This window comes from Amblyomma mixtum, chromosome 3, assembly GCF_055824585.1.
Source record: "Amblyomma mixtum isolate Tamu chromosome 3, ASM5582458v1, whole genome shotgun sequence".
NCBI classification, from domain to species: domain Eukaryota; kingdom Metazoa; phylum Arthropoda; class Arachnida; order Ixodida; family Ixodidae; genus Amblyomma; species Amblyomma mixtum.
In genome coordinates this window covers 168165311-168223757 of record NC_143014.1, presented here as the reverse complement: position 1 = coordinate 168223757, position 58447 = coordinate 168165311, and the positions used below count along the sequence as shown (strand labels likewise).

The following is a 58447-nucleotide window of genomic DNA, read 5'->3' as shown; positions in this document are numbered from 1 at the left end:
ATGGGCCAAAGCGATGCGCAGCGGCCGTGGAGTGGGAAATGTTCGGCGACGGATCGGCTGCGCGGCTAGTATTGCATTTCTGCATCGAAATATGATAGTTTGTGCCTCTTAATCAGCATGTTTGCTCTTCAGTTGCGCGGCGAACAGTGCAAGAATCAGCGCCTGCTTCTTGTTCGCGTTCTGTCAGGCTCTCATTATGAGAAGTCTGGACTCGACATTCCATGTGGGTGTGACCGTAAATTGTACGCAGCTGGGGCCGTTTTCAGGCGACAAACACCCGCACTTCGTCCCGGCCATCTCTTCGCGCTAAAAAAAAAGAAAAGAAAAAAAAAAACAGCTGCTGCCAGTCGCCTTCAGCATTCATCGGGCCACTAAGCACGACGTTTGAAGCAGCACTGTAGTCGGGTAGTAGGAATATACGACTCGTAGTTTTTTCTTTATCTTCGCTTCCACGAGCTTCAACTTGTACGTTTTTTCACCACCTATCCTAGAAAACGATTAAACGTCGCTAAGGTATCGGCAAAATGATGCAGTGTTATTTCCCATTTTACCTGAACTTTACAATTACTGGTCAATCAGAACCCGGCGAAAACAGCAAATACCAGACCAAAAACCAGTTATCAAGCAGAATAAAGCCTGCAATCAGAATGACTTAAAATATTTAGCTCTGCAGGGCAAACGTAACTTCGTTGCAGCTCAAGGTAAACTTCTATCCATTCGCCTGTGCACCTCTCTCAAAGCCAAGCGATAAAAAAGCATTTTTTCAGACATTACCAGTGAAGATCGCATTTGCATGACTCATTTAAAGTAACTACATGGCTTCAGTGTCCAGTAGTGTTCAGCGTTCTCCGCACTGAAGTGGCTGGACGAGAGCAGGCACATCACAAAGGTTCGTCATAAGAAAAACTTGCCTTGCGTCGTGCATCCCGTTGTCCTTCTTCTTGCACTTAGCGATTGGGTATGCTGTATCGCCCCAGATGTTGAGACTGCAGACCTGTATACCTCGTGCTTTCTCGGTTTCATTTAAAAAGTCAACACCGCCGTAGCCGCGCCGTTGCTGCCAAACATAGGAGCGCAGAAGGAAGCCTATGCAGCGCTTCGCCAGATAATTCCGTCTGGCGAACAGGTTGAAAAAGTGCTGAACTGCTCTCCGGTCACCAACAGAAATGTTTCTAACCACAAGCGACGCGCACGCTTTGAAATATGCGCGCACGCGAGTTGGTTTTGAAGGCAGCATCGCTTGGCGTGGTGTAGGCATGCTGTGTTTTTGCCTACACCCCGCGTCGCTGCCAACCGCAGCGCCACCTTTGTTTACAAACATGACGCTTGTCTATAGCTTTGCAGTCTGTCAGAATATTTAATTTTTTTCTACGCCGTTCCTGCAAGCTACACAGGTGTTGTCTTCCTGCTAAGTGTACATGCAGTGCCACCTGTCATTTACCAGGCCAACCGCCATGTCATTCAAGGGACGAAGTACTTCCTACACTGTTTCCACAACTCACTGCAACTCTGGCTTTGGCCAAGCTGTAGAGCTCCTGCCCCTCCCCACTATTAATCAGGCACTGAAAGTACTGCCTCTTTCCTTTCCCCTGGGACACTCTTGCCTCTCAAGGTGAAGCAGCTTATTCCAGGTGTGAATGCAAAGAGCCGCATGCCATAGGAAGCACTTCTGCAAGCTACACTAGCCTACTTAACCGAGGAATATACACAGCACACCCACATCTTCATCAACGGTTCAACTACTCAAGAAACCTCTTCCTGTAGCCTTTATGTTCTCTCAACAAGCCATATCCTCTCTTACCGGCTGCAGCGGAAGACATCTGCTACGACAGCTGAGTTTCACGGCATTAAGGAAGCTGTTTCCTATATCCTGCACCGAACCACCAGCTGATTGGTTATCTTTACCAACTACAAAGCATCTGTGCAGATCCTGTCCAACCTGCTGAAGAACACAAATCGGCCCATTTCTCTCGACATCAGGTATCTATATCATTTAGCTATTGTTGCAGGCCTCTGCATAACATTTAAGTGGATACCAACTGTGACATTCTGGCCAATTAAAAAGCAGATGAAGCTGCCCGTAAAAGCCACCAACATTGCAGATATAGTCAGACTCTCTTCACAAAATCTGATGCGTCTCAAAGGGCTAAAAGATTTGCTTCCAAAGAAATGTATCGGCTCTGGAGCTTGCCGACACATCACTACCAATTTCTGCACTCAGTCAACCCGCACCTCAGATCAAGACTCCCACCCAGAATTCCTTGCCATCTGGAAACACTTTATCACTGACTTCGCCTGAACACTGCATTTACAAACGGCTTGCGATACCATTACGGTCAAACGAACAGTCCACTTTGTGACAACTGCGGCTCGATCGAAACCGTGGAGCATATCCTGCTTGAGTGCCCTGCATATGCTGACGAGCATGCGTACTATGAACATTGCATGGAGAAGCTCTCCCCAGTGCCTCTAACAATAGAAAGTGTTTTAGGTCCCTTAGCCTGCCCTAGGCAAGAGACATGCAGTGAACCTTTTACTTGCATATTCAAAGAACATTGGGCATATTGACAAGCTCTAATTTCACTTTGCATGCTGTCCTCAACCATTCTTCACGCAGTGAACTTTGTTAGCTCATGTCGGACTGTGCTCTTCATCAATTCATATGTGAAATCATTACTCGCTGATGCACCTTAGTAAGCATTTAATGACCGCATTTTATCTTCTCCCCTTTTTGTTTTGTTTTACCTTTTCTGCACCGCTTTCCTTCCGCCTTTAACTCCCAAACTCCCTACCCCATGCAGAGTAGCATGCCAGCGATTCTTAGACGCTTGCTAAATTCTCTGCTTTTTCATTAAAGGGCTTCTCTCTGTTTCTCGCAGGTTAACCCTAGCAAAAATCTTAATGCAATTATGTATTCGTTTAATACATTCCTGTAGTTGCTATTAGTCTGATATGGGCTTCAATTAGTCTAAGAGGTAGTAGTAATGGTAGTGAATGAACTTCGCAAAAACCTTGAACAGAGCGTCAAAAGAGAATTTGCTTATACTGTTGCAATTTAAGAGGTGGAGGTCACCTAACAGCTTCACATTTGATGGGAGATGCCTCAAGGTGCTTTTGATACAATTAAGCGATAAAAAAATCTATGGCACTGCTCAAAAATAGCGGTCTTGTTATCCTCGCTGAGGGAAGATTTTTCTAAGGTGTCACGGAAAATACTTCCCAGCTGGCAGGCTCGAACATGCATTAAATGGCTTTCTCAAGCGGAATCTGGAGATGCATGACTGGGAAGAACAATCCACTGAAGCAAACACTTAACAAATGAGCTCAAGTCTTCAAAAAGCATTGAGGGATCAGGGTCCTTACTCTGAAACAATTTGTTAAGTTTTTCAAAATTATCAATGATTAGGCTCAAAAACTGTACATACAGAAAGTTTTGTTCATCATCGTGTATGTCACTCAGAATTTTGGCTAGGTAGCAACACTCGGTCGTTCTTGCAGCATTGAAGTGCGTTTTAAGTTCCAGCCATGGCTGAGAATCGCATGAAGAGCTCCAGAGATGCCAAGCTAACACGTCGCGCACACGCCAATCAACTTCTTAGGCGCCAATCCAGTGTTAATTGCAGCATTAATGTTTTCATAGAAGTTCCAGCCATGGCTGAGAATCGCATGAAGAGCTCCAGAGATGCCAAGCTAACACGTCGCGCACACGCCAATCAACTTCTTAGGCGCCAATCCAGTGTTAATTGCAGCATTAATGTTTTCATAGAACTCTTGGCGCTTTGGGCAGTGAGAAAACCAGTTAAATGTTTCCCGCACAATGTAGTCAATCTGTGTGGGCAGTACATCCACAGCCTCGTTGCAAGCGAGATGAATATACGCATTTCACTAACATGAGGTTTGGATTCAGTTCCCTCATTCTTGTGTACGCCGCCGCGGTGGCTCAGTGGCTATGGTACTCGGCTGCTGACCCAAAAGACGCGGGTTCGATCCCGGCCGCGGCGGCTGGAATTTCTTTGGAGGAGAAATTCTCGAGGCCCGTGTACTGTGCGATGTCAGTGCACGTTAAAGAACCCCAGGTGGTCGAAATTTCCGGAGCCCTTCACTACGGCGTCTCTCATAGCCTTAGTCGCTTTGGGACGTTAAACCCCAGAAACCAGAAACCATCATTCTTGTGTACAGACTGTTGTGCTGCCTGCACATCACACTAGCCCCATCAGTCCTATACCCATGCAGTCATTCACAGAAAAGTTGCACTTGTTGAGGAAGCCTTTCATACGGCAAAAAAGCCCTTCAGACGATGCGTCCAGAATTGGAACTGCACAGGAATGCAGTTACGATTCCGTTGCTCTTTCTGGAGTAGATTCTTGCCACACAACAGCAAGCCCCTTGTCGAAGAGACGTCTGTACTTTCGTCCAAGATAAAAAACTTGCCCCTCAAGTCATCCAAGGGCATCTGCTTGAAAGTGCCTTGTTCACGAGTGCCATGCACTTCATCCTTCCCATGGATATATCGAGGACGCAACAGTCGAACCCCTGAAACAGTCTATGAGCGGCGTCAGGTGGTCTGCCATAACAAGCGATCCATGGACGGCGATGTGTGCACCCAAACGCAGCTCTGCAATCTTAGCTTCATTCCTATTGCTGGCAATCCTTAGTTGCGAAATGCAAAGCTGTCCAACTACCTTTGTTCGTACACCGTTGATGCGGACTGCACGCTTCTAGTATCCTTTTCGGTGCGCCTTCGGGTCTTGCACGTGCGCATGCAGGCTGTACAGTAGGCCATATCTCGTGATGGCTATCGAGCAGGCAAGACAATCTATAATTCAAAAGAAAAAGTTTGCTAGTTTGCTTAAAGTCTCCTAAGACGTGCGAACGAGACTGGCACGGTCATATGGCAGTGCAAAACGGAGCATCATTCTCTGACATGAAAGACACGAGCGCTACATAAATTTAATATATTCACGTACCTTTGAAAGCAGGATCTTTTGAAGCGAAAAGCTTCACTAGGCTCGTCAACACTGCGCTTCGCATGCGCGAAACCAAGTGACGTCACGCGGAGCGCAGGTGGCCACTGCTGCCCCAGCCGTTGTCGCCGCAGTGCGCTGACTCCGTCGCCTGACCTTTCGCCACCGCCGCGCGCTACTGCGCACGTGCGCTGTCGCTTCTCCTCCTCGCCACCGTCTGACCTCTCGCCGCAACCGTGTGCAGTGCGCATTTGAAAGGAGGGGTATATAAAGCGCGCTTGCCCATAGAACAGGCGCAGACACTCGCCATGGAAGGAGAAGAAGCAACAGTCGGACGGCGCAGAAACACCAATCCAGAAGTGGTAGCTTGGGAGTTGGCTGAAAAGCAGCGAGAGCTTTTCGCTTCGAGATATCCAGGCTTAACCTTAGCTAAGCCACAGCCAATTTTTCCCAGTCTTTTATGTATGTCCGCACATACCTTACCTATTTACCCAGTGATGTCGCGAAGCGCGTTTCCACTCTACGCCTCCTCAATCATCGGTCCCCACCGCTACCGTTTCCAAGTTCCTTCTGAAAAGCACGGCGCGCTCGTCTCGGATAGCGGGAATGCGGCATCCAGCGACCTAGTGGAGATCAGTGGTTGTGCGCTGTGCCTCGCGCTGCCCTTACCCGACAGCTTGAAATGGGGGCCCATCTGCGGTCGACCGTGCCTCGCGCCGCCCCTACGCGAAAGGCTGAAACCTGGTGTAGTATTACTTACACAATAAAAAAAAAAACGGCCAGAAAACTGGTTTGGAAAACTCGTTTTTAGCTCATTAAAGTCTTACATCAGCCTTACAGCTCGTCTAATATCTGTGTCAAATGACGTTTCAGAATCCGGCTTCTAGAAGTAGTCTACAGAATACCTCTTCCAAATGTCGTAAAGAAACGTCTAGAAATGAGCAACAGTAATACTTTTTTGATACAAAAGCGTTTAGTTTAGAAGGTGCTTGCAATACGATTTGTAGCCCGCATTTTGTTCCCGCGAATTGTGTTCGTTTCGTTTTGCAAAGGAGGAGCTAGAACACTGTGGACCCACATCAAGCTTGCACTGCACAACAATCCTGCTGCACGCTTGATGCTGACGTGAATTGCTGCTGTTCTGCGTATATGAAGACAAAAAATATCAAAACAGTGCTCTCTAGCACGATGAATAAAATCTTACCCAAAACAAACAGCACAAGCAGCATGTCAGCTGGTTGCACTAAATGTGATAGCAGAGAAAAAACAGCGTACCTGGAATAAATCATATCACCAGTATATGATGCAGACGATTGGTACATCAGAAAAATAAAGCAGCATTTCGACACAAGAAGCTATCCCATTCGGAATCTCCCGAGACGATGTTTATTTGACAAAAATTAGTTACATAGTAATAAACCTGTTCGCACAAGCATTGATGCTTTTTCGCTAAACGGCTGCGCAGCAAAGTGGCAAAATCAGATATACCACACATTTCAAATGAACGCATAGCTATATTTCCACAGCACATCAGGCACTTGATGAAGAAAAACAAACCAGAGACGAAGAAAAACGATGAACTTTACAATAGACGTTGAATACTTTTACAGGTGGTTTTCGCACAAACCTGCAGGAAGCTGATACAAATACCCAGATTTTTTTTTCACCTTATCTCCTACCTACAGAACGCTGATTAGTTCAGAACAAAGTGTACAGTCAAAACACACACATTTAAATCATTAAGCTTTGAACCCATTGCTGAGCTAGATTCCTTGCCTTACATACAGACACAGGTGCAACTTCAACAGGTAATTGATTAAAACAGAATGGAATGTAATATGCTCTGGTCTTTTTCCCGTACTATGAAGACATTCTTGGTAAAACAAACCTTTCCACTACACGTAAGTCGCGTTGTGTAGTGTTTTTAATTTTGAGAGAATTAGGGACGAAGTTTTTATTTAAAACAATCGACGCAAGAAACTTATGAAAAGTCAAAATGCCTAATCTCTCATTACTCCTGTTGAAGTTATACTTGGATCACTAGTGCCATATGACAGGTTCTGAGCTATTTCTGCAGTATCTTATTGAGGACATCAAGCCTAGATCTAGAGGCCCAACCGTACACTGCTACTCCATACCGCAATACTGACTCGCCAAGCGCTTTAAAGATCATCAAACATAATTGTAAATTGCACACTGACCTCAGCCTACAGAAAAATGTACCCACTGCTATCAGCTTCTTAGCTACATAGTTAATGTGGTGAGTCCAGGACAATGTCTCATCAATATGCATTCCTAGGTGTGTAACCACAGTACATCAGCATAAACTACTGCAAACACAGTTCTCACAGTTTTCTTTGTGCATACAAAGTTGTCCTGAAAATTCAACTTTCTTGTGGGGGTTGTGAAAACAAATAAACTGGGTCTTATGCATAATGCACAACACAACACAATGCACAACACAATTCGTCGAACGTGGCAGCGCAGTATTGTTTGGGAGACCTGCTGGCCCTCCATCGATGCTTGTCACGAACTGTGCTGCATTGTTGAGGAGGAACCAGTTGTGCCTCTTCACATTGTCCACAGCTGCATTAGTCTGCACCACGTCTTTCAATGCAGGGCACCTGACACTTATCATGGGCAGGAAGACATTCGTTATCACCATATGGTAAAGTACATTTAGGACTGTGTTGGACATGTTAGCAATGCTCAAGATATGCAGCTCAACCAAGCATTCTTGTATAGGAAGACATTCGATGTCACCTTATTGTGAAGTACACCGAGGACTGTGTTAGACATGTTCGCAATGCTCAAGATATACAGCTCAACCAGGCATTCTTGCACAGGAAGACCTTTGTTGTCACCATATTGTGAAGTACACCAAGGACTGGGTTGGACATGCTAGCAATGCTCAAGATATGCAGCTCAACCAGGCTTCCCTTGCACAGGAAGATATTCGTTGTCACCATATTGTGATGTACACCAATGACTGCGTGGGACATGTTAGCAATGCTCAAGATATGCAGCTCAACCAGGCTTCTCTTGCACAGGAAGACATTCGTTGTCACCATACTGTGAAGTACACCGAAGACTGCGTTGGACATGTTAGCAATGCTCAAGATATGCAGCTCAACCAGGCTTCTCTTGCACTGCGAATCCAGGACAGACAGGGCCTCAGCAGTCTTGAAGGTCAGTCGAGAGGTGAGCAGCGAAAGCCTCTTCAGGCGTGGCACCCACATGTATTGAGTGCAGTGCAGAGCGCACCGATAAGAACTGCCAGTGTGTTACTCTCATCGGTACTGCAGCCACCCCTGCAGCCTATGTACAGAAAGCGCAGCGAATGATTCAAGGCTAGCGAGTCACACACGGAGCACAGGACGTCGCCAACAGACCTTCCACGGCATATCTTCACCTTTCAGCATATCCAAGGATCTGTGCCAAGGCTGGCGACAAATAAAGAGGGCCGGTCTTCAAACAGGCGGAACTGAACACGTCCAGGACACTCCAGACTGAGCAGCTCAAGGATGGGATTTCTTTGCTGTATAATAAGCAACCTGCTGCTGATTTCTGGCAGAACGAGGCTTCTCAGGGTGCTGTTGACAGGAAGTGCCGAGCACAACTTGCTGAAAATTTGTGCTTCAAGGGAACAGTTATGCAAGTTTAGGTGCTCCAAAGTGCCATTCGTAGATAGCGCTTTGGCAATATACTTCGCTCCTCTGACATCAAAACTGCACTTTAGCACTGACAGTGCTTGCAGTGAGTGATGCTCAGTCAAGAACTGAGCCAATGCCTCTGCCATTGTGCCATTAATGGATGTTTCTTGAAGTACCAGATGCTGAAGTGATAGAATGCCTCGTAATGCAGCAAAGCGATATGTCAAACAAGGCACACTCTCCCTCCACTCGGAAAGCTGAAGTGCTTGTAGCTAATGCCAGCTTCGCATAGGCTCACTAAGTAGAGCTTCTGAATCACTCTGCTGCTCCTGAAGACCTCTGTCATGTAATCGCAGGAAGAAGACATTGTGCTATCCTGGAGGGTAAAGTCTTCCAGTCGCTCACACAAGACTAGTGCCAGGAGCAGGATACCAGCAGATTCTGGAGACAGTTTGTTTGTGACCAGTTTGACGCTGTGGAGAGTCGACATGTTTCCCCTGAGCACTTCGGCCACCTCGGGTGCAAGGGCGTTGCTGACATGAATGTTGCTCAGGTCTAGGCTGCGCAGGCACTGCGGTGGTCCAAAGCCTTGGAGGTAACTGCTCCCAGGCTGAAGTCTGTGGCAAGGATGCAGTACAATGCGTTTCAGGTATGGCGGCGGTCCATACCGATACACAACATGAAGGACAGCCGGTCAGTGTGGGCTCATTCGTACACCAGGACTTGGTGAACGCAATGGTGTTGTCTAGGCAGCCAAGTTATGAAGAAAGCACCGTCATTTACATTGCCGCAACCACCGTAACTGGCCACGTAGTCACCCCTGTCGCCATTTGAGCGTAGACACAGTTTGCCCAGCTCAAGCTCTGTCAAGACCAATCGCGCCGCCCGCAAAGCCCTGTCCCATGAGTCTAGCTGGCAGATGAGCCACCATCCTGGAAACACTTCTACCGAGCAGGAGTGCTCGGCGGTAAGGCCCCGTTGCCCATGCGAGAGGTTCCAGTGCCAAGGCTAGTGGCACTCGTCGCTCATGATTGCAAGCAAGGTTCAACTAGTCAGAAAAAATTCTTGTTGTGTCGTAATATCAGAGGTAGAAGGTCTCTTTCCACAAGAGCGATAGAAGGAACGCTTGGAAGAGGTTTTGGCTGCTCATGCTGCCCTGCTCTAAGCGTGGCGGTCATTCTAAGAACATGGCGCCTGTTTTCTGCCCTGACTTACAGATCTTCAGAAGGGTCGGCGCCGGTTCTGCTGAGAGCGCACTATACGATCAACCACGGTGGCGTGCTCCGAAGGCAGAGTATGCGGAAAAGCTGTTGTTGTTCTAGGCCTCATAAGATGGCACATACCCATAAGGTAGATTGGCCACAACCAGGTGGCGACAACCTGTATATCAATTTCCATGCGGCAAACACGGAATGATTTAAAATATTTGGGCAAGTCAGTTTCCGTGACAGAGGTAGTTGAGGGTGGTAAAGGGCCTAACAGGCTTTAATTTATGCGATGAATGTACAAGGAAGAGAGCGAAAAAGAAGACGAAAAAAGAAACACATGGGATAGCAAAAAGGAAATACGAAAATAAAGGGCAAAAGGGGCATTACAAAAGCTTATGATGACCATGTATTTGGCCTGCAGATAGCACCATGCCTTGTTCATGTCTAGAGATTTCTGGAGCCCTTGTTTTCCCGACAGCGCAACCAGGTGTTCCCCCAACGATGCTGCACAACACAATTCGTCGAACGCGGCAGCGCAGTGTTGTTTGGGAGACCTTGCTGGCCCTCCATCGATGCTTGTCACTAACTGTGCTGCATTGTTGAGGAGGAACCGGTTGTGCCTCTTCACATTGTCCACGGCTGCATTAGTCTGCACCACGTCTTTCAATGCAGGGCGCCTGACACTTATCATGGACAGGAAGACATTCGTTGTCACCATATGGTAAAGTACACCTAGGACTGTGTTGGACATGATAGCAATGCTCAAGATATGCAGCTCAACCAGGCATTCTTGTACAGGAAGACATTCGATGTCACCTTATTGTGAAGTACACTGAGGACTGTGTTGTACATGTTACCAATGCTGAAGATATGCAGCTCAACCAGGCTTCTCTTGCACAGGAGAACATTTGTTGTCACCATATTGTGAAGTACACCAAGGACTGGGTTGGACATGCTAGCAATGCTCAAGATATGTAGCTCAACCAGGCTTCCCTTGCACAGGAAGACATTCATTGTCATCATATTGTGAAGTACGCCGAGGACTGTGTTGTACATGTTAGCAATGCTCAAGATATGTAGCTCAACCAGGCTTCCCTTGCACAGGAAGACATTCGTTGTCACCATACTGTGAAGTACACCAATGGCTATGTTGGACATGTTAGAAATGCTGAAGACATGCAGCTCAACCAGGCTTCTCTTGCACAGGAAGACATTAATTCATTGTCACCATACTGTGAAGTACACCGAGGACTGTGTTGGACATGTTAGCAATGCTCAAGATATGCAGTTCAACCAGGCTTCTCTTGCACAGGAAAATATTTGTCACCATATTGTGAAGTACACCAAGGACTGGGTTGGACATGCTAGCAATGCTCAAGATATGCAGCTCAGCCAGGCTTCCCTTGCACAGGAAGATATTCGTTGTCACCATATTGTGATGTACACCAATGACTGCGTGGGACATGTTAGCAATGCTCAAGATATGCAGCTCAACCAGGCTTCTCTTGCACAGGAAGACATTCGTTGTCACCATACTGTGAAGTACACCGAAGACTGCGTTGGACATGTTAGCAATGCTCAAGATATGGAGCTCAACCAGGCTTCTCTTGCACTGCGAATCCAGGACAGACAGGGCCTCAGCAGTCTTGAAGGTCAGTCGAGAGGTGAGCAGCGAAAGCCTCTTCAGGCGTGGCACCCACATGTATTGAGTGCAGTGCAGAGCGCACCGATAAGAACTGCCAGTGTGTTACTCTCATCGGTACTGCAGCCACCCCTGCAGTCTATGTAGCGCAGCGAATGATTCAAGGCTAGCGAGTCACACACGGAGCACAGGACGTCGCCTTCCATGGCATATCTTCACCTTTCAGCATATCCAAGGACCTGTGCCAAGGCTGGCGACAAATAAAGAGGGCCGGTCTTCAAACAGGCGAAACTGAACACGTCCAGGACACTCCAGACTGAGCAGCTCAAGGATGGGATTTCCTTGCTGTATAATAAGTGACCTGCTGCTGATTTCTGGCTGAACGAGGCTTCTTAGGGTGCTGTTGACAGGAAGTGCCGAGCACAACTTGCTGAAAATTTCTGCTTCAAGGGAACAGTTATGCAAGCTTACAAGCTCCAAAGTGCCATTCGTAGATAGCGCTTTGGCAATATACCTCGCTCCTCTGATATCAAAACTGCACTTTAGCAGCGACAGTGCTTGCAGTGAGTGATGCCCAGTCAAGAACTGAGCCAATGGCTCTGCCATTGTGCCATCAATGGATGTTTCTTGAAGTACCAGATGCTGAAGTCAGAGAATGTTTCATAATGCAGCAAAGCGATCTGTCAAACAAGGCACACTCTTCCCTCCACTCGCAAAGTTTAAGTGCTTGCAACTAATGCCAGCTTCGCATAGGCTCCCTCAGGAGAGCTTCTGAATCACTCTGCTGCTTCTGAAGACCTCTCTCATGTAGTCGCAGGCAGAAGACATTGTGCTATCCTGGAGGGTTAAGTCTTCCAGTCGCTCACACAAGACTAGTGCCAGGACCAGGACACCGGCAGATTCTGGAGACAGTTTGTTTGCGACCAATTTGATGTTGTGGAGAGTTGACGCGTTTCCCCTGAGCACTTCGGCCACCTCGGGTGCAAGAGCGTCGCTGACATGAATTGCTCAGGTGTAGGCTGCGCAGGCACTGCGGTGGTCCAAAGGCTTGGAGGTAACTGCTCGCAGGCTGAAGTCTGTGGCAAGGATGCAGTACACTGCGTTTCAGGTTTTTCGGCGGTCCATACCGATACACAACATGAAGGACAGTCGGTCAGCATGGGCGGAGTCGTACACCCGGACTTGGTGAACGCAACGGTGTTGTCTAGGCAGCCAAGTTATGAAGAAAGCACCGCAGCTGGCCACGTAGTCATCCCTGTCGCCATATGTGTGTAGACGCAGTTTGCCCAACTCAAACTCTGTCAAGACCAACCGCGCCGCCCGCAAAGCCCTGTTCCATGAGTCTAGCTGGTCGATGAGCCACCATCCTGGGAACGCGTGTATCGAGCAGGAGCGCTCGGGGGTAAGGCCCGTAGCCAATGCACGAGGCTCCAGCGCCAAGGGTAGCGGTGCTCGTTGTCACTAATGATTGAATGCAAGGTTCAAAATTCTTTTGGTGCCGTAATATAAGAGGAAGAAGGTCTGCTTCCACAACAGCGATAAAAGGAACGCTTGAAGGAGGCTTTGGTGCTTACGCTGCCATGCTCCAAGTGTGGCGGTCATTCCGGGAACACGGCTCTTGCTTTCTCCCCTGACTTACGTATCTTCAGAAGGGTCGGCGCCGGTCATGCTGAGAGCGCACTATCTGATCAACCACGGGGGCGTGCTCCGAAGGGAGAGTTTCAGGAAAAGTTGTTGGCCTCATAAGATGGCACATACCCACAAGGAAGATTGGCCATAACCAGGTGGCGACGACCTGTATTGCAATTTGCATGCGGCAAACAAGGAATGATCTAAAATATTTGGGAAATCAGTTTCCGTGACAGAGGTGGTTGAGGGTGGTAAGGGGCCTATCGGGCTTAAATTTATGCGATGAATGTAAAAGAAACAAAGAAAAAAGAAGACAAAAAGAAACACGTAGGAATAGCAAAAAGGAAATACGAAAATAAAGGGCAGAAGGGGCATTACGAAAGCTTATGATGACCGTGTAGTTGGCCTGCAGGTAGCACCATGCCTTCTTCATGTCTAGAGGTATCTGGAGCCCTTGTTTTCCCGAAAGCATTACCAGGTGTTCCCGCAACAATGCTGCACAACACAATTCGTCGAACGCGGGAGCGCAGTGTTGTTCGGCAGACCTTGCTGTCCCTCCATCGATGCTTGTCACAATGGATGGAAAAACTTTATTTTCGTCAGAGAGCATGTGTGGACGATTCCGTGTTAGATGGCCATCAACCCATGGCTGACGGCGACCTGGGTGGCCCACTCCACGGCCCTGGTCTGGACGACCGGGTCTGAGCTGGCCAACACGGCCTCCCACTGCTCGAGGGAAGGATCACGCATAATGTCCGCCGGTGGCGGTGCTATGCTACAGCTCCATAATATGTGGTCATAGTTTGCCAATTCGAGACACCATTTGCACTCCGGCTGAATGTTCGGGTAGATTTTGTGGGTTGAAGAAACATCTAGTCTGCAATCGTCGCCAGACGCATTCCTGCGCCTTCACCAATTGCTTGTCCGGCGGTGGGTAAATCCTCCGCTCAAGTCTAAAATGGTTAGTAATGTCATGAAAGGATACCAGCCCATCTCTCGTGGACCTTCCCGGGACGTCCGGCTCACCTACTCGGCTGACGAAACCTCGAGCATTCATGTGAGCCGTCTCGTTCCCAGGGTTCCCAGAGTGTGCAGGTACCCAGACAATTTCCGCCTCCGTAATCCCTCGCTCCGGGGCCCGATTCAGCAATCGCGCCGCTGTGACAGATATTCTGCCCCTCGCCAAATTTCGGATGGCTGTTTTTGAATCGTTGAAGATCAGGTCAGCATTACTACTAGTTATAGCTAGTGCTACCGCCGCTTCCTCTGCAGTTTCTGGGGAGCGGGTTTTGACTGATCCAGAGGCGATCAAGCGTCACCGCCCGTCCACCACCGCAATTGCAAATGCATCCTTGTCCTTATACTCGGCGACATCTACATAAACTGCCCCGTTGTACTTCCCGTACTTAGCATGTAAAGCTTTGGCTCTTGCCTTCCTGAGGTCCTCGTGATGTATTGGATGCATGTTTTTGGGGAAAGGTTTTATGTACAAGCCCTTGTGCATTTCCCGCCTCATCTGAATTTTCGTGCCACCGGCTGGAACGTCAACTCCAATGCCGATCCTTTCCAATATGTCCCTTCCTGCTTTTGTTTTTGAAAGCCTATCGAGCTGCATCACCAAGTGCGCCTCCCGTAGTTATTCTAGGGTGTTGTGCACCCCTAATCCCAGCAGCCTTTCGGTAGACGCATTGTGAGGCAACCAAAGGGCCGCTTTATACGCCTTCCTCGCGAGAAGCGTTCGCCTGCGCCGCTTGCTGTGGGGCCTGGGCCAACGGCGTCTGTACCCTTTCTACTCTGCCGGTTTTAAGCGCGCGTTCCATCTCTGCTATCCTAGCTTCCATCTTTTTGATAGTTTCGGCTTGCTGCAGCACCTGCCTTTGTAGCTCCTTCTCTCGAGCAGTCTCATTTTGGGAGCCCCCCAGTAAACCATAAAACGTACCATAGACATCAGCAAGATATTTACGCTGGACATTAGACACCTCCATTAGACATCCATATTAGTACCGTTTACGAAAAATCTACGTACCTACAACATGAAAATTGGGGTCCAGTTCACGTTGTAGGTACGTACTGCAGACATCACGCTCTACATTTATCAGATATTTGTGAACATGTAAGTACGCCCAGTCTACGTAGCCTAGACGTCTATATAGAGAATATGACTATACATAGATCAATATCCAGGTGAAAATTTCTAACTGGTTCCAGTCCTACTGTTTTAAGAGACACATTTTCAGACTGGAACCAGCTGCAATACGAGATGCAGCTGGCACCTGTTACAATTCCAGATGGAATGGAGACCTACTGCAGCCCAGCCACAGACTTCCCTATGGAGTCGTCGGGACGTCCAAGCACTCCAGCTAGCTTAAATACAGTTGAGTAAGCGAGTACATGGCCATCATGGGAGCCCAAAACACTGCAGATGACTTCCTAGTGCGTCAGTATTTTATTGCGCTCGGCGCTTTCACTGAATCTTCTCGTTGAGCATAATCGTCAGGTTAACAGCTGCGGTGGCATCAATACTCTTCAGCCGAGCCCAATAGGCCAGGGTTGCTGCAAAATAAAGCATAATTGTTCACTTTTACAGGTGACAAGAGAATGGCACAGCAACCACAACAAACAAACCCAGTAATTTACGCCACTTTTACCGACGCAAGTCTATGAAGCGTGAAAGGTTGCCCTTGCAGCACTAAAAGGCAGTCGTGCTGAGCGGAGTGTGCTTGCACACGCACTTCGGCACACCATCCGAACGCATGCCCACATTTCGGTAGTAGAGGCCAGTTGCATACATCACCAGCCTTTGTTTCAATATACAGCGAGTTTGGCAAAACAGCCAAACGAGTGAGCGTAAAAATATAACGTGCCGATAAATGCGTTAGAATTTCTTCATTACGAACGCAAAAATAGCATAAAAATTACGAGGAACTTTAGCGGCTAAAGTGGTGAAAGGCGAAAGCCTGAGTGCTGCGTTCTGGTACGCGATTGTTCACTTCACATTCTGTTGGTGCATTAATTAACTGCCAATTAATGACGCTTTAGCTTCGCCTTTAGAAGTGGAACGCGACAGCCTGTTGTAGCGCTGCCAGGCGGTCCACGGAACGCCACCACCCACTCGGCACAATGCGTTGCCCTTTGAATGCAACGCTTTTTGAGGAAAGGTTCCACGCCTTGCTCGTCGGTAAATTGGTTTTTGAGGAAAGCAAATGTATCAGTGTGTCATATCTCGGTGGCCACCTAAACCTGGCCGTAACGGGAAGGGAGGAAGATGGGAGTGAACGAAGACACCGTATTCACTAGACGCGCCTTTGTTCATTGAAGCCATCGAGCTGGCATGGTGGAGTGGTAACGTGCTCGTCTCGCACTCCGGAGACCGGGGTTCGAATCCCGAGCTCGGCCAATTTCCTACTCGTTTTTATTTATTTATCTGGTCTGACTAGGAAGGTTAATTAGGCTAATTGGTTAAGTAAGTCCCACTAACTTGGAGAATCAGTGTACAATCCCTTTAATTGGTTACTTGGTTATAGGCAAAGTACAATTGGCCCCGTTTGAAATTCGCGCACTGTGACGTCACGACCGTTTCGACCAATTGAAAAGCGTGACATTTTCAGTCGACAACTTCTGCTTACAACGATGAGGCATTAAAGGCTTCCGCCTTAAAATACACTTCAATGAGTAAACTGAGACTGAGTACGCACCAAGAAAGGTCACGATCCCAGCCGGTGAAAACGATTCGTACTGACGGGTCCACTTCGCCGAGTAGTAAAAGCAAGCAAACTGCCTTCCTTCAGCTCCATCAAGGAAAGAACGGTTGAACAATCTCGCCAGCAATAATAAGGGAATAATTAATTCTGTGTCGAGGTTCTTCAAACACAATGTTCCCACGGAACACGATTGAAATCGCACACGCGCTGCGCTCTACCACTGCCGCCATGGCTGAACCTAGCCTCGTGCGGATGTGCGAAACTGTCACATATTTTGTATCATTAGGGTAACGGGCTAGATTCAGAGAGAATGCAAGCACAGCAGAGAGGATCAGGGCAGGTGGGCAGATGAGGTTCGGAAGTTTGCTGGGATAAGGGGGCCGCCGCTGGCACAGGGTTAACGGAGAAATTTTTGGCCGGCAGTGGACATGATTACAGTGTTGACATGATGATAAAAAGCGGGACTCGAGAAGTTTATTCTCAAGAAATATGAGGTCACACATTCAGCAACAAAATGCCGAAGCTTTCCTCAGCTCAACATTCCAATAGTTATCATTGCTAGCGCGATTAGCAGATTTAAGACATTTTTGAAAAAAAAAAATAACTCCCAAAAATTGAACTGAACCAATTCTTGTATTTTAAATAGTTGGATAAGTTGAATAAAACATGCTTAATCAGAAAAAAATGGTTGTTATATAGTCCTGGCTGCTAAATAACAAACAAGTTTTTTAGTGTGTCCTCACTTTTCAGTGTGGTTGAGATAGCTTGCAGGCTGTAGCACAAGGTATAAATTGAATGTAAGAATAGTAATGAAATAACAATGCGAATCCTGACCAAAGTGACTGGCATTTCAAACCAACTGCGTACAGTTGAGTCAGAAACCTGATGCGTGTGCATTCAGATTTGTCTTTACTACTTCCCGTATTTTTCTTCTTTCTAGGCAGGATAATGTTGCCGTGAAGCGAGCACGAAAAAACACAAAAACACAGGCAGCGCTGGTCATGCCTCCAATTTGTAGTCAACAGCGATTTCAAACTTTAAATGCAGTAAGGCAACACGAAATATCGAACGATTGAAAAATATGGAATTCTTAAATTATATATCTCGCTTACATACCCAGGACGTGACAAGTAATATCTACGAGAAGTCTAGGTTAAGGCAGATATGATGTCGTGGGTACGTCTGCAGCTTTTCCACGAAAAAAGGTTGGTAGATAAGACGTCTGAGAGATTTTGGTTTGGTACATAGACGTTCAGACTTAATCTGGACATCTATGGGAGGTTTGTGGTTTGCTGGGCCGCGTTGGGCCAGCTCACCTTTTTCCTCGTGGCACTTGGGCTTCTTCCATGACCGGAACCTTGCCCTCCTCCTTTGCCAGGATCGGGTCCGGGCAGTGCCGGGAAGGAAGATGACCGGTCCCTGCTCTTGCTATCGCCTCTCGCACCTCTAGATGACCGCTTCCTGGGCCTCGAACACCGCTCCTCCTTGCCAGTTTGGCTCTTGTCCTCGTTGCTCTGCTGCAGACCCGTCGGCTGCTGACGGGCTAGGCGAAACTTGCAGTTCCGACTTCCCGTGCTGTGCGCCCCATGACACACGATGCAGTCCGGCGTGCAGCGACTCTCCCTCCGGTGGTGCAGGATGTTCTTTCCCGCAGCGGCGACACAGATTAGTTTTCGGACGATAGCAAACGTCCGCCCGATGTCCCACTCGTCGGCAGTTATAGCAGGTCTCGACTAACTCTCTATATGGGATCACAGCGTACAGACAGTTCCAATAGATGACTTGCCGGGGAACGCGCTTCCCCCCGAACATGATCTGAATCGCCTTTGACTTGCCCAAAGGTCTGGCATCCAAAATATCCATGTCTTCATTCCTCTTCAAGAATCCTGCGTGAACTTCTGCCAGTGGGCATCCGTTGTACGCATTGTAAATTACTCCGCGCATAGAGTTCTGCGGCGCCGCCACGTACGCCGAAATCTCAAGGTCACGACCGCCCAGCTTGAGCGTCTTGACATTCGCATATGCCTCACTACGATTCATGCACGGCGTGTTCACCGTCATCGTGTTGTTTGTCTCATTGACCCGCACCAGGTCTTCTTCCACCGCAGTCGCGTTCGTCAGCTCCGCTGCCGCTCTCAGGGCACATCCGAGCTCCCTCGGCGTCACTATGCTCAAGTCCCAATTCTTGGGCCGGCACAGAACCTTGAAATCCTTGGCTGGCATCTTCAGAAACGGTCCCCGTTTCTTCCACACCGGCGCTTTCCCCCGCTTGACTTGGGCTGCTCCGTGCGTCTGGCGCCCGTCGCTGCCCGCCTGTTTCTCGGTAGGCATACTCTCGGAGTGGTCCCCGTACACAGTCTTCTTGAAGCGATCTTGCGCCTTCAAAACCCAGGCCCATTCTCCCACCTCGAATTCGGGCGTTATAGATTCTCCCTCAACGGAGTACTCCATCATCTTTAGCCTCGCAAAGGCCCACAACCACAAGGCACGGCCCTGGAGCCCGGCGCCGCAGGCGTCGGCTCGGCCTAGAGATTAGGCCTAATTTTGCCGCACCGTGGCCGAGTACAAATCATGAAAAAAAACCCTAAAAGGGGAAACACTTGCCAAAATATGGTGTCCGCAGGTACAGGGCAACTTCCTGCAGACGACCCCACAAAAAGCAAGACCAAGGCACAGCGCGTTCCACCGAAAAACGGTCTCAAGGCGGGAGCTCATGCGGAACACGTCCGCACAGCGTCCGCTCGGGTGTCAACCTTTTCGTCGGAACTTCTCCGATGCTTGTCACAAACTGTGCTGCATTGTTGAGGAGGAACCGGCTAAGCTCCTTCACATCGTCCACGGCTGCATTAGTCTGCACCACGTCTTTTAATGTAGGGCACCTGACGCTCATCCTGGACAGGATAACATTCGTTGTCACCATAGTGTGAAGTACACATGTTAGCAATGCTCAAGATATGCAGCTCAGCTTCTCTCGCACAGGAAGACATTCGTTTTCACCATATTGTGAAGTACACTGGGGACTGTATTGGACATGTTAGCAATGCTCAAGATATGCAGCTCAACCAGGCTTCCCTTGCACAGGAAGACATTCGTTGTCACCATATTGTGTACACCGAAGACTGCGTTGGACATGTTAGCAATGCTCGAGACATGCAGCTAAAACAGGCTTCTCTTGCACAGGAAGACATTCATTGCCATCATATTGTGAAGTACACCGAGGACTGTAGTGGGCATGTTAGCAATGCTCAAAATATGCAGCTCAGCCAGGCCTCTCTTGCACAGGAAGACATTCGTTGTCACCATATTGTGAAGTACACCGAAGACTGCGTTGGACATGTTAGCAATGCTCAAGATATGCAGCTCAACCAGGCTTCTCTTGCACTGCGAATCCAGGACAGACAGAGCCTCAGCAGTCTTGAAGGCCAGTCGAGAGGTGAGCAGCGAAAGCCTCGTCAGGCGTGGCACCCACATGTATTGAGTGCAGTGCAGAGCGCACCGATAAGAACTGCCAGTGTGTTACTCTCATCGGTACTGCAGCCACCCCTGCAGTCTATGTACAGAAAGCGCAGCGAATGATTCAAGGCTAGCGAGTCACACACGGAGCACAGGACGTCACCAACAGACCTTCCACGGCATATCTTCACCTTTCAGCATATCCAAGGATCTGTGCCAAGGCTGGCGACAAATAAAGAGGTCCGGTCTTCAAAGAGGCGAAACTGAACACGTCCAGGACACTCCAGACTGAGCAGCTCAAGGATGGGATTTCCTTGCTGTGTAAAAAGTGACCTGCTGCTGATTTCTGGCAGAACGAGGCTTTTTAGGGTGCTGTTGGTGGTGGAAAACATTTATGTACAGGTATAATACAGGAGGTTATGCATGAGCTGACCCAGAGGGGGCCAGCCCTTACAAATACTAGGTGGAGGTCCCTAGTTTGGGACCCCAGTGACATCGGCCGCCGCCCAGGCTCGCGCGACCAAGGCCCGTTGGGCCTGCAGGTCAGAGCAGCCGAGCAAGGTCGCCTCCCAGTCCTCTCGGGTTGGGTTGGGGTGAGGGGGGATAGCAGGGTTGGAGGGGCAGGCCCACACCATGTGGTAGATGTCCGAAGACTTCTCCGCACAGTACGGACAGCTGCCCGAGAAAGAAGGGTCGAAGTGTTTCAGAGCTGCCGGGCACAGCAAAGTATTAGTATAGAGGCGGAGCAGAAGCCGCTCCTCCGCCTTTGAGAGACCTTTACACGGGCGGGGATAAAGACCATGGCCAGATTGATAGAGTAAAACGATGTCTTTGAAGGTGTAAGCTGGAATAAATTCGAGTTCCTGATCGTCAGGGTCGGATGGGAATGTCCGGTGAGAGAGCGCGCGGGCGGCGGCGTCAGCTGCATCATTTCCCTCAAGGCCCATGTGAGCGGGAGCCCAAACGATACGCCGGTGCGCGGGGTCACCGGTGTAGACGCTGTTTTGAAGAATGCGGTAGGCTAGATACGATACCCAGCCCTGCTCGACGTTTCGACATGCCTCTCGCGAGTCGGAAATAATTGTTTTTGAATTGGAATCAGATGCAGCCAACGCAATGGCGACCTCCTCCGCGTGTGTTGTCACGGGCTCGGAAAGTAAGGCCGTTCACTGTTTTGGATTGGTGGACGACTGCGGCTGTGTACCATCCCCCATGGGGGGGGGGGGGGGGGGGGGGCTTGAGGCATCCACGTAGAATACGCCGGGTTTCGATCCATAGTGGCGGGCCAGGGCTTCCGCCCGCGCCAGGCGCCGGCCATTATGGTCCTCACGGTTCATGTTCGCGGGAAGAGGGCGCACGTGGAGGGCGCATCTCCACTGGGATGGAATACATACGCGCTCTTCCATGAGAGTGGTGTGTTGGATGTGTAGTCGGGCAAGGAGGCGGCTGCCCGACGATGTATTCGAGAGACGTGTGTATTGGTTAGTCAAGTGGGCTTTTCGGAGCTCCCGAAATGTGTTCACCATGCCTAGCCCCAGGAGGCGCTTGTTGGAGGTGGTCACGGGGAGGCCTAGAGCCCGCTTAATAATTTTGCGGAGGATGACCTCGAGTGAATCCTCGTCTTGCTTCCGCAGGTGTAGGTATGGAGTCGAATATAGAATTCGACTGGTTACAAATGCATGCGCCAGCCGCAAGGCGTCCTTACATCGTAACCCCCCGCGCTTGTTAGAAACCCGGCGGACCAGGCGGCCCACCTGGTCCCCCACCTGACGGAGTTTGGCCAATGTTGTTTCTGACCGTCTGTCTTGATGTATAAAGAGCCCCAGTACCCGAACTTCGATATTTTCAGGGATTGGACCTGTCTCGAGAGACAATGAAATTTTGGCTGTGCACTTTGGTGAGGGGCGTATGTGCACAAATTCAGACTTTTGGGTGGAGCATTGGAGGCCGCAGCGGCGAGCATAACGGTCCACTATGGTCGCCGCCTTCTGCAGGTTAGCCTCAATGTCTGCAAGGGAACCCTGCGTGGCCCACAGGGTGATGTCATCAGCGTACAGCGCATGCTGCACACCGGCGACAGCGCCCAGCTGGGCCGGTAGGCGCATCATAGCCAAATTGAATAAGAGGGGAGAGAGCATCGCGCCCTGGGGTGTACCCCTGGTTCTTAAATGAAAAGGGCCATGTTCTTTATCCTGGATCCGAATGTAAGATTGTCTGTCGGTTAAAAATTGCCGAATGTATTGAAAGGCATTTCTGCCGCAGTTAGTTTGAGAGAGGTGGGTGAGAATGATCTCGTGGGTAACGTTGTCGAATGCACCCTTCAAATCCAAGGCGAGTACGACCTTGTCATTGTGAGGGCATTCCACGGGGTCGAGGACAGCCCGATTGAGTTGTAGCAGGACATCTTGTGCAGATCTGTGTGGGCGAAACCCGAACATGGTGTCTGCGAAAAGGTGTTTGGATTCCATGAACTCGGACAACCTGTCAGGTACCATCGTCTCCATGAGTTTGCCCACACAGCAAGTCAGAGAGATGGGGCGGAGGTTGTCCGTGTTGATGGCCTTGCCAGCTTTAGGAATGAAGGTGACCAGGGCGGTCTTCCACTCGATGGGTAGTGGCACTTCCCCAAGCCAGATTGAGTTAATGTAATTCAATAAAGACAGGTATGCTGGGTCGGGGAGGTTGGCTAACAATTTAACTGTAATTTTGTCCCGACCCGGAGCGGTGCCGCGTTTCATTTTTGCCAGGGCCGCCTTCAGGTCGTGGAGCTGGAACGGTTGATCCAGCTCAACGTTCTCAGAACCTGCATAAGAGTACGCCGGCCCGCGGGAGTCCTGGGTGGTGCACAAGTACTGGTCCCGGAGCTTGTGTGCCAATTGATTTGTGTTGCCCTGAAAGCTGTGTATTGCTCTTTGGAGGTGTTTTTGAGTTTCCGTGCGTGTTTGCGTTGGGTCAATTAGGGCGCGAAAGAGTCGCCACGTGTTCCGGCTGGACATTTTCCGCGCGGCCGTATTGCATCGGGCCACCCAGTTGGAGTCGGCGAGTTGGGCCGCATACTCAGCCGCTCGTTGAGTGAGCTCGGCGATGCGAGCTTTAAGTTTCCGGTTGTGCTTCTGCCGGCGTCACCGACGGACGAGGCAATGCCGGGCCTCCCAGAGATGGAGCAGGTGGTTGTCCGCATCCGGGACCACCTCTGAGAGCTGAATTTGAGTTTTGGAGGAGGGAAGGCCAGAGACCAATTGTTGTGACCAAGACTGGTAGCCCTGCTCATGTATGGGTGTGACATTGTTATAATTCTGCCTGAACTTGGTCCAATCTGGGAGTCGGGCTTGTGTTGTTGGTCGCGCGAAAGGATGGGTCCTAATCGTAGTATTCAGGAGGCAGTGGTCGCTGCCGAGGGTTTCCTCGGTGTTTACCCAGTGTGCATATTGAATGTTGCGGGTGAAGGTCAAGTCCGGACATGTATCCCTATAACGGAGTTGCCTATACGAGTTGGGTGGACTGGGTCAGTGTGAAGAGTGAGGCCCAGCGTTGACGCAAGCTCCGCCAACTTGCGTCCCCGCTTCTCTTCACGGCAGTAACCCCACATCCGAGCGGGAGCGTTGAAATCGCCCACAATCAGGAGGGAGTCTCGACCCGCAACTCTCAGTGCGCGGCTAAAGAGGTCCGCAAATGATACATTCGGCAATTTAGGATTGCAGTATGCATTGAGTATGTGTAGCGGTGGGTCCTGTTTGCGGAGTGGGAGGAGGGTCACCATTACATAGGAGTATTCAAGTTGCATGTCTAAGTCGACCTGGTTGGCTGAATAATTTCTATGGACTAATAGACAAGACGAGGGGTCCTGCTGGAACGTCGTATAATTTGTTAGTACGGCGCCTTTCCCTGGCTCTTGGAGGGCAACTACGGCAGGCAAATGCTGAAAGGTTGAAAGGAAAAGTCGGAGGTCGGCCCGCTTGGAACGGGACCGGAGCCCCCGACAGTTCCATTGAGTAATCGTAATGAGGGAAGCCGATTTGGAAAGAGGGGAGCGCCTACACCGGTGGTGTCCCGCCATGCTCAGATTTAGAGGTGAGAGGTGGAAGTGAGGCTGCCCTCGAGCCAGATACCAGGGGCTGAAGCTCAGCAACTGGAAGGGGGCAGCTGGCTTCGTCATCGTCAAGGTAATTTACTCGGCGGGACAATCTGGAAGGCCGACCAGATACGTCCTTAAGAGGACCGGTTCTGCGAGAAAGGCGGGTGTTAGTCGCGACGTGTTGAGCGATCATAGAGGGGATGGCCTCCATGACTCTAGCGATGAGGCGTTCCATCGCAGTTTCCAACAGGGTGTCAAATTTGGCATTAAGACGGGCTTCGAGTTCGGCAAGGGAAGGTTCCATAGTCGGCGTCGCCGCCGTATCGCTCTCCATAGCGTCCGTATCGGAGGGATTAGGGGGAGGGGGAGTGGTTTTAGCCTCTAAGGCTTCAATTTTTGCAAGTAGCATCTCGTTTTGTGCCCGGAGAGAAGCTACAAGGTTGTGGAGCTCAGCGTCAGCCGCCGAGCGAGCGGGAGGGGAGAGGGGGTGGGAGGAGGAGGCAACCCTGCCTGAACCGCTCACCTGTTTGCCATTTTTGACGGCATTGGCCCAGGAACCGACCGCGCCATTGTTGTCTTGGGAGCGGGCTTGCTTCTCCTGGCCGCCGCGTGGGGGCGGTGGTTGCACTGGACAGCTCTTGACGTCCTTCCCGCTAGTAGGCGTCTGTCGTTTTGAAGCATCGCTGCTTGGGTGACGTGGCTGCCTGCCCGTCCCGCTGGATTTCCCGCCCTTAGGGACGGCTGGCTTGGTATGCCGATATTTAGCACTGCAGTCCCGCGAGTTCGTGGCATGGCCACCACCACAAACCAACATTTTGGCCCGCACCCCCTCTTGTATGGGTGCCTGCTGTCCACACAGGCCACACTTGTCTTGTGTTGGGCTGGGACAAGAGTCCGCCCGATGGCCGACAGTTCCACACAAACTGCAGGCCGGAATAGTGCGCAAATATTGGTGCACTGTGACAATATCAGAGTTGTAGTGTACGTACCGAGGCCTCACCGTGCCGGCAAAAGTGAGTCGAGCCTTGTTTGAGGAGCCGAATTTGCGGATATCGAGTAAAGTGCCGCTCCTCCACTGCACGCAAGGTTGGAGAGACTCAGACGTCTCTTGGTTGGCCACCGTAATGGCCCCATAGCAGACGTCCGCTTCGTGTTCTTTGAGATGGCCGGCGAGAGGCACATCTCCTTTGGTCGATTTGATAGAAAAGTCACCTAGTAGACGGTCTGCGACGTGAGCGTTCCGGGTGCTGGCGAGGATCAAATTTTGTTCCTTGCTTAAAAGGAGGCTCAACTCGGCTGCCTGAGGCGCCCCGAGGAAAGCGCCGAACGCGGCACCGAGCTCGCCGTGTTGAAAGGCGTCCCGGATGGCCAACGATTTCCGGGGCTTGATCACGATGACAAAGTCGTCCTTTTGAAACTTTGGTAAAGGCTTGGGCCTCCACTTGGTCACTGGGTTGCGGCCCTTACGGCCGTAGTCCTTCGCCGCTTGCGAGGCGGGAGCTTGGCGGGTAGTATTTTCGGCGGTTGCCGAGGCGTCCGCCGCTATTTTGGCCTCTCGTCTGGAGCGACGCTCAAGTAGACGGAGGAGAGATTCATTGCGGATCGGGTCCGCGGGTGCCGATTTGGGTTCCACAGTGACGGGAACGGTCGACCAAGACATGGCGTCCGGGTCATAACCGCGTTGAACGGGCGTTTCCGTCATCTTGCAGAAAGCAGGAGCTCCCTCGCAGCCGAACGCCGGCGCAGCCGTTAGGCTTAGCGTCGGCGCCGGAGGCGGGAAGGAAAACCCGCTTTAAAATTTGAAAAACTCGGCCCACCTGAATGAATTTGGTGTCCACGGATGCCGATCAGCTTGCCGAATCCAAAATGAGCAAAATTGACGAGGTCCGACGACTTGAGTCGTGGCTCTTGTCAAAAAATGACGGAGCCGAAGCGCCACACGTCTGACAGACGCGATACGCTGCCGCGTTCCCCTGCTGTTGACAGGAAGTGCCGAGCACAACTTTCTGAAAATTTCTGCGTCAAGGGAACAGTTATGCAAGTTTACATGCTCCAAAGTGCCATTCGTAGATAGCGCTTTGGCAATATACTTCGCTCCTCTGATATCAAAACTGCACTTTAGCAGCGACAGTGCTTGCAGTGAGTGATGCCCAGTTAAGAACTGAGCCAATGCCTCTGCCATTGTGCCATCAATGGATGTTTCTTGAAGTACCAAATGCTGTCATAGAATGTCTCGTAATGCAGCAAAGCGATCTGTAAAACAAGGCACACTCTCCCTCCACTCGGAAAGTTTAAGTGCTAGTAGCTAATGCCAGCTTCGCATAGGCTCACTTGGAGAGCTTCTGAATCACTCTGCTGCTCCTGAAGACCTCTGTCGATCATGTAGTCGCAGGCGGAAGACATGCTGTCCTGGAGGGTCAAGCCTTCCAGTCGCTCGCACGAGACTAGGTTTATGGGGTTTAACGTCCCAAAGCGACTAAGGCTATGAGAGACGCCGTAGTGGAGGGCTCCGGAAATTTCGACCACCTGGGGTTCTTTAACGTGCACTGACAACGCACAGTACACGGGCCTCTAGAATTTCTCCTCCAAAGAAATTCCAGCCACCGCGGCCGGGATCGAACCCGCGTCTTTTGGGTCAGCAGCCGAGCGCCATAACCGCTGAGCCACCGCGACTAGTGCCAGCAGCAGGACGTCGGCAGATTCTGGAGACAGTTTGTTTGCGACTAATTTGACGCTGTAGAGAGTCACCACATTTCCCCTTAGCACTTCGGCCACCGCGGGTGCAACAGCGTTCCGCGTTGCTGACATGTATGTTGCTGACACCTAGGCTCGCAGGCACTATGGTGGTCCAAAGGCTTGGATGTAACCCCTCCCAGGCTGAAGTCTGTGGCGGGGATGCAGTGCGATGCTTTTCAGGTTTGGCGGCGGTCCATACCGATACACAACATGAAGGACAGCCGGTCTCAGTCGTACACACGGACTTCGTGAACGCAACGGTGTTGTCTAGGCAGCTAAGTTATGAAGAAAGCACTGTCGTTTACATTGCCGCAACCACCGTAGCTGGCCACGTAGTCATCCCTGTCACCATGCTTCCTGCTTTTTCGAAAAGCATTATCAACGTGCGGAACCGCCGGTACTATGCCGCCGGCGAGTCAATGCCATTTCGGCCATGTTCCGAGTGCGGCGATGTCCATATCAATGAGGAGCCCATGAAGCATCGGCCAGTTCTGTGTTCTTGCGCGCGAACTCATCGCTGAGTAATATCGTCGCCAGCCCTATCGCACTAACCATCACCGTCCACCCTGCCCCTGTGACCTCGCCAGCGAGCAAAAGTAGTAGTAGTGGCTTTATTATTACATTTCATATGGAAGGTAAAAGAATGTTTGCTACCCCGGCATCTGCTATCGCGGCTGGAAGCACCTGAGCTGGGGCAGCGGAAATAAAGGATAGCAGGCAGTATGTAGAAGTGAAAAGAAAGAGGTGAGGGGATCAGGTTTGGCGGCGGTCCATACCGATACACAACATGAAGGACAGCCGGTCTCAGTCGTACACACGGACTTCGTGAACGCAACGGTGTTGTCTAGGCAGCTAAGTTATGAAGAAAGCACTGTCGTTTACATTGCCGCAACCACCAAATCTATTTACATATGTACATGGTAAATACAAATATATACAGGTCGCACGCGCGTGAAGGTCTGGATGGCCACAGAACAAACACGCGCACGACACAACACAAAACAGCTGGGGTGGGGGCGTCCAGCTGCTCATCGTCCTAGGGAGCCTACATGTTGCGCGCCTCTACATCGTCCAGGTAGCACACGCAAAGCGTTCGGTCACTGCACGTAACTACCTGGCGGAGAACAGGCGGGACGTCAAGCCCGCCTGTTCGAGGAATGCGCAGAGGCTCCATTGTTCGCTCACGGGTGCGCACACTGCCCTGCGGCCACAATAGCGTTGTGAGAGAGTCTGGTAGAATGCCCAGCGCTCTGTAGGCCGCGAGCATGTCGCGACGGGCATCAGCAAACGCGGTGCAGCGAAGAAGCAAGTGTTCTAGAGTTTCGGCCGCACCGCATCCAAAACACACTGCACTCGTCGCGAGCCCGTGACGCACCCATCGTTCCCCGGGCCACACGCATCCAATTCGCAAGCGAAGGATCATTGCGCGCTGCGCCCGCGTGAGTGGGCGACAGCCGGTGATGTAGCAAATGCGCTCACCTCCTGCGATGCGGGGATCGGGGTGCTGCCGTCGGAGATGATCCTGGATGACCGCACGCACGTCCTCCAGCGCGAGAGGAAGATTGCTGGGAGGCAGCTGATGTGCGGCGGTCGCGAGGTCGTCAGCTTCCTCGTTGCCGGCGATGCCGCATTGACCGGGCACCCACTGCGCGCGCACGACGCATCCGAGCTGCGCTAGCTGCGCTAGCTGCACGATGCGCGATCAGACTTCGCGCACAAATGGGGTGCCACGGCCGTTGGTCTACAGCCGGCTGAGGGCGGCGCGGGAGTCACACAACACAGCACACTTGGGCGGCGGAGGGACGAGGGTGAGCAGCAGTTCCAGCCCAAGCTGAATCCCCATCAGCTCCGCCGTGGTGGAAGAGCCCAGGTAGTTGGTGTGCTGTGCCATGGTTGCATTGTGGATGTGTAGCGAGTTGTCAACGCGCGTTTTGTGGTGGTGTCTATTGTTCCGAGCTGGTGCTGTGCGAAGCGTAAAGCACTTGAGCCCGTTACGGTACAGAATTGCTTTGCATGGGCGAAATTCATAGCGCACAAGCGATCCCGCGCCGATGATTGTGACACCCTACAAACAGAGGTGTTGGGAGCGACAGGCTGGTGCGGACGCTGTCGACGAAATGTTCTTCGAGGTCGACAGCAATTGTTGCCGCTGTTGCGCCAACACAAAGAGATGTGGGCATTGCGAACGAGGACAGCGGCGACGACTTGGCAACATAAGATTTCAGCTCTACTGTGGCGGAAGCTGTTCGAGCATTCGCGGTTATGAGGGCGTTCGTCGAGATGGGCCTTATGAAAAAGCTTGCCCCCAGTTTCACCGATTTTGAGACTGCTGTTGTCGCCGCACGGCCGCAACTGCAAATGACTTCTGGTCAGCAGCAAACAAATATCGTGCACGTACTTGCGTGTATTTGTGGGAAATTTATTGTGCCTGAATTTTTCTTCTTTTGGATCGTGAGTAACGGCAAATTTGTACCATTCGGTTAAGCTGTACTACCGGATAGTGCGTACTTTTCCCGTGTCCCCGCCGACTACGTATTAACGGGGTTTCACTATATTCGAAATGCTGCGATTCAGTAGACGCGGACAGGGAAGTGCATAAGGATAATGAGTCCGTAATTAGTATTACCATAGTAAAAGAGTAGGATATCTTGCGCAGAGCAAGAACCACCACTACAAACTTGGCCAGACAACTATGCGTGAAATCTTGAAGACGAAGAGAAAAAGACCAGCCAAGGGATTGGGAGTAAATGCCTACACCTGCCTTTTCTTCACATACCGAGGCATCAGTCGCAATTGTAACATGTGAACAGAAGGTCATCAAGTAGCCTTGCAACACACTATTCAACAAGGGGAAAGGCATTATTTTATGATGTCCGCAAGTGAGGTGATGGTCCGCACCGGAACAATTTCAGGTGTGCGGACATTTAGTGGTTAACCACACAGATTTGAGGAGTTTGAAAACGATACCAATTGGCACCCAAGTACTACTCCACTGTCTGACCAAGGAGAATCAACTGGGACGCATACTGCTCCAAGTCGCATAACTTTAAGAACGTTTCTGCCGTCAGGAGACGAAACCTTGCAGTAAAGCCCCACCTCATGGACACTCTCGAGGCGTACGCTGGAGCCTGTCTGCGCATACGCGAGCGGGGAGCAGATATCTGTGCATGTCAGATATCGGCGCCTGCCAGTGCTGCCAACCTCCAGAGCCACTTCTCCCCAAATTTGCAAACAAAAAATCCCTAGATTTCCCTAAATACAAGAGATAGTGTTCAATTGTGAAAAAAAAAAAAATGTATATTTATGCGTAGTTCAGTAGCAGGTTTTATCATGCAGCTACCCTATTACCAGACGTTGATAAGCAAATTAACTGTAAATTTGAAATGAAGGATCTGAAATGAAGAACTTCTAAATGAAGCTACAAGATAAACCGTAGCGCTCTTTGGAAATTGCAAATTAAACGCTCTATATCGTGTATGTAATTTTTCACTGTACGCAAGATATTAGCAAACATGCATCGGCATGTCGAATTAACTGAATTTTTTTTCCCTCATGTTGTGTCGGTTTAGACTTCAGCCGAAGGATACCACCCACGAAACACAAAAAGCGCTAATAGACGTCTAAAAAAAGTATCGAAAAAAAAACTTGACATCTAAAAGAAGTTTCACCTAAGCAGTTTTTTAGACTTAGACGTTTACTAGCCCTCTATTAGCTCTGCTAACGCTACGCTTGTATACCGCTAGAAAACTTCTGAGGTAGAACTTTTCTAGAATTTTTTTAGACGTTTTTTTTTCCGAAATGGGCGCCTGGATTATTTTACACATATCAAGACTGATTTCAGTGCTGCCTTTAAACCCTCTAAAGCTTTAAAAATGTTATAGCTCATTTTTCTGGTATACACCACTCAAAAAAGAACTGAAAGCTGATTTGCAATGACCCGAACAATGAGCCCACATTACAAGGGATGTATGGCTGTAGTAATGAGACATACGAGGGGGTACCCAAAAGAAACCGGACTAAATTTTTTGGTCGGCAAAGCTTCTGTGGTACCGCGTTTTGCCACTAGGAGCGCATAGAAAGAACATTCCAGAGTCAGTAAGCCGAGTGCCGTCGTTGAAGGAGGCCAGACTAGTTTAGGCAGAGTTTTAGAGTGACGACTGTTTTGTGTGAATGTCGTTTTTGCAATGGCTGATTTTCGGGAACAGCGTGCGCCAGTGAAATTCTGATTTTTGCTCGGAAAAAGTTGAATGGAAACTCTTGAAATATTAAGAAAGACGTACAAGGACGATGCTATGGGGACAACTCAAGTGTTCCTGAATCGAATCCTGAATCAAAGCAACAATCATGCCAATGGAAAACTTCAAATTCACCTCGCCTCAAGAAAGCTCGTCAGGTGAAACCAAACCTCAAAACAATGCTGATTTGTTTTTTCGACGTGAGAGGAGTCGTCCATTGAGAATTTGTTCCGCAGGGTCAGACAGTTAGCCAGGCTTTCTACTTGGATATTTTGAAAAAGATTGGGCAACAGTGTGCGGTGGAAGCGGCCAGATTTGTGGCGGTCGGGTGACTGGTTTTTCCATCATGGCAATGCCCCTGCTCACACAGCCCTGTCTCTACGACAATTTTGGACCAAAAATGGCATGACCCCTATTCCTCAACCCTCATACTCTCCCGACCTTGCCCAGTGCTACTTTCTTTGTTTCCTAGAATGAAAAAATAGGTGAATGGAAAGCGTTTCGCTGATGTTGCTGAGGTGAAGAAAAAAACGACGGAGGCACTGTCAAGCATCACAAAAGATGAATTTAAACAATGTTTTGAAAAATGGAATGAAAGATTCGACAAGCGTATCATTGCAAGTGGGGAATACTTTGAAGGAGATTGAAGGTCTGTGCTTAAAATGTGAACAAATAAGTTCAAACAAAAATAAGTCCGGTTTCTTTTGGGTACCCCCTCGTAAATGCATGTGCTAGCACACTTTTCAGTCACTGCATTACTCTTTATTGAATCCAGTGCATACACCCACACAAAAAAAGAAAAGGAACAGGAAATTAATGTTAGAAGCCATGGAGGAGGTAGCTTCACTGGTTTGGCTGACATTACAACGGTAAGCACTTGAATGGCGGGAAAGTGTCGAGCAGCAACCGATTGTTAAATCAAAAATTGATTCGGCCCCGGGCCTTGTTCACCACGGATGCGTTGAGGAGCAAGTTGCTGTGATGTGGATGGCAGTGAAGAGCTTGCTAGGTGTTCCAAACATCGCTTTTCTTGCAAGGAGGATGCCAACTAGACAGTAACAAGGGGAAGTCAAATCCAGCTCTGTTCAGCAGCCTGCAGAAGTGAAAAATATTAGAGTAACCAAAAGCACAGTCAGTCAGGTGCATGTAGAATGGCCAATGAGGAGTCGGAAGCAAATAAGACCAGGAAATGGCAAGGAGTGACAGCACAGCCAATAAAATAAGCTAACTAAAAACATAGATTCATATGATGTCATTGCAAGCGGCATTTCAGCAGAGTGCTACAGCTCACCATAAAAACTCAAGAAGTCAATCACTGTGGAGGCCTTTAATAGAAGCACAATTCAAACAGTGTGCATGGACACTGAAAGCCAAGCAGTCAATAGCAAGTGCACTGCCTTACTGTGATGCACACTGTACTCACAGAACCTCCTAAGCTGCATCCTGCAAACAGGCTTTCTCTTACCTGCAAGATGTGGCCGAATCAAAAGTAGTTGATGGTTGACATCTTTCACTGTCGCACGAAAACATAGCAGAGGTGCTGCTGTCCTGGTAATACCTGCATCACTTCTGTATACACCAGAGATGGGTTAAATCTTGGACCTTACCATGACAGCCACACAGGAGCACATCTGAAAGATAAGACAAATAAAAGTGCGTGTGTATAAAGTTCCTAACACTGCATTGCCAAACAAGCCCTTTCTAATCTGTACGATGAAGCTCAAATAGCGGGCAAGAGATTACTTACACCACTGCACAAGAAGCATTAGTCCAGATGCTCACCTCAGAACTGAAAAAATCTCCAGGCCAAGTCGTCTGAACAACCAAGTACAAGGTGCTGCGATTAATTTGCGTGAAACTAGCCCAGGTCCCTGCTCCACCGGCCAACAGTTGGAGTTCTAAAGGTCAAACAAATAATGGGGCCTGTGGAATGAACATTAGCAAACAGACTACACTTATACAAGAAAGCATGAAGTGAAAGAAGAAAAAGTGTCAGCTGCAAAGAGTGCTTACCAAAACTTGGAGTTCAGCAGGCAAGGAGGTCCTCTGAAAACCACTGTTGAACAGCCTGTACCCAAAACCAAATGTACAAAGTGAAGCAGGGACAACGCCAGCTGTGTACGGTGCAACGGTTTGCCAAAAAATAAAAGCAGTCATGCCTGCAAAGAGCCGTAGTACTTCACTGCAGTCAAACAGCCTGCACACATACAAAGCAGCACCACTGAGTAAACTACCTTAGTGCCGGGGCTCTCAATCGTAATGAAACAAAAGCTTGACGCAGTTAAGATAACCAAAGCCTTTTTAACGCGAGTTTCACTGACGGCAATCACAGCAAGGAGAATTGGAGCACACAGGTGGCCAGATGAGAGTCCTTGGCAAGAATAAAACCCCGCCAGAATGCAATAGAGCACAGACGTTAATCAATGTGTAGGAAAAAATTCGCGCCTTATCAACGTACAAGTGCCCCAAAAGTAATACGGAGCACGCGAGCGGTGGCCGAAATGAAAAAAAAAACTGCATGCCAACGCCCTCTATCAGCAGATGCGCGGCAAAGAGCGAAGGGGCATCGGCACATCCGGCTGACCCATCTCGATAACTTGATGCTCGCGTTATCGCCGCCACGAGTGAAGTTGCGCTGCTACGATCAGTGCTCGCCAGAGGCACTTTCAATACATCATGCAAGCGTTTGTTTGTCCGCGCCGTGTTGAAAGTGGCGTTCGGCAGGTTGCACTTTTTGCTTTTTCAGGAATGCCACCGTTTTCAGCCTGCGAGACCGTCGTGGTTCGCTCTTCGCTTCGCGGTGCGTTTGCGAAAGGGAAAACTGAGCAAACTTCACGAAGGACACAAAAAGGGAAGACGAGACACAGACGCTGATATAATCATGGAACATCTTACCCTGATCGTCTTCCCTTTCTGCGTTCGTCATGAAGTTCGCGGTGCTTTTATCGTGATGAACAAGCTCATGATGTGTTCGTCGAGTTTGTGCGCGAGCTATAGGAGGTATTCACATGACGTCATCCGCAAGGGGCGCTAGTGGCCGGCGCGGCATTCGCCATGTTGGTGGTCGCGCGCGCGGCCGCCGCAGCCAACCGCAGCGTTTGAATAGCTGGTGATGGGTGAAATGTGAGTGTATTTCGTGTCTCGCCGCACGTAATTTCTGTCCGACCCGTGCCGCCGCGTGACTGAGTGAATATTCCGTGAACTGTGCGGAGCAGAAAAGAGCGGGCACGCTCAGAAGGTTCTACTTTGTGAAAAGGTCGACCCCCCGTAGGAATGCGGAGGCACCGGCATGGTGTGCGACGTATACAAGACTGCTGCCGCGCGTTGAATTCACCGGTATCGAGGCCCACCTTGTGCACGGCTTAAGTTTGCTGGCAGGCCAAGGAATTAAAGGATATAAACCTATGAGAGGGTGCAATTACTTGACAAGCGGGTGAGTCCAAGAGTCGTGCTGTGGGTGCCGACGTCCGTGGTGCTGACGGCCGAAGTGCCGTTTTTGAAGAGGGGAGTAATTCGAAGGGTCTGTTCACTTAGCTGTAGCTTAACTTGTCATCTCTACCTGCTGAAAGTGACGTGTTACAACTGAATCTAGCGGAATGGCTGCACACTGCGTTGCTGCGAAAACGGTCTTGTGCATACGAAGCAGCGCTACGTAGCTACAATCAAAGCTGCAAAACATTCTCGCTGTGTCTGCCGTTCGTGCTGCGAGCGCATGGCAGTATTTGTTTGGCCGTTCTGTCGGGTAAATAAGGCAGCTATGACCCTTTGCCTTTCTGCTGAAAGACCATACGTCTGAGAAGCGTCAGCAGTTCGCGGACTACAGCTAGGCGCTTGAATTATCAATTTCTGCGGTGGCAGTTCTGGAATTTCGGTAATTAATCGTGCTGTTTATCCACGATGTGCCCTGCATGACTAGCTGACAGTTATCAACTGATATTAAAAGCTGCAAGTCGTGTTCGTTCTTGTGTGCAGCGCAGCCAGCCAGTTTTGCTGCCGAGTTGAGGCAGCTCGGTTATATCACGGCGCAGAAGAATTCTGCTGCAAACTTCATGCACAATACGCGCTCCACAAAGATAAGTGGTCGCTGACGTATTCAACAACGTACAAATATGTTACGGATCACTAACAGTTCAGGCCGGGTACCTCACGGCGCACCGTGACACTGCGCGAGCTGGCCTGAAACGACCGCAAACATGGCGCGCCTGCCGCGACGACGCTCGCGCCGTCTGGTAGCGCGGCCTCAGTGAATACCTCCTATAGATGCTTCGTCCGTCGGTTTGGCAAGTGTGAACTACTTTTTCTTGGTTCAAGGAAGTGCATGAAAAAAAGTAACATTCATGTGCTGCCTTCGTTGTTTTCATTATAAAGATAGGGGCTCAACAGTATAGCAACTGAACTAATTAAGGATCACTTCCCTTGGCCCAAATTTGGCTTCTTACAATGGAGGAAAAAAAGGAAAAACAAAAAACGAGCTTGTCTCTAATTTAGTCCTCCCCTATCGGCTATATTTTGCAAGCATGCAAAGGAGAAAAGGGCAACAGGGTGGAGGCGATTAAAAAAAAACAACTTCCAAAGGCACTTTTCATGCAAACTTAAAGTTTAATGACGGGTGAAGCTCCCGCTCATGTTAATGACATCGACCATGCGTCGAGGAAGGGGCTCGTATAATGAGTCGACGTATCCGGGTTGCTCTCGAAGCTTGTCCAGTGTAAGAAAGTGAATTTGTGTGGGAGAAAATGGTCTTGTGTAAGAAAGTGAATTTCTGTGGAAGAAAATGGTCTTGAATTATTAGCCCACTTGCTATGCCGTTGAGCACCTATTTTTATCAAAGACAGCACATGCATGCTATTGTTTTTGTTTTTTTTTGTTTGCCATGCGTTCCCTAGAGCGAATCAAAGTTGTCACCGCATTTGCTAAAACGTTACTCGAGTGCTTATACTCGTCAGCGCACAAACTCGCCGCCATGTGTAGCACAAACTTCGGCTGCTCCACAGACAAAGATAATGCAGGTTCTGACGGAGCATAAAGCGCACGGTGCCATTGGCAAACAGTTCTGCACGGCACGGACGAACAACACACCATGAGGTATTGAAAGCGCCCATGGCTGGCAGGGATGGTAGCAGCACAGCTTCGCTCGTTGAGGCGATAACACGAGCATCAAGTTATCAAATCGGTCAGCCGGATGTGCCGATGCCCCTTCGCTCTTTGCCGCGCATCTGCTGATAGAGCGCGCAGTTTTTTCCATTTCGGCCACCGCTCGCGTGCTCCGTATTACTCTTGGGGCACCTGTACGCTTAAACAAAGCTGGTTGGTTTGAAGCTTTGTCACGTTCACCTTGTCACCGCCTCGGTAAAGTAAGCAACTCGCATGCGAGAGCAGCCTAGCTGTATCCACTTAACAAAAGCTCAAATACATGCAAATGCCGTTTTAATACATTCAACGCTGCACTTTGGTATGTAGAGCACTGGCTGATACTGTTTTGTGATTTGTAAACCAAAGGAGTGACACACTAGCCGACCGTTCAATCAGGCGCGTTAGTGGCTGAGCCGGCGAGGCCGACACTTTCGCCACAGAAGAGAAATGGAAGGTTACTTACTTTTGCAGAAAACGAGGCTCACATCTCAGTGCAACACTGGTAGCAGACGATACCGCAGAAAAAGGGGAAACTGCAAACTGCAGCGGCGTGAAGTGAAGTGCCAACCAGCGCGGAAAAAAGTGCGCAGCGAAACGTACGACGTACGCAGCATCCACTTGGCATCCACTTCGCGCGCGTAGCTATCGCAAGCCTCTGCAACGCCAAATGGCGAAATGAAATACTAAATTTCTTAACGTAAAAATAAACAAATCACCAAAGAACAAAAAAAAACAAATTTAATCTAATACTTTCATGTAAAGCTATGCACTTGCAGCTTGCACTAAGATTTATTTCTGCTTGAAACGGTTAAAACCACTTTGGTAAACTAGCCTGCATCGCCACCGTGCTGAACGACACCATGCAGCAAGCTGCGGCGTGACTCAAGAAGGTTATTGCCTCCAAGATCCGCCGACACGAAAAGATAGCGCGCGGGTGATCTGCGCGTTAAACTGCGCGCGAGCGAGCTCGACGAAGGCGGCGGGTAGGCGGCGAAGGCAGCGTACAGTCGAGGACAAAAGTCTCCGGACCACGTGTTCCTCAAACGAAGCTTATAACTCTACTATCAGACAGCGGTTGGAGACCGCACTTGTGGAGATGAAAGAACAAAAATTTAACTTTTACCTCCACAAGTGTGTCCTCCAGCCGCCGAATAATAACAAAGCTATCGGCTTCGTTAGAGGAGCACGTGGTCCGGAGACTTTTGTCCCCGACTGTACGCTGCGCCTGTCAATCCGCGTGCTGCCGCCAGCTAGCCGAGGCGTAACAGAGGTGTTCGCAACATGAAGCAAATTTTTTCACTCGCGTAACTACCGTCGGCTTTCAGGGCCATTATATGTTTCCTAAATCCAACCTTACGAGTGGCGGGTTAGCTGCACTCGATGTGGAACGTGATTCGGGCTCCGTAGGAAAGAACGCGCTTTCAGTGTTCGAATACAAAGAGCGGTCTTTGCACCGGCGCGCCTGCTCTTCGAAACGTCAAGCAGGAGAGCCATCTTATTTATGTGCCGTGATTTACAGCATGTTTAAACCACGGTGGCAACTCTCTGCTGATTGCTAGGCGCGTCTCCTTGACGTGGTCTACGTGTTAGAAACAAGTCTAGAAAACATCTGACTACAGAAGTTTCACAGAAGTTTCGCAGCAAACGTCTGACTGAAGATGTTTAAGAGACGTCGCAGCGGAAACTTCTACCTGTCGACATCTATGAGACGTTTGAACGCAGCGCAAGACGTTTGTAGTCATTTGGAGCTGTTCCGAGACGTTTGTAAGACGTTTTGTGTTTTGTGGGCACGTACAAAATGCCTGGAGGTCGCTTGAGGAGTGTACAGAAACTGCGACATAAAAGCTGCTTGTTCATTTGCTGCGATTTCTCTAGAGGGTGGCTGACGTAACAGTTTGATTGGTTCGGTTTATTGGGGTTTAACGTCCCAAAGCGACTCAGGCTATGAGGGACGCCGTATTGAAGGGATCCAGAAATTTCGACCTCCTAGGGTTCTTTGACGTGCACTCATATCGCACAGTGCACGGGCCTCTAGAACTTCTCCTTCATCGAAATTCGACCGCCGAGGCCGGGATCGAAGCCTGGTCTTTCGGGTCAGCAGCCGAACGCCATAACCACCGAGCCACCACGGCGTGTGAACTGGGAATTATTCCCCCAGTTAGACTAGCTAAGATTTACAACCCGGCGTTCCTTTATCAAAGAAATAGCACCCTTGTTCTTTCCTAATTATCAAAATAAACATACAGATATGCTTACTAAATAGGAATTTCACGTCGTGCAGCGAGCTCCAACTACAGCGCGAGGAAGGGGCGCGCGTGTTGAGGAAAGGTGGTCGCATGCCAGATCACATGCAGCAGCGGGTGCCACTGGCCACGTCAGGGACCATACAAGTCCGACTACGTCCATGTAAAGGCTGGTTCATGCAAGCGACTGAAAATTGAGCAGCAGAGCGCGGCGAAATTTTTTTATCTTGTTGGAGCATCGCCGCTCTGACTGCTGGAGCCGCCGTGATGGCTCTAAAAAGCTTTTGCGCCGCAGCCACCAAGCGTTTTCACTTGCATGTGAAACAGGCTTTACTCGAGCACGCGGCGGTGTTGTGCGGGCCTCCGTCAGCTGTAGAGAAAAAATAACGAAATGCTTGCACTGTCTTCACAATTGAGGGAGAAAAAAAAATAATTCTCCGAGCAAATGAAATTTCCCTAGATTATACAAAAAATCCATTTTCCCCTAAACGACGTCCAAATTCCTTAGATCTAGGGAAAAATCCATAGGGTTGGCTGCACTGGCGCCTGCGCACGGGCGCTAGCGCGCGCGTCGGAAGCTGGGTGCGGTTTACAACAATCGGAGGACCGCGGGGATCTCAGGGGCTCTTTTCTTCATGGCTGGAAGCTCTTTCAGGTTCCCCCACATTTTTTTGGAATCCTTGCAGCTCCCCAACCATCTTCTGTTCATGGCTGGACAGTTTTTTCAGACGGCTCGCGAGGGGGAGCGAGCCAGCACCAGGAGCATGGAGGTGCATGCCACTTTTCGACGCCCGTCGCGGCGCGTGCTGGGTGCGCAGGCGCTTGTCGTGTACGCCTCGGAAGTGTCCATCGAGGTGGGGATTACGAGATGGCACCCGCGCTTCAAGATACAAAGCATTGTTGGCCACGTATTTAGGGTGTCTCAAACAGAGGCGCCGTGCTTCTCGGTCTAAGAGCAGAAGAGGGCGCAGCTTGTATGCAGCCGCTCTAGAAAACAGAACGCAGCCAAATTCTAAGATAGGGCGAATATGCATTTTGTAAATCATCAGAAGAGCGTGTCTGATGCTGCATCATGGGCTACTCAGCATGCGTAGCAGACCGACTGCCTGAACCCCTTTCGGAGCAACTTGATCTATGTGTCTGCCAAAAGAGAGAGGTCATATTTTACACCAAGATACTTACAAAACATGCATGTGGAATCCCGTTATAGCGGCATGCAAGTGAAATGTTTACCTGATGTGAAATCGGAAAAACTAACAACGCACACACGTGAAAGAAAAATTACAAAAAGCAAATTAAAGGGCGGCTAGGAGAGATACATTAAAGTTTATCAACGAAGAAACAATTAAAATTAATAAAGAATGGAAAAATATACTATCACTTCGTGGAGAAGAGTGCTCAGTCTTGCTGCATACCGGTTCTCGACTCACCCGGATTGATGACCAGCACACAGCACAGTATGTTCACAAACACACAACTACAGTCACTCAGTCAGTCATCCTTGAACAGCAGCTGTAGGCGCCTCGAATTTTTCTGGGCGAATTGCGTAATTACACGGGCAATAAATTCATTCCTGTGCTTCATTACACGCTCTCGGTGCACACTCATCATACACATTGATTGGAAGAACGGTTGAATGCGTACTCTGAAAACAAAAGATGACTATATATACACGAAAACTTATTTACAAGATAAATGCACGCTCGCGGCTTCATACACCTCGCTCCATCTTGCTCGCGCATCCGCACAGTCGAGCAACCGCACACACAGTGCTCGCCGCTCGTCGTTTACTCGTCCGCTGTCTTGGTTGTTCTCACCTTCGTTGACAACCGACCACTAAAAACACCGAAGCACAAACACAGAGGCGCGCACACGTGCAAGGGCTTACTTGCCGCAATATCCCCGAATGCGCACTTTGGGGGTGAAAGGAACACCGCGCGACATCCGAGGGGAAGGGACACTCGCCACTCCGGTCGGAAAATTTGTTTTTGTGTTTTTATGGGGTTCAGAGCCCCAAAACGACTCAGGCTATGAGTGAAGCCAACAGCCACAGAAACCAAGGCGCACAGGGGATTTTTAATTTTTTTATTCATTTATTTTGTGCTGTTGTTGGATTTTAGAATATTGCTGAATATGTTATCGCTTAAAGCTAATTGATTAGAAAATCAGAAGAAAAAACAACCACATGCCGCCGGTGGGATCCGAACCCACGACCTCCGAATTACGCGTCCGGTGCTCTACCGCTGAGCTACGGCGACGGCTGTCAAATCTTCTGCTTTCGGGGGTATTTACCGTGTTTTACAAATAACCTAACCTTGAGAGTGTCAATCAGCGCCACCCACGTTCTTAAGCGGCGGACGTAGCACGTCCTGAGTTACCGCTGGTGTGACGTAGAACGTCATCGAACGGCGTAGGTGGAAGCTGTGTGAGAACCCTCTTATGCTTCCTATGGCGTCAAGGCTGCCAGAACCGAGGCCCTCACTAAGCAATTAAGCAAACAAGGGAAGAGGAATGTGGGGCTCGTTATAAATATGAGTGAAGCCAACAGCCACAGAAACCAAGGCGCACAGGGGATTTTTATTTTTTTATTCATTTATTTTGTGCTGTTGGATTTTAGAATATTGCTGAATATGTTATCGCTTAAAGCTAATTGATTAGAAAAGCAGAAGAAAAAAAATGTCTGAGGCTTAGCTAAGGTTAAGCCTTGTCAGATGCGAAGCATATTGATGGCTAGGCTTGGTAATACATGGCTTTCCTTGGTTGAATACTTGGTCATTTTAATACAACCACTAGAAGTGTAGCAAGGATTGCCGTGGCAGCTATATACGGGATCATCGGTGAATTCAATGCAGAGTGTACAACCGCTGCCCCAGCACCGGCTACAACAGCATTCTTGGCACCCATGGAAAGTACATTGGAAACACCCTTAGTTATTCCACCACCGTCACCATTCCCTATAGACTGTATTGATGTACCCCCAGCAGCAGCAGGCAGCGCCTCTGATGTGGAGCCTCCACCGCCGCGGCCGACCGCGCGAGCCGGCAGCCCATCTCTCCTCTGCTGTGACGTCATGTTGTCACGTGGTCAGCCGCCGCGCCTCTGATGGGGAGCCTCCACCGCCGCGGCCGACCGCGCGAGCCGGCAGCCCATCTCTCCTCTGCTGTGACGTCATGTTGTCACGTGGTGTCACGTGGTCACGCTAAAGGTCAATGGTAGCTCCACCGCCGCGCTCGACGGGCTGTAGTGTAGCTCTAGTAATATGCTTCACATAAAAACAACCAAATGCCACCGGTGGGAGGGACGGAGTAGTACAGAGTTCCGGATAATGTCCACCACCTGGGTCTCTTTACCATGCACTGACACGCCCAGTACATGGGCGCTGTTGTGATTTAAGGCCCAGCCAGAGGTGACAGGCGAGCCAGGCAGGCGCCATCGGGCTGCGTTGACCAAAGGCGCTGGTTTTCGGAGGAGACGCAAGGAACGCTGGTGTGGGGGCGCCTCTGCATGGAGTCTGCGTCGCCGTGAACAAAAGCAGCTAATCCCCTTTGCCGAAGATTCTGAAAGCGGCGCTTCTACCGAACTGCGTTCTCCCGTGGATCGGAGGAGACAGCGAGCGGCGGCGGCGCCAACTCATCGCCCGCTTGACCCTGAGCAGCCCGAAAAAGCGGGGGTGGACACGGCTGATTTGTCCTTCCCTCCTGAAGAATTCATCGGTGGCCGGCGTACGAACGTATCCTGATTATAGCGTACGACGAAGGTGAAAACAAGATGCCCTGTGCACTGAATGCCTCCGTGTCGCTCTCTCTCTAGAGATCAAAGAAACAGACACCCATCTCAAGACGGCTCGAAACACATGCTCGCCGGTGCCGCTGTATGTCTGCAACAGGTCGCCCTTCAGCAGAGCTGACGGTGGCGTGGTTTGAAAACGGCGGAACGACGCCGCGCGCCCGGACGCGGCATTTCGCAGATGTGACCCAAAGCGTGTAAGGGGGGCTGCTTTTACCCTTATGGCTGAGCGCACCACCGCCCCTGGCGTGCGGCCATCACTCACGGTTCGAGTGAGTGATTTTCCAGGGGGGTGCAGCCGCCCCCCCCCCCCTTGCCCCCCCTCCGGACGCCCATGACTGCTAGTAGTTACCTTCATGCGTCCTTTCGTCGCTCCTAGACAAGCACTTCACCTCACTACTGCCACAAGTGTCTCTGCACACTCGCGTGGGCGGCGAGACGCGACGCAAGGACGCGAGCCCGGCATGAGCGTAGTTGAGCAGGCGGGAAAAAATGTCAGCGTGGATTGACCGCTACACAGGTGACTACATGCAATTCTTAGCCGTGCTTGTGAATATGAATTCGGTGAAGTGTACCTGTATCATCCAACAGCTAGGTCGAATCGGATGCGGTAAATCCAGTGGAAGTGCACTCAGAGGAAGAATTTGCGTTCAGATTCTGCACCGGTGCGGCTCGGTCACATATGGGCATTCGGCGGCAAGAGTGAGTGAAATCCGCCGCCGCCGAAATGTTGCCTCGTTCACATCTCCTGGCTACCACGCCGCCGTTTGTGGCGAACAGAGATATGCTTAGAAAAGAGCATAAATCGACGCTATGTACCATAAGCGTATGCATGCTTACATACGCTAAACGCAGTTATTTTGCGGGACGTTATGACATTTCCCAAATTCCCACTTTTAGTTCAGCGTATGCAAACAGCGACGCAATGGCATGACAAATGTGGCTATTCCCTCTGCATCTAGTGGGCAAGTATTCCACCCAGCTCAGCCTAGTGGCGCCATCTGGTAGTTAGGACGGAAACCATTTCTGTCGACAAACCGACTGTCCTCTTAAGCCTAAAAGCGGAAGAATTGTCAATCGAAATAAAAAAATTAGGCAAATTTATCACTCATACTTTCCTTAGAGGCAAGATGAGACAAAGCGAAAGACCGATGCCCCATTTATGGCCAGAGAACGCACTAAAAAACGCGGTAACAACGACGAATTCAGACCGAATCGAGGGGTACAGCTTCGAAGGACGCCGCCACGGGAATGCAACTTCTTACTCGGCGTCCTATTGGCCGATGTGAATCGGCGCAATTTTTCCGGCGGCATAAATCAGTCCTGTACCAATCGGCGCACCTGTATATTAGCAATCAATTAAAAATTTGTGCGACTTTATTGAATAAGGGCGCTCGCGTAAAGCTTGTGAAGGAACCCTCAAACCCAGACGCGCAGCATGCGTTCCTTACTTGAGGCGAGGAGAGCTTTCAGAGTAACCCAAGCAACCGCAGATATCCGTCGGACGTACGAGCTAGATCCGAACGTCCTTTGCCGAGATCGGACGCCCATCGGACGTACGAACACAATCCGATTTCGGATATCCGTATTCGTACGTACGCCGGACGTACGGACAGTGTCCACTTTTGTATATCTGCATGAGAGACGAGGTGTACGTCCGAAGGATGTAAGGCTGAGTTTTTTCCCAGGTCATGAGTATGGACGTTTTTTATTTCACAGAAAATTCGCGTCTTTCGTGTATGTAAACTGTTTTATTTGCATCAGTTGGAGGGTTTGACATGAAGATGTTTGCAAATTGGTGCGATTCCACTCGTTCCTGCAGTGCAGAGCCACCAACGGGCTAAATTTATCTAAGAGGAGAAGCAGGTGTTGCAGAATTTTGCAAGAACTCAATGACTAGTTTTATATTTATAAAACTTCTCCAAATTAGTGGAGTTGTGCGACATGTCTACCGTTTTGCTAGCTAAACTTGCCATTGAAACCATTCGTATCAAAACTCCCGTGCATTCTGCTATCATCATCATCATAGATGTCAGTTCGCGGTCAGTCCAATCCAATCCATCAGTACGGCTCCGTAGCGCTGTTGTTGATTTGTCGCGTAGTTTTGTTGCGCAGAGCTTTATAGCTCTGTTATTATAATGTGCGGCTTTGTTCGGTCTGTGGACGAAAGTATGTAACTTAAGCAATTCGAAAGATACGGGAAGCGCCTGAAGCTCTTCTGGAACACCGGAATCCCGTACTGCGTTCACCTTGGTTTAAAGAAGGCTTAGTGCACATGTGATTGCCTACGAAGGTATGTATCCAGTACACTTCTTGGAACTTTGCTTCTAGGACAATGCAGCATGCTCATATAACATTAGTTCACAGGACAGTGGGAGCAGTATGCGCGAGGAGATGGCTTCCACAAGTGTGTGCTGTTCTCACACTTTCGGGAGCCTACATCACACAGCTGTGGGAGCCCTCAACTCGCGCGGCTAATTCCCACTCCTCTTCAAAGTTGCGGACGGAGTATTTTCGCATCTTGTTAATTTTTAAGGCATCGCTAGGTTCACTGTGCCTATATAAAGAGTGGCAACGCGCGAAAAGCAGACCATAGGAAGCACGTGTAGTTCGCAGTGGTTCGCAACGGAAGCTTTGCGGCTTTCTGTGCACAGTCGCGTACAGTGCTGCGCAGGTTAATTAGTGCCCTAAGGCCCATGAGAATAAATAAAGAACAGATACATTGTCAAATATGGTGGGAAAAGTGAGAGCTGTTATGGCCTTATACTTATTGAGGTGTTTGTTAAAGTCTGTTTGTTATACTTGCAGCATTAAACACTTCTATTAATTGGTTCCAATGTTTTTACTTGGGCTGCTGCATTGTGGCATTTGTTTCACATGACTGATGTTTGCCGCGTTCTTTTTATTTCAGAAATCCTGTGAGTGGGAAGATTACGGATGTGTGTCCCAAGCTTGCCACATTTGAAGAGTCACATTTAAGAAATTTTCCGAATATAACCCATTGCTCTGCTGATGTATCATCAACCACAATAAAATATGCGTGCTATGCATCAAATTGTTTTTGGTTTTATTGCATCGCGCGGAGTGAAAAAAGCACGCATGCACCATATATGCGAATGTTCGAGAAAGATCCGCCAGTGGACGTACTCAACTGGACGTCCGTCGGCGGGCGAACCGTATACCTTTGGCCACCTTTCGGACGGCCGACGGACGTCTACCGGCTGTTTGCGGATGTTCAGCGGACGTACGGAACATCCGAAACAGACCTCTGTCGGCCGTCCGAAGGATATCGGTGGTTGCTTGGGAAGCTGGCTTTCTGCATCAAACATTCGCGGAAAGAAGGCCTCACGTAAGGTTAGGAAGACTTCGAATGAAAGGAAGCTTTCAAACTTATGTAGATATCAGATAACTATCGGTCAAGGGCATTTAAATATGACGGGAATGACAAGTAAACAAAATGTAAGTCACTCGCAGCAGCAAAGAGAGCTATATCATCTGTATACACATATGTAGTCGCGTAAGGAAAGGTCGGAATAGAACCGAGTAAGAGGTTGAAAAGTATGGGGGAGAGAACTGCACCTTGGGGCGCACCTCTAGATTGACGAAATTTGTAGATATCCCGCGTTGACAGCAATAAAATTCCCTGTTGGCCAAGAATGCTGACACCCATGCCACAAAATAACTGCAAAAAAGTGGCTGTTTGGGCTTGTTGGCCAGTGATCATGGTTAAAGAATGCAGCGCGAAAATACAAGGGCAAACGAAGAAGTGGACAGGACTGGCGCTGACTACCAACAAATTTATTCAAAGAAACGAGCAGCTTTTATAATGCCATCCAAGACCCACGTGACCAGATAAAGCAGCAGGCGTGGGAAATCTATCTAACACTGATACACATCATTGCACACAACATGTAAGAAACAGCACATCGAGGCGACGCACCGTCACCCCGGTACCTAAAAACTGCATGACTAAATGACCAGGAACAGCCAAAATAAACGAGGAACAAAACAATGAATTATCGTCTATTGCTGTCCACTCATCGTGAGGCAATTGGCAGAAACAAAGAACAAAAGCTGTTGTTCTTGTTCTTTTGTTCTTTGTTTCTGCCAATTGCCTCACGATGAGTGGACAGCAATAGACGATAATTCATTGTTTTGTTCCTCGTTTATTTTGGCTCTTCCTGGTCATTTAGTCATGCAGTTTTTAGGTACCAGGGTGACGGTGCGTCGCCTCGATGTGCTGTTTCTTCCATGTTGTGCGCAATGATGTGTATCAGTGTTAGATATATTTCCCACGTCTGCTGCTTATCTGGTCACGTGGGTCTTGGATGGCATTATAAAAGCTGCTCGTTTCTTTGAATAAATGTGTTGGTAGTCAGCGCCAGTCCTGTCCACTTCTTCGTTTGTCCTTGTCTTTTCGCGCTGCATTCTTTAACCATAACTTTGCAAGCCCAGTGTTATACGTGGGTCCGCGCTCCAGGTTGTGTCAGATTACATGGATTACACACGTGCGACCATAACACTTGATAGTGTTGCCAATGCATAAGCAACAGGTTTGCCGTGGTGTAGCAGCACTGCTCCCAGGCCATTCGAGCTGGCATCGACAGACAAGGTCACATTCTGAGTTATGTCAAAAAAACGTAAGAACTGGAGTCTGTGTGATTGCCTGCTTTACCTTCTCAAAGCACTCCTGTGGGTTGGCGTTCCATAGCCAAGGTGTGCTTTTGTGAAGTAGCTGCCTGAGTTGATGAGTCCGTTCAGCTAGCTGTGGAGCGAACTTTGTTAGAAAGTTAGCCACGCCAAGAAAACGTTGAATCTCATGTCGGCTGGTTGGCTGAGGATGATGGCTTCCAGCTTGGTTGTATGTGCTCCGACTCCATCTGCAGAAAGCAGATGACCCAGGTTGTTGACATCAGGCACTGACAACTTCAGCTTGTCTTTGTTGAACCGCAGGTTAGCCTGACGAGCCTTCTACAGTACTTGCCGTAACTGTGTGCAGTGTTCAGAGATGGAGCGCGAAGCAGTCAAGATGTCATCGAAGTATGGGTTGATGTTTTCTTCTGAAACACTTGATCCATCGCCTGCTGAAACATCTCGGTGGGACAACTTAAGCCGAGTGGCATCACGAGAAACCGGTAACGGCCAAAGGGTGTAGTGAATGTACACAGCCGAGAGCTGGCATAATCGAGCCTCATGTGGTGAAAAGCATGTGAGGCGTCTAGCAGGGTGAACACTGAGGAGCCATGCAACTTTGAGAGGAGAGTTTCAAATGTTGGCATCTGGTAGTGTGGGTGCTTGATTGCCTCGTTGAGCTTTCGTGGGTCAAGGCACATCCTAAGAGAGCCATCCTTCTTGGTCACGATAACCACTGGGCTAACCCAATCTGCGGGTTCAGTGACTTTCACGATCACACATTCTTCCTCCAGGCACTTTAATTCTTGCTTGACTTTGTCCTCTATGGCCGATGGGATTTTGCGTTCTGCAGAAATAAATTGCTGTGCATTTTCATTTAGAGTTATTGTGAACTCTCCAGGGAGACGTCCTATTCCCTGAAACACGTCCCTGTACTCTTCAATAATGCTCTCTGGTGAGTTATTTCTTGCTGGCATGCCATCAGCTGGTCTGCAGTCCAACTGGCTGACTCGCTGAATTAGCTTCAGCCTTCGACAGGCATCTAGCCCTAAGACAGGAGCAGCTGGAAAACCAATTACAATGTTGCCGACGTACCTGACGAGCTGCACTGGAGAAAGCATTCTCCCCCCATTGGCAGTGGTTCACCTGTCTAGGTGCTGATACAGGCACTGGTATCACTGCGAGTGGTGGCTTGGGCCACTTCTGCAGGTCATCTACAGAGATGAGGTTGACATCTGAACCAGTATCCAGCTTGAACGAGACGTCATGCCCATTCACTGCAATCGTTTCGAGCCATGAAGATGAGTGGTGAACGGCACGAACGGTCAGCACATCTAATGAGAGAGGCTTATCTTGAAGCGTATCGTCATACAATGCTCTCACAACTCGTGACTGGCTCGGGTGCAGTTGGCGTGGGTGCAGTGGCTGTCGACACAATGCGGCATAATGGTTGGGTTTACCGCAGTTGTGGAACTGCTGGCCAAATGCTGGGCAGTGCCGTGGCTGGTGATGCTGGCCGCACCTTGAGCACTCTGTGAGTTAGCATGATGTTGCGCGGCAGCTGGCGGTGGAATGGTGCCCCCCCCCCCCCCCTCCGCTTGTTTGGCTACTTCCTGTGCGAATTCTTCGAAAGTGTGACCTGCTGTCTGGACCAGACTGTGGAACACGTACGAGGCATACGTCGTGTTAAGGTACTGTGCAAATTGCTTGTCTAGGCACTCCACGACTAGTCTTCGATTTTCCGCTTCGCTGACGGGAATGCAAGGGTCTGGTACTTCTGCAAGAGCTCCGGCCCTCCGACGTGTAGCAGCAGCGCGAGCCACGTCTCGTCACCTTCATGGGGTATCTTGTTGCCACCTCGAAGATGCCAAACTTTTGCTTCTCAGGGTGGATGTTTGGGCGAGTTGGTTGCTCATGATGAAAAACTGTAGCGCTCGAGACGAGGACACAACGAAGACGACAACACATGCGCTAACTTTCAACTGATCTTTATTTAATGCACAAACAGTTTTTAAATACTGCGCAAGCATCAAAATATCTTCCCACGAGCCTATCACACCGCAAGTCACTTTTCACCTTTTGTACAAGCCATAAAAAAAATCATCTCCTTCTTTGATAAATATACAGATGGGATGCTTACACACTTATCTTCTAAGTTTTTTATTCGTTTTGCTTCAACAATCTCCCGTGTTAGCTGTTTCCTGCTTCTGTTAATAACCTGGCATTCATCGAACTTCGGCATGCATGCATCTGGGTTGCATTCCTCACAGTGTTCTGAAAGATTACCTTTTTTATTTTCTATATTCCTATTGTGCTCCCGTAGCCTCTCGTTTAGGCACCTCCCGGTTTGGCCTACGTATACCTTACCACATGACAGTGGCAAGGAATAGACGACACCTTCTGCGCAGTCAACAAATTTCTTGGTGTGGTTCTTTGTACAACCTTTATGTTTCACAGAGTACGGATTTGTCATCTTACATAGTTTTGCCAGTTTATCTGGGGCCGAAAACACTACCTGAACGCCTACTCGTTGACCTATCTTTTTTAGATTATGGGAAATCCTGTGCATGTACGGAATTACCGCTGTTTTTCTCAGGCAGAGTTTGACATTTAGATTTATTCTTACGAATCATCCCCTCAGCCACTGACACCAAAATGGCGTTAGGATACCCAGCCTCTTGTAACCGTTTTACCTGTTCCTGAAAACTACTGTTCACCTGGTGCCCACACGACTTCTCCAGAGCCTTTTTGAAGCACGTGTTGACAATGCCTCTTTTTATCAACTTAGAGTGCGCCGAATTGTAATCAAGCAAGGATTTGTTGGCACGAGGGGCATAGCTCCAGCAAGTGTGTTCTTGACTACATACGAGTTTGATATCAAGGAAGCGAATTTCTTTGTTTTCAGGATATTCACAGGTCAGCTGAAGTGGGTCGAGGCATTCATTAAAAACTTCTGTTACATCAGATGATACTTTGTTTAGGTCATCAGAGCTACTGTCGATGAGGATGAGAAAATCGTCCACATATCTGAAAACTCTGGTCACTTTGGAACCAATTAGGCAATCATTGATGATTCTGTCAACACTTGCTAGGTACAAGTTGCTCAAAACCGGTGCTAGGCACGAGCCAATACAAACCCCCTGTTTTTGCAAGTAGGGTTTGCCCTGCCAGCTGATAAAGGTGGACTGGAGATAAAAAGCTAAAAGGCCTAAAAAATTCTGTACAGACACTCCTGTAGCGTTCTGGAAAACTATTACTCCTAAATCGTCTATGCTATCTTCGACGCACTTAAGCAAGCCTGCGTGGGGTAGTGAATAGTAAAGATCCTTAATATCGATTGAGAAGGCTTGAAAGCCCGTGTCAGGTTGTGTGTTAAGGAAGCCTATTACTTCTTCCGAATTCTTTATAAGGTACGGATCCTTGATTGTTAACAGGTTTAGTTTCTCTTGTAAAAATAAGGCGATTGACTTGTGCCAAGTGTCATTTTCTGAAATGATTACCCTTAGAGGGACGTCCGGTTTGTGCGTTTTCGCACTGAAAAAGATCTCGAGGTGATTTCGCTTGCTGCTTTCTATCGCTTTCACTACCCCATCAAGACTTAGCTTCTTACACAACTTTTTTGCTTGAGTTTTGAGCCTAGACAGTGACTGGTTTGCCTGAGAGTTAAAGAGCTTAGAAATGGCCTCGTTAGCTTTGTCACTGAACATAGATTTCGGAAAAACGGCCGCCCAGCCGCAGTTTTCCTTGGGAAAGATTGCTGGTTACTTATTGGATCATTCTCTGTGTGTTGTGCCGGCGGATAAGGAAGGCGGGTTTGCCGTTTTTCCGAAATCTATGTTCAGTGACAAAGCTAACGAGGCCATTTCTAAGCTCTTTAACTGTCAGGCAAACCAGTCACTGTCTAGGCTCAAAACTCAAGCAAAAAAGTTGTGTAAGAAGCTAAGCCTTGATGGGGTAGTGAAAGCGATAGAAAGCAGCAAGCGAAATCACCTCGAGGTCTTTTTCAGTGCGAAAACGCACAAACCGGACGTCCCTCTAAGGGTAATCATTTCAGAAAATGACACTTGGCACAAGTCAATCGCCTTATTTTTACAAGAGAAACTAAACCTGTTAACAATCAAGGATCCGTACCTTATAAAGAATTCGGAAGAAGTAATAGGCTTCCTTAACACACAACCTGACAAGGGCTTTCAAGCCTTCTCAATCAATATTAAGGATCTTTACTATTCACTACCCCACGCAGGCTTGCTTAAGTGCGTCGAAGATAGCATAGACGATTTAGGAGTAATAGTTTTCCAGAACGCTACAGGAGTGTCTGTACAGAATTTTTTAGGCCTTTTAGCTTTTTATCTCCAGTCCACCTTTATCAGCTGGCAGGGCAAACCCTACCTGCAAAAACAGGGGGTTTGTATTGGCTCGTGCCTAGCACCGGTTTTGAGCAACTTGTACCTAGCAAATGTTGACAGAATCATCAATGATTGCCTAATTGGTTCCAAATTGACCAGAGTTTTCAGATATGTGGACGATTTTCTCATCCTCATCGACAGTAGCTCTGATGACCTAAACAAAGTATCATCTGATGTAACAGAAGTTTTTAATGAATGCCTCGACCCACTTCAGCTGACCTGTGAATATCCTGAAAACAAAGAAATTCGCTTCCTTGATATCAAACTCGTATGTAGTCAAGAACACACTTGCTGGAGCTATGCCCCTCGTGCCAACAAATCCTTGCTTGATTACAATTCGGCGCACTCTAAGTTGATAAAAAGAGGCATTGTCAACACGTGCTTCAAAAAGGCTCTGGAGAAGTCGTGTGGGCACCAGGTGAACAGTAGTTTTCAGGAACAGGTAAAACGGTTACAAGAGGCTGGGTATCCTAACGCCATTTTGGTGTCAGTGGCTGAGGGGATGATTCGTAAGAATAAATCTAAATGTCAAACTCTGCCTGAGAAAAACAGCGGTAATTCCGTACATGCACAGGATTTCCCATAATCTAAAAAAGATAGGTCAACGAGTAAGCGTTCAGGTAGTGTTTTCGGCCCCAGATAAACTGGCAAAACTATGTAAGATGACAAATCCGTACTCTGTGAAACATAAAGGTTGTACAAAGAACCACACCAAGAAATTTGTTGACTGCGCAGAAGGTGTCGTGTATTCCTTGCCACTGTCATGTGGTAAGGTGTACGTAGGCCAAACCGGGAGGTGCCTAAACGAGAGGCTACGGGAGCACAATAGGAATATAGAAAATAAAAAAGGTAATCTTTCAGAACACTGTGAGGAATGCAACCCAGATGCATGCATGCCGAAGTTCGATGAATGCCAGGTTATTAACAGAAGCAGGAAACAGCTAACACGGGAGATTGTTGAAGCAAAACGAATAAAAAACTTAGAAGATAAGTGTGTAAGCATCCCATCTGTATATTTATCAAAGAAGGAGATGATTTTTCTTGATGGCTTGTACAAAAGGTGAAAAGTGACTTGCGGTGTGATAGGCTCGTGGGAAGATATTTTGATGCTTGCGCAGTATTTAAAAACTGTTTGTGCATTAAATAAAGATCAGTTGAAAGTTAGCGCATGTGTTGTCGTCTTCGTTGTGTCCTCGTCTCGAGCGCTACAGTTTTTCATTTTGCTTCTCCTCTGTGGGTTAGAGCTCGACGAGAACGGCGGAAGCGGTGGCAGGAATGATGCCATGGTACATAAATATGGTTACCGTTTCGCCGGCGAAGTCACTTCTGACACCATGTTATACGTGGGTCCGCGGTACGCGCTCCGCGTCGCGTCAGATTACATGGATTGAACACGTGCGACCACGATGCACTTCAGTCGGACATAATGCTGCCTTTATTAACAGAAGAACGCCTTAGAGCCAGGATGGGTACTAACACAACTTTTGAGACACATAGAGGGCGCTAGCTCCTGCTGTATATAACACCCAGGGCCTGTAGTCTGTGCATCGGAGGCCTGTGTTCTACACTGTGTGGGATATAGGCTCCCAAAGCATCGCCGGGTGGCGCTGCTGAGCCTGATGTGCAGCGCCATCTATGGGAGAAAAGTAAAAACTGGGGCGCTGCTCGCTGCTCGCGCTGCTTTCACCACGCTTCTTTGCACGCGCGCTTCCTTGCACGTGCGCGCGCCCGCGCTGTCGCGATGTGTCGCCTGCATGAGCCACAATAAGATCGTTCAGACTGACGCGCAGTACTGCAATGCAAACTTAATTAAAGGGGGGAAACTTATTAGTCGCGTCTACTGTGTGGAGCAGACGGTCGACGATGAGGAGGCCCATTTGACTGTAAAATGCGTTTCTCGAGTGAGTATTAACGTCGTACTGTATGACATGTAACTAGAGGTAAGTCCACGGTATAATTATATGCTCGAAATATGCGAAGTACTATCAGCTGTGAGAAATAAAGCGAGACACTTGTTGATCGTAGTTGTCAGTTGTTGCATGCGATGCGCAGGGCGATCCACTTACGTGCGAGTCGAAAGGACATGCGACCAGGCAACAGTTCGTCAACATTCTACTCCACCTTGGGGGAACCCCCTAAACATTTGACCACCATTGTTCACACTTGCAAGTGCGACCTGCGGGTCGCCTTCTTGCTTGAAACGAAAACTCTCCGGAATAACATTGCTTGCGCGCTTTCGAGAATTTCGTCTGCTTTGACCGCGTCTCCTGCACTCGCGCTCGGTGCGATTCTCAATGCACTACGGTGACCAGGAGGATGTCGTGACGGTATTGATGTGCACCGCAGTCGTATAAGCGTCATGATGACAGCGATAGCGGCGCGCTTTTTAGGGCCGGCCTGCCGACCTGTTTGCCTGCCGCCGCCGTCAGAAAAATACGCTAATATTGTTTGTTCGCGTTCATACCAAACCCTGGAGTAGATAAACGTCAAAAATGAATCATTTTTGAGGATCGTTGGCCAATACCGAGCTGCTGGTAGAAGTGATAACTGCGATACAAGCATATTTCTTTTCCAAAGCCGCTTTGCTGATGCCCAGTGCTGCTCGCCTGTTGTCACCTGGCTCCGCAGTTAAAGGCATCACGGAAATCGGTCACGTCTTTGTTTTATTATGTGACGGTGAACATAGTAAAACGGTGACGCGTGTAGCACCTTTATTACAGCGCTGGCCAGTTCCGAAGTGCCCTCAGCTACAGCATCGGTGCGAAATGATTAGGCTTAGCGACGACTACGGCAGCGAGGGAGCAGCGCAGCTCGTCGCCCGGCGTGGCCGCGGGCGACGTCGTTGCCGAAAGCTCTACTGTCCGCGGACGGCGTCATTGCCAAAAGCTCCACTGTCTCGCCGATTAGTTCAGCGGCTTGTGACTCCCAGTCGCAAGGCTGGAAAATCGAGCAGCGAGCGACTTGCCTGCGCGTCGTCTGTCACTTTTTTCGTGCATGGTAGGGACAGACTCACTGGCTCTCCGAAGAGCGCGGCCGCATACTCGCGTGTTCGCGGTAAGAGTGTATCACCGTGTACATACGCTTTGGTTTTTACATTACGGCCTTCGTACTACCTCATTTTTGCTTCGCCGAGACCGCGTCTGTCAGCGCGAAGATTGCGCCTCGCGCGACTCTCCCGTCGCACGTGCACACAAAGCTAGCAGGGCGTCTGCTACGGCGCCGCCCCGAGTTTCCGCTGCTCGCCGCTGCGGCGCTGGCGTCGCGCTCCCAAACTTGAGCTTGGGTTCCCTATACAGATATCCCTCGCCGCCCCGCGCTGAGTCACGCGACGAAGCGCCCGCCGCCGGGCATGGGGAGAGGGGGGCACGCGGCCACTCTCCTCACCCTCAGCTCGGACGTGACGTCACGCCTACGCTCTGGCGTCTTAGGAACGGGGTGAACGACCCCTCTTGGTTGCAACCGGTTGCTCAAGGGGGTGCAATGTCGTAGGGGTTTAAGGAGAGCGCACGCGGGAACAAAGGCTGTCTAGTCTCTCCTCTCGCCGCGGTGACTGCCCGATTGCCCCGCCGACCCCGTCTCCTGCCCGCGCCCTCCCGGATTATCCAACGCCAGTCGACGACGACTTGGTAAGCTGCTGAACCATCTATTATCGGATAGAACATTCTTCCGCAGTGTGCTTTGCCTTGCGCTAGGTAAATAAACTGTTTCCTAGCGTACTCTGTTCGAACGACTGTCGACGCGCTAACAAAGGATGGCAGCTGATAGGCCTGACTTCCAGTCTTTGTTCATGCTGTCAGAGCTAGCGACACAGAGCCAGGGCTCCCTACTTGACTTGCCTTTGGAAGGCGTAAATCTTGAGTGTTCCACGCGGAATAGCCGAGTTGCATTCCCGGGCGCGTCGGCAGGACTTAGGCCTGGTACGGAGGGCACCACATCGGGCACCTCGCCGCTCCGTGGTGCGAACAATAGGGCACCTACGCCTCATTGTTCGACGCCATCAGCGGCTGCGCCCAACTCCGGGGGCGTTAGTCCGCAGTCATCCGAGGTGCTCTTGCAGAACGCGATGCTAGTTATGCAGAGCTTAGCGGGTATGTTGCAAAACAATTTGCAAGCCCCGGCCCAGGCACCCCGTCTTAGGATAGACGTACCTACCTACACGGGGTACCATGACAGAACAGGGGCTAATGAGTACCTCGACCGTCTGCTGCATTATCAGCAAGCGACAGGAATTGCAGACGCCGAACTGCTCGCGCGTGTTGTGCCTGTCTCTTTGACGGAGCAAGCGGCCCGCTGGTACCGACTAACCGGCAACCGAGCGAGGACAATGGAGGAGTTTAGCGCAAGCTTCCGCGACGAATTCCTCCCCGCAAACTACGAGTGGCGTTTGAGGAGAGAGCTGGAACTCCGCACCCAGCACCCTGACGAGTCTTTGTTAGAGTACGTCCGAGCGATGGACGAACTGTATCGCCTCGCTGACCCTCGCGCCACAAACATGGAGAAAGTTGAGCGTGTCACACGACAAGCGCACCCGACTTTCGCGGCCTACCTGAGAGGAGGCAGGTTTAGAGACCTGGACGAGCTAGCAGCTGAGGCGAAGCGCATTCAGGGAGACATCCTCTCTGCGCGAGCGTATCGGCCGCCGCCACCTGCATCGCAGTCACTTCAGCCGCGCTGCGCGTGGAATGGCAGCTCAGCGCGTAGTCCGTCTAGAGCTGAAGCGACAGCACAGTTTGCTGACGAGCGTGTCCCGAGGGGTCGGGAATTGTCCCACCGCGCTTTGGACCCCTTCAGCTACGCGCTGCGAACAGCACACGCTGCCGCAGAGCGGAACACCTGTAGCCGAGGTCGCGAGGCCGACACGCGGCCGCACGAGCGGCCCCCACTGTCCGCACCGCGAGATCGAGATCGAAACGACCGACCGGAACGTGGCGACCAGCGCCTAGCCCGTCGGAGCCCGAGCAACCGCTGCTACAGGTGTGACCAAACGGGGCACTTCGCCCGCGACTGTGGCCGCCTCCCCGCCCGTGACCAAACACGGTCGGGAAACGGCTACAGCCGCCGGTGATCGACCTTCGATCCCGCGCGGCTTACACAGAGAACCCCGGTTTATTAGCGCCTTTGGCATGTCGCGTAGGAAGTTCTGTTGACTTGCCAGCGCCGTTCATCGAGCTAACGACAGCTCGAAAGAAATTCACCGCGTTACTCGATACAGGGGCAAGCGCTTCTTTATTCGGTGACGAGGTGCTAGACCATCTCCGCCAGAACAAAATCCGGTTGAGAGAGTGCGATACCACTTTTCGCCTCGCGAGCGGCACAGCGCAATCAAGCGGTGCAGCTAGGATAGTGGTTCGCTGGGAAAGACGCGTGCGGCGACAACGCCTCGTTCATCTTCCCTGTTTATCCGTTCCTGTAATTCTTGGGCGAGACTTCCTAGCCAAGACAGGCATTGTGATAGACATAGCCAGCGGAGGCTATCGAGAACGCACCACCGGCGCCTTGAAGCTTTTTGCAAAAGCGCCCGCGGCCTCGCAGTCAATTACGGCTCCGAACGCGGAGCTAGCGGGGAGTGACCGTGGAAAATCACCCCCGCCGGCCCGGAAACAAGCATGCGGGCGGACAGTCGCCGCTGAGAGAGGGCCCACAGAGAATGGTGTCGCGGTAGAAAGCTGTTCTACCGTGCCAGTGAGGGCAATGCACCCTTTGTTGTCGGAGGTGAACAGCGTATCGGAGAGGGAGAAGGCACGCTTGTCATCTCTCCTCTACGAATTCAACGCGACATTCACGGACCGGCCTGGCCTCACTACACTAGTAAGGCACAGAATAGACACGGGTGATGCATTGCCTTGGAAGTGCAATCCTAGACCAATTAGCTTGGCTAAGAGAAAAGCACTAGACGGCGCCTTAGACGAACTTATCGATACTGGCGTTGTTGAAAGGTCTAATAGCCCTTGGGGCTTCCCGGTAGTCTTAGTCCCAAAGAAAGATGATACATATCGGCTTTGCGTGGACTACCGCAGACTGAATGAGGTTACGAGAAAGGATGCGTACCCTCTACCAACCATTTCTTCCCTAGTGTCCAACCTAGGTGGGGCGAAGTACTTTACTACGCTCGATGCTGGCCGCGGATACTTTCAGGTTGAAATGGATGAGCGTGATAAGGAGAAGACTGCTTTCACTTGTCACAGAGGTCTTTTCCAATTCAAGAGAATGTCTTTTGGCTTGGTAGGAGCACCCGCTACTTATCAGCGCCTAATGGACCGTGTTCTGGGAGATGCGAAGTGGCACCACGCGCTCGCATACCTAGACGACATCGTGGTGTACTCTAAAACGTTCGAGGAACACCTGCGCCACTTGAGGGACATCCTAGAGAGGCTGAGGTCCGCGGGAATCACTTTGAACCCGAAGAAGGCGCAGATCGCCGTGACCCGAATAACACTGTTGGGGTTCACGATCGACAAAGGCCGCATTCTGCCGTGCGAGGATAAACTCGAGGCTTTGCTTAAGTTTCCGTCGCCGTCAGATCTAGCTGGTCTCAGACGCTTCCTGGGAATGGCGAACTTTTATCGCCAGTTCATCCCAGATTGCGCAGCGCTGCAGGCACCTTTGACAAAGCTTTTGAAGAAGGGAGAGCGCTGGAGTTGGGGTCCCGAGCAAGAGGCTGCACTGCGCAACCTCGTTAAGGTGCTCGCGGACACGGCTGAGTTGCAGCTACCCGACCTAAACAGGGAGTTTGTGATTCAAACCGACGCAAGCGACCTGGGCTTAGGAGCAGTGTTGCTTCAGGAGCATGAAGGCGTCCTCCGACCGGTAGCGTTCGCGAGCCGTTCACTGACGCCGGCAGAGAGGAACTACTCGGTGACAGAGAAGGAATGTCTCGCGATAGTTTTTGCTCTGCGGAAGTTCGACTACTACGTCGACGGGGTGGCATTTGTGGTCGAGACGGATCACATG

The 58447-nt window shown here is 49.9% G+C and overlaps 3 long non-coding RNA genes and 1 pseudogene across 3 annotated transcripts; 1 reads left to right on the top strand and 3 right to left on the bottom strand.

Moving 5' to 3' along the window:
• Positions 1-6425: 6425 nt before the first annotated feature.
• On the bottom strand, positions 6426-11527 carry LOC149352640 (uncharacterized; annotated as a pseudogene).
• Positions 11528-15523: 3996 nt separating this feature from the next.
• On the bottom strand, positions 15524-17061 carry LOC149352639 (uncharacterized). Its single transcript, XR_016289543.1, has 2 exons — positions 16792-17061; positions 15524-15649 (listed from the first exon to the last, which is right to left on the bottom strand). It is a non-coding gene; the product is annotated as an uncharacterized LOC149352639 (long non-coding RNA).
• Positions 17062-32079: 15018 nt separating this feature from the next.
• Positions 32080-37030, bottom strand: LOC149352638 (uncharacterized). The gene is made up of 5 exons (XR_016289542.1): positions 36893-37030; positions 33310-33364; positions 33079-33194; positions 32762-32927; positions 32080-32389 (listed from the first exon to the last, which is right to left on the bottom strand). It is a non-coding gene; the product is annotated as an uncharacterized LOC149352638 (long non-coding RNA).
• A 7512-nt stretch (positions 37031-44542) lies between these two features.
• On the top strand, positions 44543-45516 carry LOC149352637 (uncharacterized). The gene is made up of 2 exons (XR_016289544.1): positions 44543-44751; positions 45370-45516. It is a non-coding gene; the product is annotated as an uncharacterized LOC149352637 (long non-coding RNA).
• The last annotated feature ends 12931 nt before the right edge of the window (positions 45517-58447 follow it).